General features: G+C 45.6%; 15 non-coding genes across 15 annotated transcripts; 8 read left to right on the forward strand and 7 right to left on the reverse strand.

The window, feature by feature from the left end:
• Positions 1-1148: 1148 nt before the first annotated feature.
• trnat-agu (transfer RNA threonine (anticodon AGU)) lies at positions 1149-1222 on the reverse strand. The gene has a single exon. It is a non-coding gene; the product is annotated as a tRNA-Thr (tRNA).
• A 2235-nt stretch (positions 1223-3457) lies between these two features.
• On the reverse strand, positions 3458-3531 carry trnas-acu (transfer RNA serine (anticodon ACU)). The gene has a single exon. It is a non-coding gene; the product is annotated as a tRNA-Ser (tRNA).
• Positions 3532-4340: 809 nt separating this feature from the next.
• On the reverse strand, positions 4341-4482 carry LOC138235610 (U4 spliceosomal RNA). Its single transcript, XR_011188287.1, has one exon. It is a non-coding gene; the product is annotated as a U4 spliceosomal RNA (small nuclear RNA).
• A 1335-nt stretch (positions 4483-5817) lies between these two features.
• Positions 5818-5959, reverse strand: LOC138235539 (U4 spliceosomal RNA). Its single transcript, XR_011188217.1, has one exon. It is a non-coding gene; the product is annotated as a U4 spliceosomal RNA (small nuclear RNA).
• A 2189-nt stretch (positions 5960-8148) lies between these two features.
• On the reverse strand, positions 8149-8222 carry trnat-agu (transfer RNA threonine (anticodon AGU)). The gene has a single exon. It is a non-coding gene; the product is annotated as a tRNA-Thr (tRNA).
• A 2356-nt stretch (positions 8223-10578) lies between these two features.
• Positions 10579-10650, forward strand: trnah-gug (transfer RNA histidin (anticodon GUG)). The gene has a single exon. It is a non-coding gene; the product is annotated as a tRNA-His (tRNA).
• Positions 10651-27489: 16839 nt separating this feature from the next.
• On the forward strand, positions 27490-27562 carry trnav-aac (transfer RNA valine (anticodon AAC)). Its single transcript has one exon. It is a non-coding gene; the product is annotated as a tRNA-Val (tRNA).
• Positions 27563-28136: 574 nt separating this feature from the next.
• trnah-gug (transfer RNA histidin (anticodon GUG)) lies at positions 28137-28208 on the reverse strand. The gene has a single exon. It is a non-coding gene; the product is annotated as a tRNA-His (tRNA).
• Positions 28209-28930: 722 nt separating this feature from the next.
• Positions 28931-29003, forward strand: trnav-cac (transfer RNA valine (anticodon CAC)). Its single transcript has one exon. It is a non-coding gene; the product is annotated as a tRNA-Val (tRNA).
• A 3058-nt stretch (positions 29004-32061) lies between these two features.
• On the reverse strand, positions 32062-32143 carry trnas-gcu (transfer RNA serine (anticodon GCU)). Its single transcript has one exon. It is a non-coding gene; the product is annotated as a tRNA-Ser (tRNA).
• A 5814-nt stretch (positions 32144-37957) lies between these two features.
• Positions 37958-38031, forward strand: trnan-guu (transfer RNA asparagine (anticodon GUU)). Its single transcript has one exon. It is a non-coding gene; the product is annotated as a tRNA-Asn (tRNA).
• Positions 38032-49521: 11490 nt separating this feature from the next.
• On the forward strand, positions 49522-49594 carry trnav-aac (transfer RNA valine (anticodon AAC)). The gene has a single exon. It is a non-coding gene; the product is annotated as a tRNA-Val (tRNA).
• Positions 49595-52433: 2839 nt separating this feature from the next.
• On the forward strand, positions 52434-52507 carry trnat-agu (transfer RNA threonine (anticodon AGU)). The gene has a single exon. It is a non-coding gene; the product is annotated as a tRNA-Thr (tRNA).
• Positions 52508-53672: 1165 nt separating this feature from the next.
• On the forward strand, positions 53673-53745 carry trnar-acg (transfer RNA arginine (anticodon ACG)). Its single transcript has one exon. It is a non-coding gene; the product is annotated as a tRNA-Arg (tRNA).
• A 4916-nt stretch (positions 53746-58661) lies between these two features.
• Positions 58662-58743, forward strand: trnas-aga (transfer RNA serine (anticodon AGA)). Its single transcript has one exon. It is a non-coding gene; the product is annotated as a tRNA-Ser (tRNA).
• Positions 58744-60112: the final 1369 nt, after the last annotated feature.

The following is a 60112-nucleotide window of genomic DNA, read 5'->3' on the forward strand; positions in this document are numbered from 1 at the left end:
CCCGGTGAGCTCAGCACTGCAACTAGTAAACTATTACCCCCGGTCCATTCTTTTCCAAAAGTGAGAAACACCTGTTTTCTACATTTTGTCTGTTTTAAAACCATATCTCTTTAAACCAAACCAAGAGTTTGTCTTTTGCACTGATATTCTGATTCATTTCAATTTCAAAGAAAAAAAAAACATTATCTTCCAAAGCATCATAAAATTGTCCATTCTTCCAGACTCTACTTCTATCTTGTAGTAGTACAGCAGACCTTTCCAGGTGAGCAGATCACAGAGTCCGAAATGAGCTTCCTCCATCAAGCAAAGTACCTGAACATGACTCTGTCTTCATAAAAGCGCCCCTGTAATAAAGAAATTAAATCTGAAATCAAGAGGGCAGTTGCCTACTGAAATACAAGAAGTCATCAATTTTAACCTAGCAACACATTAAAGGCTGCATCTATACAAGTACGATTCTAGAAATGCTCACCAGATTACGTTTTAAGAAGGAACTGCGCCTCAGGTTCCGCCGAGATCTTAACTTGGATGGCAGGATTCAGAGTCCGGAGTGCGGACTGATGGCGCACGGAGGGTCCATATACTGTGGATCCCTCAGTGATCTTCCGCGTATTCAAACCGCCAGCGTGTGACTCCCCTGTCCCCGTGACCTCATTGCTCTGCTCTCTCCTCTGTGCAGCCGAGCTCGATTCACGGTAAAGTGAAAAAATAAGGTGCCCTCAACGTGAGATTTACTCTGGAGCGAGGATAGATGTTACCTTTTTATTATTTAACAGGATGTATGTGATGTGGCGACTAGGTTCAATTTTGTATCCTTTTAAAAGATTAAGGACTGGGGTGAGCGTGATTTACCACCCTTTCAGCTAAGAACCCGACGTGCGCACCGTTTAAGCTGCATAGACTCGGTCGTTTAACTCTTCTCTATTAGCAGGGTTAAGGTTAAAGAAAAAAAACATTGCTGACTTCTTTTTTTTTGCCAGCCGCTAGCGCTGATTAGCAAGGTTTGTATTTCATGTTTTGCAAGTTGCATCCATTTTAAGAAGAACAAGTCGCGTTAAAGACAGGAAATGAATACTTGCATTTAATTAAGTCTAGCTGTAGGCGGTTGTCCATAATGACCAGTTCTGTTCAAGAACACAGAACAAAAAAGGCACCGCTGGGATTCGGACCCAGGATTTCCTGTTTACTAGACAGGCACTTTAACCAACTAAGCCACGGCGCCCTGGGAGTGCTGTCGTTTTGCAGCCACTTGGACACACCACTCAGACACATCTGCATTCGGTGTGTGCTCCGCCTGTTCGCTGAGCAAGTTGCCACCTTTACATACAATAGCAACATCGACACCAAGAGAAAGGATGACAAATGGCTTTTATCTGGAACTTTTCATGTCCAAGGAGCTCAATGTGCATTCTGTGTACAACAGGGCCACTGAACTCCACAATGGCCACTGAACCACAGTAGTGGCTTGCTGGCTTGACATCTCCCAAGGAAAATGTTGAAATCGCATGTGGAACAGGAAAATGATCCTCGAGTACGAGGGAAAAAAAAGAAAAAGATCATCTGGAGCGCGGCAACCCATGTCTGGACAGCCCAGTTTCCTAGATGAGGTGGCCGAGTGGTTAAGGCAATGGACTGCTAATCCACTGTACTCTGCACGCATGGGTTTGAGTCCCATTCTCGTCACTCTCCATGTCTGACATGTGTGCCTGTGTGCCTTTGGCCCTCCTGTTGTTTGCTCCAGTACTAGAGCCGTACATTTCCTAGCGGTGGCTGAACATGGTATAGTAGGCTAACGTCAGTATCGAGCAGTGACAGTAGCAGTATTTACGTGCCGCTGCTGCCAAGTGGCTCTGGTTTGAGACCGCGTTTTCACTTACTTCACTTACTTCACTTACTGCCTTCTAAGGTTAATCACTCTTATTGCTATGAGAATAAAGGTCGTGGCCCCTCAGTAGGAAGAACAGGAGGCTGTAGCTCCACGGTTACTAACCATACTTTATCTAATGGAACTATGGTTTTAATGGATTTGTATTGGCAATGTGGTACAAAAGTTTATGATAGCCTTCCTCCCCAGTGGAGAGGAGTGTGTGCTCTAGTCACGCTACACCACTCCATTCTCATTGTCCCAGTAAACTCTTACTTGTTAAATTCAATGAAGCCCCTTCAGAGGGAGTCAAGGGTTAAACGCGCTCTCAGTTGGGCTGACAGATATGGTCCAGATACTTCTAAAGTACCAGAAGACCATAGACTATTTACTGCAGCTGAAATGATTTTTTCCTCAGGACTGAGTATTCAGGCAGTAGCTAATGCCTGCTGGTTACAAATTACTCGCTATGAAATGTACTCGTTTATTAACATCACGTTAGAAGGCTTAGACGCTATCAGACAAGAATTAAGGGGAGTTAGATTAATGGCACTTCAGAACAGGTTCGTGCTGGACCTACAAAATGCAGCATCTGGAGGAGTCTGTGCTTTAATAGGAGACTCCTGTTGCACATTTATTCCAGCAAATGACAATGATTACGGAAATCTTACGCTTGCTATTCAACATTTGAAAGAACTGAGAGACAAGGTGGACAAAGAAAGAGGCATTAAAGATACACCTGATTTCTCTCTTGGTTAGAATCACTGTTTGGGCCGGGGGGAATGTTTTTTTTCAAGTTACTAACACCGATTATAGTAGCTGTGATACTTGTCTTCCTGTTTTTGTGTTGCTGTTCGACTTGTATTATTCCAATGCTTCGAAATATGATAATGAATATGTTTGCGCATCAGTATGTTCTGATAAAAACGGAAGAATCTGAAGTATGGGAGCCTCCTGGGAGTCCATATGAAGAATCTAACTTTTAATCATTTTCAAGAATAAAAAGGAGGGAATTGTAGTGGAAATCTAATGAGTTAATTGATTCTTAAAAATGTAGAGAGCTTTACAAAAAAATATATTGGTGCTTTTAGATAATATTTCAAGGATATAACTGCTATGCTACAGTACGTGCAGAATTTTAGAAAACAGTTTGTCAACAAAGTACACTGTTTAGGTTAGTTTAGAAGACAATGTACCAAAATAATATATGCTGTCTGGGTCATTAGAATTAGCTGAAAGTAACTGATAAGCTTTGAATAACAAATCTAGTTTTCTTCTCTCGCTCTATGATGTAATCTGTTTTCTCTTAGAGAAAGGGGAAGTTTTAGAAGGGACCAAGTGCTGAACTTTTTTACAGCGCAACGTCTTATAAAAACCCTGTACTGCTTGTAACAAATTGAGTCTCTGGTTGCACTTTGCGAAGTGGCAGCAGGGCTCCCAATATTGCAATATTGAAATAAAGACCTTACTCAGGTGAGAACTCTCTCTTGTGGCTTCCTTGATAGTTATATTTCCATGACACAGCTTTGCATGACAACCCATCTCACCACGGAAAGGAACCTAATAGCTTTTGTAAGAGAGGAGAAAAGGACCTGGCCCGTACGGGGATTGAACCCACGACCTTGGCATTAGTAGCACCACGCTCTAACCAACTGAGCTAACTAGCCTCACGACAGCAATCCTCTCTGTGCTGCAAAAAATCGAACTCAGGGAATTTCTTTTGCCCTCCTTTGAATAGAAAGCCGTGTAATTCAGTGTACGTGCTTTCTCGTGCAGTTTCATGGTTCTTGTAACCCAAATCCTACACTGGCGTGAAGTGACCCCCCATTTCACAGCATTTTTCAGCTGATTTAAAATGTACCTAAAGGAGAAGCATTATTGAAGACCATCAATTACCAAGAGCTTTTGTCAAAAGTTTTTGTGGTCATTTTTAATGACCACAGAGCGCTGTGACCTCGGTTTTACATCTCACCAAAGAGACAGCGCCCTTTTACAACACAGCGTCTCCATCACTATGCTGGGGCATTGGGACCCGCACAGACCTCAGGGTGAGCGCCCCCCCACCGGCACGATTAACACCGCTTCCAGCTGGAAACTTTGTCTTTCCCTGTAGCTCACCCTCATCCGGGTACTGACCTGGCTAACACCTGCTTTGCTTCAGTGGGTTTTCAGTTGCGAGTTGCAAGGGGATGCAAGTGATGGAGCCGCTCGCTGCAAAAGCCACTGCTTTGGCTGGGAATCGAACCAGAGCCTCCCGCGTGGGAAGCAAGAATTCTACCACTGAACCAACAATGCTCAGTGCCCAGGCCTTCAAAAAAGACGCTTTTTTGGTGCTCTGTTAAAAAAGCGTCGACATTACCTATTTCAAAAGGCTTCACTTTCCTAGTCACATTCCAAGGCTCATTGAACCCGGGCTGTTTCCTCCAGCGATATAGTATTGCAGTTAGACAGCACGATGCCTGCAAGACTATGTCACGCTCTGACGAGACTGTCAAAAATTGCTTTCGCCGATTGTATTGCAAACCGGCGGAAGCGGGGTATTGGGAAAAGTTTTCAACTAGCAATAATCGCGCCTCGGCTAAACCTCACAGGCTACGATACTGCAAATGCGCAAAGCTGACGGTTGCCAGGCAACCGCGGGGATCCTATGGAAATCGTTATCAATCGTCTCATGGCATGTCGTTGCTGTAACGCTTCATATTTGTCGTCTCCTTCTTCTAGCTTGAGGTTTTAAATAATTTCATGACAGACAAGGGCTCCGTCGGGAACAAAGGGCGTTGTGAGAAAACCGTTGCTTATTTTAAGCAGCAGAAATACAACCCTTTAAATACAAGATGACAGAACAATGACGAAGGGCGTGCCGGGAGGAACTCATGCACTACAGAGGAAAGGGGGCGGGCACGTACAGTTCACATTCAAGCCACAAGTACTCTTCTCGGATGTTGCACAAACAAATCCTAACGTCCTGAAAGCATTGCAGCATGTTTGTGTCCCACTTCCCGTGGCTGCAGGACGACTGACACGAAGGGACAAACACAATCTGTGGCGTTTAGCGTGACATAGTCTTGCAGGCATCGTGCTGTCTCACTGCAATACTATACCGCTGGAGGAAACAGCCCGGGTTCGATGAGCCTTGGAATGTGACTAGGAAAGTGAAGCCTTTTGAAAGAGGTAAAGCACTGCACAACGGAACTGAGGGAGAATCTTACAGGGGATTCTGATCGGTGTCTGCATACACGCAGTCCGATACGGGTGCTGAAAGCTTGAGCTACTCTCAATGTCATGCTGCCTTTCCTCGGAGTAAATCTGTTACATTGAAAGAATGCTTCTCGCAGGTTCAAAAAGGGACCCTTGTTAATTGGAGAAATCAATGATTTCGAATGAATTCTGTATGCGTTAAAAGACAGCTATACACAGAAAACATGCAGGACACTGCTCATGATGTTTCCCGAGCCGAAACACAGTGCGTTTTTCCAAGCCATCTGACAAAGCCCGCCCACTGAAAACTGCAGCAGATCGTGTAAAGACGTTCAACTTTGTAACTACTGCACGCACAGGAAGCAAAATAAATTCCTCTTTTCAAACTGTCAAAGGTTTGCTTTGCGAACGCTGCAGGACATCGTACAATCTCTTTTGAACGGGGACAAACAATTTCTTATGGGGCGCAGTAAGTACAGACGTTTAAAAAGCTCCACTCATGCCGACGATGCAGCATGAAGAAGCGCAACCTAACGTTTGACAGACAAAAGCCGGGCGCCGCTACGAGCAATATGAAATCAAACTGACAGCACACGGCGTTTCGCGCTGACTCAAAAGTGATCTCGACAGACGCTGTTCTCTGCATAACGCTGAAAGAGCTAAAGAGCGTTTCTATTGAGACGTACTGTAACAAGCTCGTTTCTTTCTACCATGATGTTACCATGACAAAATCTGTCTTTAAACACCTTGCTCAGTCTCTGACGAGACTGTCAAAAATTGCTTTCGCCGATTGTATTGCAAACCGGCGGAAGCGGGGTATTGGGAAAAGTTTTCAACTAGCAATAATCGTGCGTGCTAATTAGAACAACAGCAACGCTGAGCTCTCAGCACCGTACTGAGCCCAGGTGTTTTTCTAAAGCTGTCAGGTGCAGTTCATTTATATGAAGGAAATCTCTTACTGGGTACGATTACAATGCAGTAAGTAGCACAAGCTACTTGGGGAGTAGCCCGATGTGTTTTAAAACGACCCGAGCCAGGCAGGAGTCGAACCTACGATCTCCTAATCCGTAGTCAGATGCGTTATCCATTGCACCACTGTCCCTGGTATAACACTACAGCACTGTAACCCAGTGATCTCAGCCCTGCAACTAGTAATAATAATAATAATAATAATAATAAACTTTATTTTATATAGCGCCTTTAAAGGTGGCTTCTCAAAGCGCTTTACAGGATGACAATAACAATAAATAAGAAGACTACAACAATAAATAAGAAACTTTCACAAGACAGGACACAATTATAATTACAACAATACAACAATAACAATAGAGGAGACCGTGGAAGATGGTATTAAGAAGAGCAGAGGGGTGAAGAATGGAACCAGTTAAGTAAAGGCTTTTCTGAAAAGGAGGGTTTTGAGTCTGGATTTGAAGGAGTTTAGAGAAGGTGACTCTCTAATATCCTTGGGCAAAGAGTTCCAGAGCTTGGGGGCATAGCAGGAGAAGGCCCTGTCGCCCATACAATGTAGACAGGCTTGGGGGACAGTAAGGAGGGCAGAATTTGAAGAGCGGAGGTTGCGAGGTGGGGAGTAGGGCGATAAAAGTTCAGACAGGTATTGAGGTGCCAAGCCATGTAAAGCCTTGTAGGTGAGCATGAGGATTTTAAAGTCTACGCGAAATTTGACCGGAAGCCAGTGCAAGGACTCCAGGATAGGAGTAATGTGAACACTTGCACTAGACCTGGTCAGGATTCTGGCTGCTGAATTTTGGACATACTGCAGCTTGTTCAGAGTAGATTTAGATACCCCAGGGAGCAGAGCATTGCAGTAGTCAATTCGAGAGAAAACAAATATGTTGATCAGCTTTTCAGCCACAGTTAATGATAGCATAGGGCGTAGTCTTGCGATATTTCTAAGGTGGAAAAAAGATGTTTTGACAGTATGCTGTACATGTGGGTCGAATGTAAAATATTACCCCCGGTCCATTCTTTTCCAAAAGTGAGAACCACCTGTTTTCTACATTTTGTCTGTTTTAAAACCATATCTCTTTAAACCAAACCAAGAGTTTGTCTTTTGCACTGATATTCTGATTCATTTCGATTTCAAAGAAAAAAAAAACATTACCTTCCAAAGCATCATAAAATTGTCCCTTCTTCCAGACTCTACTTCTCTCTTGTAGTAGTACAGTAGACCTTTCCAGGTGAGCAGATCACAGAGTCCGAAATGAGCTTCCTCCATCAAGCAAAGTACCTGAACATGACTCTGTCTTCATAAAAGCGCCCCTGTAATAAAGAAATTAAATCCGAAATCAAGAGGGCAGTTGCCTACTGAAGTTCAAGAAGTCATCCATTTTAACCTAGCAACACATTAAAGGCTGCATCTATACAAGTACGATTCTAGAAATGCTCACCAGATTACGTTTTAAGAAGGAACTGCGCCTCAGGTTCCGCCGAGATCTTAACTCGGATGGCAGGATTCAGAGTCCGGAGTGCGGACTGATGGCGCACGGAGGTTCCACATACTGTGGATCCCTCAGTTTTCTTCCGCATGTTTAAACCGCCAGCGTGTGACTCCCCTGTCCCCGTGACCTCATTGCTCTGCTCTCGCCTCTGTGCAGCCGAGCCCGACTCATGGTAAAGTGGAAAAAAATATGCCCTCAACGTGAGATTTACTCTGGAGCAAGGATAGATGTTACCTTTTTATCGTTGAATAGGATGTATGTGATGTGGCGACTAGGTTCAATTTTGTATCCTCTTTAAAAGATTAAGGACTGGGGGTGAGCGTGATTTACCACCCTATCAGCTAAGGACCCGACATGCACACCGTTTAAGCTGCATAGACTCGGTCGTTTAACTCTTCTCCATTAGCAGGGTTAAGGTTAAAGAAAAAAAACATTGCTGACTTCTTTTTTTTTTGCCAGCCGCTAGCGCTGATTAGCAAGGTTTGTATTTCATGTTTTGCAAGTTGCGTCCATTTTAAGAAGAACAAGTCGCGTTAAAGACAGGAAATGAATACTTGCATTTAATTAAGTCTAGCTGTAGGCGGTTGTCCATAATGACCAGTTCTGTTCGAGAACACAGAACAAAAAAGGCACCGCTGGGATTCAGACCCAGGATCTCCTGTTTACTAGACAGGCGCTTTAACCAACTAAGCCACGGCGCCCTGGGAGTGTTGTCCTTTTGCAGCCACTTGGACACACCTTTAGAAAAACATTTTGTTAACAGGCATTCTGCCTCAGCCTAAACACCTATAGCTTGCAAAGCGCATGCTATTAGACAGGCACCTCTGCAAGACCTTAAGAGTCTCTTAAACTAGTGATAGTAAGGTGTTCCCAATGGGTGATGTTCGGCTTTCAAATCATCTCTCCGTGGAAGCGCCGAGATGCAGCTGTTTAAGGCTTAGAAGCAGCTGACTGTTTCACTACCTAGCTGATCACTGTCAGTCAGGGAGCTTAGAGGTGAAAAGCCTGTCTGAGAGACAATTCGCTGTCGATCAGTTCAATATATTCCGTACCAGCTCGGCGCATCCGAGATCATCTTGGTAGCCGTGTAGCTCAGATGAGTGAGAGTGTGTGTGTGTGTGTGTGTGTGTGTGTGTGTGTGTACCACCGTGATTGGATGCCGGCCCTTCTCAGGTCACAGTAAACCTTCTGCTCAAAAAAAGTGAGGTAAAACCTCACTCTGCACAGTAAAACCTAAAAAAATTGAGGTTTTATTTAATCTCTGACCAAGGGAAACATTTCATTTTTTCAAAGAAATGTTTGTTAAAAAATAAAGTCATAGTTCCATGGGATTCAATCATAGACCGTGTGACATGGAAGTCAGGAACCTAACCCACTAAAGCACTACAGAAACATTATCGACAGACAATGTACAGTGTGTACTATTCTTGTGTTGAGGTACATGAATATAATTATATCGTTATTAATTTCTAATTTATAACTTTATTAACTTTATAAATTTATTAACGTTATTAATTAATTTCACGACGCACAGACAGGGCGCGGGGAGCCGCCGCCTGCAAACACAGCTCCAGGCAGGACTCCACTCCGCAGGAGCCGCAGAGCAGAGGAGATGGGCAGAGACCTGAGCTGCTGTTGCTGCAGACGCTGTCTTTTCTGCACTCGGGGTAGGAGTGAATGTTGAGTTGCCCTTAGAAATGAAGCAGAGCACTTCAACGACACGGGTGTGTGTGTGTGCGCCCTGGTGATTCTGGGAGACAGATCGAACCTGGGCTAAAAGAGAGGGGGCTTAGCCCTCTTCCATTTACTAGTTCAAAGTTGTACAACCCATTTGTATCTGCTAGGCGGCGCAGTCGTCGTGCACAAAGAACGCTTTGAAAAGCGTCAAAGGCAAATCATTCTGAGTTGGTCGTTTGTGTTTTCCGTTCAGACGCGAAATGCTGAAATGATCTCTCGGCTCCTCAGTTGTCATTTCTGCTCCGTAAAGGAATCACAGCACGCGTCGGCTTCCAGCACGGTGGGTCGGGACACGATGCCGGGGGTCGGAGAGAGCGATGTCTTCCTCGTTAGTATAGGACCTGTCACCTGTCCCCACCTGTCACGCGGGAGACCGGGGTACATCAGGACGCGCATTGAAGTGAAAGCAGGATGCGCTGCGACATGCACTGTGCAGATCCCGCCACACTAAGAGGTGAGTGGGTCTGTTCGATCACAGCGCTAGGCGAATCCCCAATCCCCTTTTGTGCGTGGCGACAAAAGAAGTCTGAAGTCTGTTTCCACCCGGGGACCTTTCGCGTGTGAGGCGAACGTGATAACCACTACACTACGGAAACAGTGGTAAGATGTGCCCAGCGGCCCAGTGCTGAGCTTCGCCAATGCGATTCAGCGGCTTCCAGTGCCTTTATTGGAGTGCGCTGATGGACCGTGCTCTCTCTCCAGAGACCAGCACGCCTGTCATGGACGGAGCAGGAAAGGCGGCGCCACATTCTACAGCCCTCTCCACGCAATCGACGAAATCGGGCTACTGAAGTGGAGATAATCGCCTCTCCAGAAAGTGCAAATATCATCTTGGAGAGTATAAATCCTATTGCCGAAGGTCAGCCCTGTCTACCAGAGTAACCCTCCCACCTCCTGCAGCGATGGTCAGCTCGTCTCACACGCGAGAAGTTTCGGCTGGAAACAAGCACCCCCTCTTCTCGCACGTTTTGCACGTTTGAGTAGTTTTAATGCGGCTCCTTCGTACACAGTGCTGATCTTTTGGAAAGCAGGAGGCAAAACTGACACGTTCCCATACCAAAGTCGAACCCGGGCCGCCTGGGTGAAAACCAGGAATCCTAACCGCTAGACCATATGGGAGCGCACAATCATGCTGTTCCGGGCATCATGCAAGCAAACTACAGAAATATGAGAAAACACGCAAGAGAGTTGTCACTCAGAGTGTCGAAGGGTCGATGTATACTGGGACTCAGTTGAAATGCAACGTCAGGACTTTTCCGAATTATGTCACATGAAGAGAGCACAGCCTTTTCCGCCTTGCCACGTGTGTATCGGTAACTCGCCGTGATCGTATAGTGGTCAGTACTTTGCGTTGTGGCCGCAACAACCCCGGTTCGAATCCGGGTCACGGCAGAATAGGGGCGTCTGCTTTTACTACTTGCACGAATGAAGGCAAAAAAAATCCAATCGATGTGAACGAACGGCGCTTTACAGAGGAGTACTGCCTGACTGGATCGTTGATGAACGACAGAGGCCACTCCGACCTCTTCTCGGGTTTCTTCAATGACTTACTAAGGATCTTCTTCACATTCGCCCATGCAGGGGAAGCCAGTTACACCAAAGCAAACGCAGGAAAGTGCAATTCAAGCAGAGACCAGAAGGGACTTGTTTACACCGAGAGTGATCGGAGAATGGAACAATGCGCCCAGCCCTGTTGCTGGAGCCGATTCTTGATGAGATCTTGGGCTCACTAAGAAGCCCCCGCTGGATGCTAATCTTTCTGTTGTTCTTGCAGGTCCTGCGCTGCTTTTGAGCCGACAGAGCTCGTCCTGGTCTGTCGGCACAGCCCAATTGCAAATGATCGGCTCCGCGTACAGAAGGAACGTGCGTTTGGTACAAGAGTGCATGAAGGCACCGGAAATACATTGGGAACAAATGACCGGTCGCTCAATACCTCTGTGAAGTACAGGAGCGTGCAAAACGTGGCTGTTTCCGCCCGGTCTCAAACCGGGGGACTTTTCGCGTGTTAGGCGAACGTGATAGCCGCTACACTACGGAAACCTGCAGGGACAGCTGCTGGTGTCTCGCTTGCGTTTCGGGCTGAGAAAGGGAAGCGTCACTTTAGGCAGGGGGCGCTGGAGAGAGGAACAAAGGGCGCGATGAAACAAAATGCCGAAACCCGGGATCGAGCCAGGGACCTTTAGAACATACTCTCACGAATCGTTAGAATACGTGCGTTTGATCATCAATTGCGTAACAACCACATTCGTTCGACTTGAGCCATCAAGCTCATAGTTTTCAAATCTTGAAAGCTGTCATTGAGCACATCATAGTCTGCAGTACGCCCCGTAACTTGCGTACTTCAACAGAAAGAAGAGCAGACAGCTCCATAAATATGCGAGGCGCAGAGAGTGCAAGGCCAGCCGCACACGTTTCGGTGGCTGAGAGAGGGCAGTTTTTGCTTCTGCATTTCCCAAGTAAGGACGCATGACAACAAGCGATCGCGGTGCTCATTTACGACATAGTGGTGATGAGTTTTCAGTACGTGTTCTTTTGAACGAGCAATGAGGTTGCTGCCTTGGACAGCTGACTGCACGCTCTCATTGTGCCACGTGATGAGTATTCACCAGGCTCGTTCAGTCATTAGTCACATTCCATCGTTTGCCATAAGCAGATGCTGCAAGGTGATGTGGATATCAGTTCCCAGTCTTGTGGACGAGGACAAAAAGAGCACACAAGGGCTCATCCGTGAGTTGAACCCAGGACCCCCCACACCCTAAGCGAGAATTATACCCCTAAACCAATGAGCCACGGCAGCACTTTCCATTTTATTCTGTCAGCGAGCTTGAGGACGGGGGAGAGGTGTCATTCGCTCGTCCAGTCAGACCTTCATCAATAAGTCAAGAAAGCCGCAATTACACGACTGCCTTGCAGACGAAGGGCAGTGAACTGCACCCGGTAAGAGGGGAACAAGCGGCACTAGGCGACACCGAGGCATGAGCCCCAGCGAGGGGGGTTAGCTTGCATGGTACAGCGCTCGCTTTGCATGCGAGAGGTAGCGGGATCATTTCCCATGTCCTCCAGGTGTGTGCTTAGAGCTTGATGTGCCGAAAGGTGTCCTTTAGCCTGCGGTCACGCCTTGCATGGAGAGCGTCATGCAGCTGTCAATCATTTCGCAGCCACGCCCCCTCTTCATCTTCTCTCTGCCTTAAGCGTCTCCGCCACTCTCTCTTGACATTTCATGTCAGCATGTCAGAAGTCCGAGTGACGTTTTTAATGGCTGAGTGAGGGCACGATGCTGAAGCGGAGAGGCCACTTCAGCCAGAGAGACTTGTGCTAGGTGAGATCTGAAAAACGGACTCGCAACAGAAACAGACCAAAAAAGTATCGGTGAGATCAAAAGGCAAATGCAACATCCAGCAGAGGGCGTCTAAAGATTGGGGAACGGGCGACTGAAATCCATATGAGGCAAACTTTCCGGCTGTGCACTGCAGCTGGCCTCATTGGCGTAGTTGGTAGCGCGTCAGTCTCATCATCTGAAGGTCCTGAGTTTGATCCTCACACGGGGCAGGGCTGCTTCCTCTCTTGCTCTTTTCAAACACTTGCGGCAACTGTTCGCTCATAACCACGTCTGGAATGCGTGACCTTTACACGGGGGAGAAGCAACGCCGCATCCCTTTTCTAAAGAACATTCACATTCAGAAATAAGTCAAGAAATTTGCCATTACTTTTGCTGTCAGCCTGCCCATGTTGCCAAAGAAAGATTCACTCGGCGTCAACATGACAGAACAGCGATCACTTGAAAACACTGTTCCACACTCCGTAAGCAAGAACTTCAGTGTTTGCAGTCACCCGATATGCCGATAGTCAAAGGAGCACAAAACACGAAGCGTCAAAAGACAAGATGAGTTGATGGAAAGAGCGTTGAATTGATGAGCACAAAAGTTCAGCTCGTACAATAGGCAACGAAGGTCCCGGCGTCATCATCGCACTTGAAAGGACTGCCTTGCAGACTAAGGGCAGTGGGAGGTTGCTGTTTTGAGATGGAGGCATTGGGATGGTGGGCCGAGACCTATTCTTCTTAAGGAATTCTTCATCGTGAAAGATCGGTCCACAGGTCATCCAAAGAACTTACAAATTTTTTGGACTCAGGGAATCACGTGCTTCCGGAAGGGAGTGAAGTGCTCAAACACATGACATGCCCCCTTGATCTCACATGCACAATTCTGCTGCAACATGCACAGCTACCGTCCACACCAGGCAGTGGGGCTTTAGCAGAATTTGCTACGCCACCTGCAATTACATATCCAGCTGCACACATATACATGGTCCCTCTGTCCTTTTCAGGATCTCAAAAAAAAGCATAGTGTGGTTTTCCTGCAACCTGATTGACCGCATCTCCCTCAGAATGTGCCCCGTTGCATTCATTGCTGAAGCAGGACGGAGGCTAACGGGCATGCCAGAACAGTTAGGCTCAGCGATCTCTCCAAAATATTGTGGTTGTAGTGGAAGAAATATGGTTTAAATTGTACCTTGGTATTTCAAACTCTCTCTAGAATGTTATCCATTTCTATTTTATTTTGACAGGAACTGGCTAATGACACTAGATGAAAAGAGGAGAAAGAAAACACAACGTTTCGGCCGTGGACCCTTCTTCAGGTGTGAGGGCTCCACGGCTGAAATGTTGTGTTTTCTTTCTTCTCTTTTAAGCATGGAATAGACCTATTACTTGTTCCTTTGCAGCCTACGCATGCTGACACAGCTCCCCACCTGAACTGCTAATGATGCCTGGTAGTTTGTGGTACTTGGGTATTGTCTTATGTTTGCTCAAACTGCATATGTGCGATTGCATATTTTTGGGTATTTTCATATGTCAATATTTAATTCACTGACATTCCTGTATGCTTGGAAGAAAGGTAGATTGGATTTGGCACAGGACGCCTGCCCATATTTGTTGATCATTGTTGGGCTGGAAAAACAATGATAAAAAGTGTATGAAAAAAGCTCTCTCCAATATTTCCCTTCTCTTCGCCATGGTTACACTGGCCATTCTTTCCGTCTTTTGTCCTTCTACAAAGATTCCAGGGCTCTTTTTCCACCATAATATCAGAATTTTTTTTTCTCTTTTAAAGGCTGTAGGTGGGGTGTGATGGACTGTACCACTATCATAGAAGATTTTTTCAGGACACATCGCAGTTCCATAGTAGAATTGATCAATAGTAGAATTCCATAGGACATTATTTACCAACATATTACCCAGTGTGAGACTCTGCCAGTAAACCTCAGAGCATTGAGTTCTCCACTGATAAAGATGGCTGTCTGAAGTCATGAAATCCACTGCTGGGATGCCTGAGAGACAGTAATTGAATCTTGGCTGGAATTAGGCTTTCTATTAGTGTTGATCTTTGGGAATTATGTGGTAAAAAGGGAAAACTCCTTTACTTTAGTCACTTTGAATGTTCAAATGTACAGAACCTGCAAAACTAAGCAATGAAAAAAATCCATCACCACTCTCATGATAGCATAACTCATAGTCTCTGCTGTTGTGTAACAATACACACTTTCAATTTTCTTATCGCCTGTCTCCAGAGAGAATGTTGTTAGTGCTGATGACCTTGAATTAGACCTTGTTGACTCTGTAAAACAATCTTCCTCTGCTTAGATTTTCACTCAGATTGATTTTGTTCTCAGATTATTCCTGGCAGGACTGAGTTTCTAGGAAATGAAAAGTGAAAGAAAAAGTACAGAAGATCAGCCCTTGAATATACAACATTGTGCAGTGAGATTGTTAAATGTATTAGCTGCTATCCTGTGCTAGAGCCTGTCGTGGTAAGCAGTGGACGACAGGATCTAGCACAGATACTAATGAAACACTGTTAATGAAAGATAAAACACTTGAGTCTTATTTTAGTTTTCCATTTCCCTTTCATTTGTGATGTACTGTACAACAGGCCACAGAACATGCACAAAAACAGATATGCACACATTCACACCAGGCAATGACAGTCTGCCCAGTCAGAATCTGAGCTGAGGTATCAGAATTCTGAATTCCCTGAATTCTGTCATGGATCATCCACAATAAGGGCAATGTTTGAACACGAGGATCCCCAGGAGAGAGCCTAGTAACATAAATCTTGGAGCAAAAGCAGATGATTAACTTCATAGTTTGTGTGGTTGAGCCAAAGTTGAGCATGAGGATATGTGAGTCACCATTCTTAGAAATGGATCCAACTTCAGACAGGCGTCAAAAGTAAGAGTATACAGTGCTGGGGCAATGACACTTCAATGATCAGAAGGATAACAAGAGTTTTAATGCATTGAAATTGATTTTCTGGTGATGCACACTGTCATGGAACTATTAATTTTTTAAGGATCACTTACTGACGTCAGACAGCTGCCAATTCTCCAGACTGGAAGGATGAACAGTTTATCCCCCTAGGTACCATATTTCCATATTTCGAAGCATTGGAATAATACATGTCATACAGCAACATAAAAACAGGAAGACAAGTATCACAGCCCCTATAATCGGTGTTAGTAACTTAAAAGAAAAACATTCCCCCTGGCCCAAACAGTGATTCTAACCAGGAGAGAAAAGCCGGTGTATCTTTTATGCCTCTCTCTTTATTCACCTTGTCTTTTAGTTCTTTCAAATGCTGAATAGCGAGCGTAAGATTTCCGTAATCATAGTCATTAGCTGGAATATATGTACAACAGTAGTCTCCTACTAAAGCATAGACTCCTCCAGATGCTGCATTTTGAAGGTCCAGCACGAACCTGTTCTGAAGTGCCATTAATCTAACTCCCCTTAATTCTTGTTTGATAGCGTCTAAGCCTTCTAACGTGATATTAATAAAAGAGTACATTTCATAAAAAGTCGCATGGGTGAGGCTGTAGAATGAGGCATTAAAGCACATATATAACAAGATGCATTAAATTTCTTTAATTTTACAGTATGATTTATAAATTTATACCACAAATTACTCATATCCCCCTCATTATCAGTTTCATTCAGCCAGTTTGTATACAAAGAGGCTTCGTGTTTAGATTCTTCCTCTTTTGGGGTGGTGACAGGCTTCTACATAAAAAGGAAAAAGGCTGTGCACATCAGTCCCAAGCAGGTTATCCCCATCTGTCCTTGTGGAGACATCACTCCTGCGCTTTGCTCAGTTCGTTTGTGACCTTTTTACAGTGGGAAGCATGAATCCAGGGCACCATGTCATTCTGTGACCTTCACAGCAGTGGCAGTGGTCAGCAGCACCTGGTACAGCCCCCTCCACCTGAGTGAACACCATTTCTTTTTCCTGAAGTCTTTCACCAGAATCCAGTCTCCTTATTCACTCATTAGTTCTTACAGCACAGGTAAATCCCTGTGGGCTGGAGCCCAGCATAATCTTAGGCTTTTTTGGTCAACATTGGTCAACAGATTGGTCAACAACTGGGTAATAACTCTTAGAAAAATCTACACATTGTTCCCCTGCCTCAGCTGTGACGTTTTGCAGAACAATTCTAGCTGAAGTTGTAAAATTTCTCTTTGTTCCGTTCCTGCAAAACATCTTATTATGAACAAACAAACCACAATAATCATTTGCATCTAGGGGAATCACTCCCAAGGGTAACCCCCCTTAAAACTATATTGTTCTACCCATCAGGTTCTGCCACTAGATAAGAGAACCTTTCCCATGAAATCATTTTTTGACCTTCATGATCCTTTCAGGGCGTACAATTAGCACAGAAGCAGCAGCTTTAGTCCACATGTTTTTCAAACAGGATATTAACGATATGATCATAACGAATAATACCAGACCCACAAATATGTATTGAACCAGAGACCCTCTCCATGTTCCTAGCACAGACTGTAGCCATGCACCAATGCCCCAATCATCTGGATTATAATTATGATATATATTTTTCTTCATCATAGATGTGCTTTGCTAAGTCCTAGCAACCTACAATACTACAATAGGGAATTAGCAAATTCAACAATCCATTCGTCCAGCTAAATTCGTCCCTCCAGGAAGTTTCATTGATTGGCCCGTGATGATATCAAACAGGCTGTTACACAGTTCTGTTTGATCCAGCCCGCATCCCATGGCGTTCCTTCAGTCTGATGTCTAGTCAATCTTTCAGAGATCTGTTCCTTCATTCCACTGTTCCAGCAGACTGAGGATGATCTCAGTCCATCTCACTCCGAACAATGCAGCCACAGCCTGACACACCTTCCCCGTGAAGTGTGTTCCTTGATCATAATACAAGGGGCAGGGCAGTGCCCACCGAGGGCTTATCTCTGTTATCAAGTGTTTGGTAGACACAGAGGCAGTGGCAGCAACCAACTGGGAAAACAGATTATAAGAGCCCAGGTTTCCCTTTACAATTTTCAATTTCCCAGGTTTGAAAGGTTCCTCAGGAGCAGGCCTTTTGAGCTGTTGCACCCGCACCTGAACTGAGTTGAGTTCCTTTGATAAACATTACATCCAGATACCACATAAGTGGTTACTGCTTCAAACCCGGTTCTCACCCAGTTTTGGGTAACCGGCACACCATTTGACTCCCACCTGGGTGTCCAACAGAGTGCATTTGTCGGGCTATAAAGGGCATTAGGCTGTGAGGGCATGCAGGGCGTCTGGTGTGCTGTCAGCTCCACACCCCATCATCCTGCAGCCCCATAATCTTTTCTAACCATGTCCATTTCTCTGCTTCACAGAGGTCTCAGACTACTGTTCTACAAGTATTGCTCACCTGACAGTTGCATCTGCAAAGTTGTTCCCTCGAGTTACTGGAAACATTTCTTTATTATGTGATTTACACATTACCACAGCTACTTCAGTCAGTAGCTGCAAAGCTTCTAATAGTTCAGAGATAAACCCAGCATTCTTAACTGGAGTCCCTGCCGTGTTGAGAAAATCCCTATTCCTCCACCACCATCCAAAATTGTGGCATGCACCAAATGTATATATAGAGTCTATATACATATGCAGCCATTCAAAACAAGCGGGGTATGCTGCGGTATAACACGGTGGGAGTGTCGCAGTATACCGCATCATACCGGACGCAAATTAGATTATGTTAATAGTATCCGGAATCACCTTGTAAAATCGCCAGGTGGAGCTAATAAAGGTCAACCTCTGCTGTACAGCATTTGAGCTGTCACCAGAAAACGTCAGTTTTGAATCCTGATCACTGCTGAGGGACAATCTTTATTCAATTAAGAATTTAAGGTGTATACTCTTTAGACTTTTAAATTTAAACAGTGTATTACAGCATGTTAATCATTAAACATTAAAAAGGCGGTATATTTTATAAAAGCAAGATTGTTCTGTTGGACAAAAGTACACAACCTACCACCTTTATCATAAATATTTTAATTATGCAGGAATATTTTATGCATCAAAGTCTTTACTGAAGATATTACTAAGAGTATTAATAATGAATGACCTTGGACAAGCTGTAAGCTCAAAGTATTACCCTGGTCCACATTCTTTGTAACCGTCTTTGTAAACGAAAAGAGTTTATTTTTTCATTGACAAAAAGTAACACCACAGCATTTAGTTGATCCGATCACGCATTCATTTCCAATCATACAATGTAAATCTTGAGAATCTCCAATTCACCATGCCTTTCACATGCTCATAAACGATTTTAATTTAGGAATATAAACATATTAATGTATGTAAACTGTACTGTATATTGCTGGTCTTGGTAGTTTAAAGAAAAAAATACACACCAGTATTCCATTTCTCCCTAAACATTTTAAGCATCAAAGTCTTACATGTTGTTATTTGGGAAACATTTTTACGTGCTCCTTCTGACCATATTAGGATTATATACTTTGTGAAAAGTGATAGTATTTTAACCTTTTCTGTGAATTCGCTTGTTATCTAACAAATGCATACTTTTAGAATTTGATTAACAGGGAATATAATATGGAATTGCGTATCTAAACAACTTAATAATGATATAATTATATTAATGTACTGTCTGGCGGAATAAACTGAAGAGGTTAGTTAATGCGACACGGAATTATTAAGAATTATCACCTCTTTTTACACTTGAGAACAAATGAGAACATTCCACTCAGTGGGATGTTATCTCAAGCACCTGCTAATTCGTTTTACACCACTGGACGACAGGAGAATGTGACTGTACTGTATCTGTACAGAATGTATCTTTCAATCAATACAGTAATTGATTAAAATCGCAATCGTGTGTTTAATTAAATGCCTTTTTTGATTCACAATCTGAAAATGAAAACCGCGGTAAAGTCACCTTGAATTTAAAAAAACGATTTTGGCACGCCTGTAGCATTTTCACGAAACCTCCTAAAGTTATGAGAACACTTGCTTAAGTGTTAACTTTTGAGCTGACACAGTTTTGGAAAATGTTTCCTTCACGCTGCACTGTACAACATAGGCAGCCAAGAGTCTCCAAAACAAAACAGAATTGACAGATAGGAGAAAATTCCCACTCGTCCTGAAGTTCCCAAAATCCAGCACTGAGCGTAAACAAAGTGTCTAAGTAGCGTGGGAATGCTAACCCTAACCCTAGCTGGAGTTTGAGCAATCCAGCACTGAGCGTAAAAAGATGAGTCAAAGTAACGTCTAATCGGATTAGTTTCCTTAGAGCTGGTTCAGAGTTTGCTCAAGAGTTTACCCAGTGGGCATTGATTCGTCGAATATACGTATATTCACGGCGAAAATACGGCTATACGTATATATACGTCGCCTCGACGTATAATCAACGTCGAATTGCAACCGTAAAATCGACGACATTAATAAACGCATATATAACGTCGAAAACACATCTAACACAGTGCCTGAGGCTTTTTACTGTATGTATCGTGTGTGCCGCAACTAGGAGTATACGGCTCTCTGCACAGTGTACGAAGTAAATTATTTTCGCAGTAATTAATTTACACGTGTATAATAAATATAGTAAATATAATAAATTAATTACTGCAAAAATAATTTTCTTCGTAAATCCTTCAATCCAGATGATTGGGGCATTGGTGCATGGCTACAGTCTGTGCTAGGAACATGGAGAGGGTCTCTGGTTCAATACATATTTGTGGGTCTGGTATTATTCGTTATGATCATATCGTTAATATCCTGTTTGAAAAACATGTGGACTAAAGCTGCTGCTTCTGTGCTAATTGTACGCCCTGAAGGGATCATGAAGGTCAAAAAATGATTTCATGGGAAAGGTTCTCTTATCTAGTGGCAGAACCTGATGGGTAGAACAATATAGTTTTAAGGGGGGTTACCCTTGGGAGTGATTCCCCTAGATGCAAATGATTATTGTGGTTTGTTTGTTCATAATAAGATGTTTTGCAGGAACGGAACAAAGAGAAATTTTACAACTTCAGCTAGAATTGTTCTGCAAAATGTCACAGCTGAGGCAGGGGAACAATGTGTAGATTTTTCTAAGAGTTATTACCCAGTTGTTGACCGATCTGTTGACCAATGTTGACCAAAATAGCCTAGGATTATGCTGGGCTCCAGCCCACAGGGATTTACCTGTGCTGTAAGAACTAATGAGTGAATAAGGAGACTGGATTCTGGTGAAAGACTTCAGGAAAAAGAAATGGTGTTCACTCAGGTGGAGGGGGCTGTACCAGGTGCTGCTGACCACTGCCACTGCTGTGAAGGTCACAGAAATGGTGCCCTGGATTCATGCTTCCCACTGTAAAAAGGTCACAAACGAACTGAGCAAAGCACAGGAGTGATGTCTCCACAAGGACAGATGGGGATAACCTGCTTGGGACTGATGTGCACAGCCTTTTTCCTTTTTATGTAGAAGCCTGTCACCACCCCAAAAGAGGAAGAATCTAAACACGAAGCCTCTTTGTATACAAACTGGCTGAATGAAACTGATAATGAGGGGGATATGAGTAATTTGTGGTATAAATTTATAAATCATACTGTAAAGTTAAAGAAATTTAATGCATCTTGTTATATATGTGCTTTAATGCCTCATTCTATAGCCTCACCCATGCAACTTTTTATGAAATGTACTCTTTTATTAATATCACGTTAGAAGGCTTAGACGCTATCAAACAAGAATTAAGGGGAGTTCGATTAATGGCACTTCAGAACAGGTTCGTGCTGGACCTTCAAAATGCAGCATCTGGAGGAGTCTATGCTTTAGTAGGAGACTCCTGTTGTACATATATTCCAGCTAATGACTATGATTACGGAAATCTTACGCTCGCTATTCAGCATTTGAAAGAACTAAAAGACAAGGTGAATAAAGAGAGAGGCATAAAAGATACACCGGCTTTTCTCTCCTGGTTAGAATCACTGTTTGGGCCAGGGGGAATGTTTTTCTTTTAAGTTACTAACACCGATTATAGGGGCTGTGATACTTGTCTTCCTGTTTTTATGTTGCTGTATGACATGTATTATTCCAATGCTTCGAAATATGGAAATATGGTACCTAGGGGGATAAACTGTTCATCCTTCCAGTCTGGAGAATTGGCAGCTGTCTGACGTCAGTAAGTGATCCTTAAAAAATTAATAGTTCCATGACAGTGTGCATCACCAGAAAATCAATTTCAATGCATTAAAACTCTTGTTATCCTTCTGATCATTGAAGTGTCATTGCCCCAGCACTGTATACTCTTACTTTTGACGCCTGTCTGAAGTTGGATCCATTTCTAAGAATGGTGACTCACATATCCTCATGCTCAACTTTGGCTCAACCACACAAACTATGAAGTTAATCATCTGCTTTTGCTCCAAGATTTATGTTACTAGGCTCTCTCCTGGGGATCCTTGTGTTCAAATATTGCCCTTATTGTGGATGATCCATGACAGAATTCAGGGAATTCAGAATTCTGATACCTCAGCTCAGATTCTGACTGGGCAGACTGTCATTGCCTGGTGTGAATGTGTGCATATCTGTTTTTGTGCATGTTCTGTGGCCTGTTGTACAGTACATCACAAATGAAAGGGAAATGGAAAACTAAAATAAGACTCAAGTGTTTTATCTTTCATTAACAGTGTTTCATTAGTATCTGTGCTAGATCCTGTCATCCACTGCTTACCACGACAGGCTCTAGCACAGGATAGCAGCTAATACATTTAACAATCTCACTGCACAATGTTGTATATTCAAGGGCTGATCTTCTGTACTTTTTCTTTCACTTTTCATTTCCTAGAAACTCAGTCCTGCCAGGAATAATCTGAGAACAAAATCAATCTGAGTGAAAATCTAAGCAGAGGAAGATTGTTTTACAGAGTCAACAAGGTCTAATTCAAGGTCATCAGCACTAACAACATTCTCTCTGGAGACAGGCGATAAGAAAATTGAAAGTGTGTATTGTTACACAACAGCAGAGACTATGAGTTATGCTATCATGAGAGTGGTGATGGATTTTTTTCATTGCTTAGTTTTGCAGGTTCTGTACATTTGAACATTCAAAGTGACTAAAGTAAAGGAGTTTTCCCTTTTTACCACATAATTCCCAAAGATCAACACTAATAGAAAGCCTAATTCCAGCCAAGATTCAATTAATGTCTCTCAGGCATCCCAGCAGTGGATTTCATGACTTCAGACAGCCATCTTTATCAGTGGAGAACTCAATGCTCTGAGGTTTACTGGCAGAGTCTCACACTGGGTAATATGTTGGTAAATAATGTCCTATGGAATTCTACTATTGATAAATTCTACTATGGAACTGCGATGTGTCCTGAAAAAATCTTCTATGATAGTGGTACAGTCCATCACACCCCACCTACAGCCTTTAAAAGAGAAAAAAAAAATTCTGATATTATGGTGGAAAAAGAGGGGATTCAGTGGCTGACGAGATTGCTAAACAATATTGCAAAGGAAGAGAGAATTCCAGAAGAATGGACAAAAAGCAGTATGGTTACCATCTACAAGGAGAAAGGAGACCCAATGGAGTGTAAAAACTATAGAGGAATAAAACTTCTGGAACATGGATTGAAAATCCTGGAAAAAATTCTGGACAAGAGACTCAGGAAGATAATCAGGATCCACAACTCACAATTTGGATTCTCAGTGGGGAAAAGCACAACAGATGCCATTTTTGTGATGAGACAGTTACGGGAGAAGACACTAGAGAAAGGGAAAAAGCTGTATGTGGCCTTTCTGGACTTGGAGAAGGCATATGACCGTGTGCCCAGAGAGGTGGTTTATTGGTGCTTGAGGAAGAAAGGAGTACCAGAAAGCATGGTGAAGTTAGTTCAAGCAACCTATAGAGATGCAACTACGAAGATGATAACACAACAGGGAGAGACAAAAGAGTTTGAAATCACAGTTGGAGTACACCAAGGATCAGCACTAAGTCCTTTCCTTTTCATAAACATTATTGACACACTGACAGAGGAGGTAAGAACAGAAGTGCCTTGGGAACTCATCTTTGCTGATGATGTGGCACTGATGGCAGACTCAGAAGTAGAACTACAGGAGAAAGTGTTCAAATGGCAGAGGAGTCTGGAAAAAGGTGGACTGAAAATGAATGCAGAAAAATCTGAAATAATGGTAATGGAGAGAAGAGGAGATACTATGACCAATGTTGAGGAGACAAATGGAGGAAAACTGAAACAAGTTGATGACTTTAAATACCTTGGATCAAAACTGGTAAAGGGAGGAGAAACACTGGAGGCAGTAAAACAAAGAGTGAAAGCTGGATGGAACAAGTGGAGAGAGATAACTGGAATAATCTGTGACAGGAAAATTCCCAGAAAGTTAAAGTGCAAAATGTACAAGACTGTGATTAGACCTGTACTACTATATGGAGCTGAATGCTTGGCAGTTGGAAAGAGGGAAGAGAACTTGATGAGAAGAACTGAAATGAGGATGTTGAGATGGATTCTGCAGATTTCAATGAAGGATAAGATCAGAAATGAAGAAATCCGTAGACGATGTAGGGTGGTGAATGTGGTTGAGAAGATGCGAGAGGCGAGGTTACGGTGGTATGGACATATCATGAGGAGGGACGTTGAGGAAGTAACAAAGAGCGTAATGGAATTTGAGGTGGAAGGTAACAGAGGAAGAGGCAGGCCTAGAAAGAGATGGATAGATTGTGTGAGAAAAGATATGGAGGTATGTGAAGTGAGTGAGGAAGATGTGCTCGACAGAGACAAATGGAGAAGAGCAACCAAAGCAGCTGACCCCAGGACAGTCTGGGACTAAGGCTGTGAAAAAGAAGAAGAAGAAGAAGAAGAAGATGGTGGAAAAAGAGCCCTGGAATCTTTGTAGAAGGACAAAAGACGGAAAGAACGGGCAGTGTAACCATGGCGAAGAGACGGGAAATATTGGAGAGAGCTTTTTTCATACACTTTTTATGACTGTTTTTGTGGCTGTTTTTCCAGCCCAACAATGATCAACAAATATGGGCAGGCGTCCTGTTCCAAATCCAATCTACCTTTCTTCCAAGCATACAGGAATGTCAGTGAATTAAATATTGACATATGAAAATACCCAAAAATATGCAATCACACATATGCAGTTTGAGCAAACATAAGACAATACCCAAGTACCACAAACTACCAGGCATCATTAGCAGTTCAGGTGGGGAGCTGTGTCAGCATGCGTAGGCTGCAAAGGAACAAGTAATAGGTCTATTCCATGCTTAAAAGAGAAGAAAGAAAACACAACATTTCAGCCGTGGAGCCCTCACACCTGAAGAAGGCTCCACGGCCGAAACGTTGTGTTTTCTTTCTTCTCTTTTCATCTAGTGTCATTAGCCAGTTCCTGTCAAAATAAAATAGAAATGGATAACATTCTAGAGAGAGTTTGAAATACCAAGGTACAATTTAAACCATATTTCTTCCACTACAACCACAATATTTTGGAGAGATCGCTGAGCCTAACTGTTCTGGCATGTCCGTTAGCCTCCATCCTGCTTCAGCAATGAATGCAACGGGGCACATTCTGAGGGAGATGCGGTCAATCGGGTTGCAGGAAAACCACGCTATGCTTTTTTTTGAGATCCTGAAAAGGACAGAGGGGCCATGTATATGTGTGCAGCTGGATATGTAATTGCAGGTAGCGTAGCAAATTCTGCTGAAGCCCCACTGCCTGGTGTGGACGGTAGCTGTGCATGTTGCAGCAGAATTGTGCATGTGAGATCAAGGGGGCATGTCATGTGTTTGAGCACTTCACTCCCTTCCGGAAGCACGTGATTCCCTGAGTCCAAAAAATTTGTAAGTTCTTTGGATGACCTGTGGACCGATCTTTCACGATGAAGAATTCCTTAAGAAGAATAGATCTCGGCCCACCATCCCAATGCCTCCATCTCAAAACAGCAACCTCCCACTGCCCTTAGTCTGCAAGGCAGTCCTTTCAAGTGCGATGATGACGCCGGGACCTTCGTTGCCTATTGTACGAGCTGAACTTTTGTGCTCATCAATTCAACGCTCTTTCCATCAACTCATCTTGTCTTTTGACGCTTCGTGTTTTGTGCTCCTTTGACTATCGGCATATCGGGTGACTGCAAACACTGAAGTTCTTGCTTACGGAGTGTGGAACAGTGTTTTCAAGTGATCGCTGTTCTGTCATGTTGACGCCGAATGAATCTTTCTTTGGCAACATGGGCAGGCTGACAGCAGTGCGAGCTAAAGTAATGGCAAATTTCTTGACTTATTTCTGAATGTGAATGTTCTTTAGAAAAGGGATGCGGCGTTGCTTCTCCCCCGTGTAAAGGTCACGCATTCCAGACGTGGTTATGAGCGAACAGTTGCCGCAAGTGTTTGAAAAGAGCAAGAGAGGAAGCAGCCCTGCCCCGTGTGAGGATCAAACTCAGGACCTTCAGACGATGAGACTGACGCGCTACCAACTACGCCTACGAGGCCAGCTGCAGTACACAGCTGGAAAGTTTGCCTCATATGGATTTCAGTCGCCCGTTCCCTAATCTTTAGACGCCCTCTGCTGGATGTTGCATTTGCCTTTTGATCTCACCGATACTTTTTTGGTCTGTTTCTGTTGCGAGTCCGTTTTTCAGATCTCACCTAGCACAAGTCTCTCTGGCTGAAGTGGCCTCTCTGCTTCAGCATCGTGCCCTCACTCAGCCATTAAAAACGTCACTCGGACTTCTGACATGCTGACATGAAATGTCAAGAGAGAGTGGCGGAGACGCTTAAGGCAGAGAGAAGATGAAGAGGGGGCGTGGCTGCGAAATGATTGACAGCTGCATGACGCTCTCCATAGAAGGCGTGACCACAGGCTAAAGGACACCTTTCGGCACATCAAGCTCTAAGCACACACCTGGAGGACGTGGGAAATGATCCCGCTACCTCTCGCGTGCAAAGCGAGCGCTGTACCATGCAAGCTAACCCCCCTCACTGGGGCTCATGCCTCAGTGTCGCCTAGTGCCGCTTGTTCCCCTCTTACCGGGTGCAGTTCACTGCCCTTCGTCTGCAAGGCAGTCGTGTAATTGCGGCTTTCTTGACTTATTGATGAAGGTCTGACTGGACGAGCGAATGATGCCTCTCCCCCGTCCTCAAGCTCGTTGACAGAATAAAATGGCAAGTGCCGCCGTGGCTCATTGGTTTAGGGATATGATTCTCGCTTAGGGTGTGGGAGGTCCTGGGTTCAACTCGCGGATGAGCCCTTGTGTGCTCTTTTTGTCCTCGTCCACAAGACTGGGAACTGATATCCACATCACCTTGCAGCATCTGCTTATGGCAAACAATGGAATGTGACTAATGACTGAACGAGCCTGGTGAATACTCATCACGTGGCACAATGAGAGCGTGCAGTCAGCTGTCCAAGGCAGCAACCTCATTGCTCGTTCAAAAGAACACGTACTGAAAACTCATTACCACTATGTCGTAAATGAGCACCGCGATCGCTTGTTGTCAGGCGTCCTTACTTGGGAAATGCAGAAGCAAAAACTGCCCTCTCTCAGCCACCGAAACGTGTGCGGCTCGCCTTGCACTCTCTGCGCCTCGCATATTTATGGAGCTGTCTGCTCTTCTTTCTGTTGAAGTACGCAAGTTACGGGGCGTACTGCACACTATGATGTGCTCAATGACAGCTTTCAAGATTTGAAAACTATGAGCTTGATGGCTCAAGTCGAACGAATGTGGTTGTTATGCAATTGATGATCAAACGCACGTATTCTAACGATTCGTGAGAGTATGTTCTAAAGGTCCCTGGCTCGATCCCGGGTTTCGGCATTTTGTTTCATCGAGCCCTTTGTTCCTCTCTCCAGCGCCCCCTGCCTAAAGTGACGCTTCCCTTTCTCAGCCCGAAACGCAAGTGAGACACCAGCAGCGGTCCCTGCAGGTTTCTGTAGTGTAGCGGCTATCACGTTCGCCTAACACGCGAAAGGTCCCCGGTTCGAGACCGGGCGGAAACAGCCTTGTTTTGCACGCTCCTGTACTTCACAGAGGTATTGAGCGACCGGTCATTTGTTCCCAATGTATTTCCGCTGCCTTCATGCACTCTTGTACCAAACGCACGTTCCTTCTGTATGCGGAGCCGATCATTTGCAATTGGGCTGTGCCGACAGATCAGGACGAGCTCTGTCGGCTCAAAAGCAGCGCAGGACCTGCAAGAACAACAGAAAGATTAGCATCCAGCGGGGGCTTCTTAGTGAGCCCAAGATCTAATCAAGAATCGGCTCCAGCAACAGGGCTGGGCGCATTGTTCCATTCTCCGACCACTCTCGGTGTAAACAAGTCCCTCCTGGTCTCTGCTTGAATTGCACTTTCCTGCGTTTGCTTTGGTGTAACTGGCTTCCCCTGCATGGGCGAATGTGAAGAATATCCTTAGTAAGTCATTGAAGAAACCCGAGAAGAGGTCGGAGTGGTCTCTGTCGTTCATCAACGATCCAGTCAGGCAGTACTCCTCTGTAAAGCACCGTTCGTTCACATCAATTGGCTTTTTTTTGCCTTCATTCGTGCAAGTAGTAAAAGCAGACGCCCCTATTCTGCCGTGACCCGGATTCGAACCGGGGTTGTTGCGGCCACAACGCAAAGTACTGACCACTATACGATCACGGCGAGTTACCGATACACACGTGGCAGGGCGGAAAAGGCTGTGCTCTCTTCGTGTGACATAATTCGGGAAAGTCCTGACGTTGCATTTCAACTGAGCCCCAGTATACATCGACCCTTCGACACTCTGAGTGACAACTCTCTTGTGTTTTCTCATATTTATGTAGTTTGCTTGCATGATGCCCTGAACAGTAGGGTTGTGCACTCCCATATGGTCTAGCGGTTAGGATTCCTGGTTTTCACCCAGGCGGCCCGGGTTCGACTCCTGGTATGGTAACGTGTCAATTTTGCCTCCTGCTTTCCAAAAGATCAGCACTGTGTATGAAGGAGCCGCATTAAAACTACTCAACGTGCAAAACGTGCGAGAAGAGGGGGCGCTTGTTTCCAGCCGAAACTTCTCGCGTGTGAGACGAGCTGACCATCGCTGCAGGAGGTGGGAGGGTCACTCTGGTAGACAGGGCTGACCTTCGGCAATAGGATTTATACTCTCCAAGATGATATTTGCACTTTCTGGAGAGGCGATTTTCTCCACTTCAGTAGCCCGATTTCGTCGATTGCGTGGAGAGGGCTGTAGAATGTGACGCCGCCTTTCCTGCTCCGTCCATGACAGGCGTTCTGGTCTCTGGAGAGAGAGCACGGTCCATCAGCGCACTCCAATAAAGGCAGTGGAAGCAGCTGAATCGCATTAGCGAAGCTCAGCGCTGGGCCGCTGGGCACATCTTACCACAGTTTCCGTAGTGTAGTGGTTATCACGTTCGCCTCACACGCGAAAGGTCCCCGGTTCGAATCCGGGCGGAAACAGACCAGACTTCTTCTGTCGCCACGCACAAAAGGGGATTGGGGATTCGCCTAGCGCTGTGATCGAACAGACCCACTCACCTCTTAGTGTGGCAGGATCTGCACAGTGCATGTCGCAGCGCATCCTGCTTTAACTTCAATGCGCGTCCTGATGTACCCCGGTCTCCCGCGTGACAGGTCCTATACTAACGAGGAAGACATCGCTCTCTCCGACCCCCGGCATTGCGTCCTGACCCACCGTGCTGGAAGCCGACGCGTGCTGTGATTCCTTTACGGACCAGAAATGACAACCGAGGAGCCGAGAGATCATTTCAGCATTTCGCGTCTGAACGGAAAACACAAACGACCAACTCGGAATGACTTGCCTTTGACGCTTATCAAAGCGTTCTTTGTGCATCGAACAGACCCACTCACCTCTTAGTGTGGCGGGATCTGCACAGTGCATGTCGCAGCGCTCCCTGCTTTCACTTCAATGTGCTTCCTGATGTCGAGTCGTGTGCCGTGCGGAGGCTCTGAAAGCGAGAGCAATGAAAAGGTGCACGACGCTGTGAAAGAAAACAGAGAAGTGAAAGGCAGTTCTTTCTCTAAGGAGGTAAAAGAAAAGCTACTCCCCGTCGGAGAAATCGAACCCCGGTCTCCTGCATGACAGGCGGGGATACTTGCCACTATACTAACGAGGAAGACAGCGCACGCTCCGACCCCCGGCATCGTGTCCCGACCCAGCGTGCTGGAAGGCGACGCGTGCTGTGATTCCATTACGGAGCAGAAATGACAACCGAGGAGCCGAGAGATCATTTCAGCTTTTCGCGTCTGAACGGAAAACACAAACGACCAACTCGGAATGACTTGCCTTTGACGCTTTTCAAAGCGTTCTTTGTGCACGACGACTGCGCCGCCTAGCAGATACAAATGGGTTGTACAACTTTGAAGTAGCAAATGGAAGAGGGCTAAGCCCCCTCTCTTTTAGCCCAGGTTCGATCTGTCTCCCAGACTCACCAGGCGCACGCACACACACACACCCGTGCCGTTGAAGTGCTCTGCTTCATTTCTAAGGGCAACTCAACATTCACTCCTACCCCGAGTGCAGAAAAGACAGCGTCTGCAGCAACAGCAGCTCAGGTCTCTGCCCATCTCCTCTTTTCTGCGGCTCCTGCGGAGTGGAGTCCTGCCTGGAGCTGTGTTTGCAGGCGGCGGCTCCCCGCGCCCTGTCTGTGCGTCGTGAAATTAATTAATAACGTTAATAAATTTATAAAGTAAATTTATAAAGTTATAAATTAGAAATTAATAACGATATAATTATATTCATGTACCGCAACACAAGAATAGTACACACTGTACATTGTCTGTCGATAATGTTTCTGTAGTGCTTTTTCAGCATTCAGCATGTGACTGTGCTGTTGGCGCTGTGGGTTAGGTTCCTGACTTCCATGTCACACGGTCTATGATTGAATCCCATAGAACTATGACTTCATTATTTAACAAACATTTCTTTGAAAAAATGAAACGTTTCCCTTGGTCAGAGATTAAAAAAAACCTCACTTTTTTGAGGTTTTACTGTGCAGAGTGAGGTTTTACCTCACTTTTTTTGAGCAGAAGGTTTACTGTGACCTGAGAAGGGCCGGCATCCAATCACGGTGGTACACACACACGCTCTCACTCATATGAGCTACACGGCTACCAAGATGATCTCGGGTGCGCCGAGCTGGTACGGAACATATTGAACTGATCGACGGCGAATTGTCTCTCAGACAGGCTTTTCACCTCTGAGCTCCCTGACTGACAGTGATCAGCTAGGTAGTGAAACAGTCAGCTGCTTCTAAGCCTTAAACAGCTGCATCTCGGCGCTTCCACGGAGAGATGATTTGAAAGCCGAACATCGCCCATTGGGAACACCTTACTATCACTAGTTTAAGAGACTCTTAAGGTCTTGCAGAGGTGCCTGTCTAATAGCATGCGCTTTGCAAGCTATAGGTGTTTAGGCTGAGGCAGAATGCCTGTTAACAAAATGTTTTTCTAAAGGTGTGTCTAAGTGGCTGCAAAAGGACAACACTCCTGGGGCGCCGTGGCTCAGCTCCTGCACTTGATTATAATGCCGTTACATGTCGAAGCAGTAATTTACGTCATCCTACCACTGCAACACGGGGAATAGAGAGAAATGAGCACACGCTACGAATCGTCTCAATCACTCCCTAGAGTCGTAAGGCGCATTGAAGGGTGCACCCACATCATTAATCGTTGCGCCTCTGTGAAAGGAAAGCTCTTGGGCAGTCTTTGAAACAGCTCGGATGAAACACTTGATTGCTTCCATGTGCATCTGGAGCCCACTTCTTATTTTCACTTCACGCCGCCCAAAGCATTTCTAAAACAGGAGATTCGCGTTTGGGAATGCGCCCTGCCCTACAAATAAAACAGGTCTACGGGTCTGAAACCTGCTCCACAGAAAACAGCTCTGTTGCGCTTTTGATCAAAGGGAGATTCACTGTTCTTACTTTTTGATGACATAACACCCAAAGGGGCTTCTTTGGAGCTGGATTCCAACCAGCATCCTTAAGTTTCTTGGCGGTATCCTTTACAGTCCTCTGTTCAGTCGACAAGGGACTGAAGGGGGCAGCTTTCCTCACACATACAGTGCAATGTACTGTAGTGTTCCCCTTCATCGAATTCGCAGTTCTGCATCAGACCTCTAACTCGTTTCCTTAGCTTGGATTTAAGCCACGAAGCAGGCTTCTACTGTATAAACGTCTAGAGGAATCACAAACTATTTGAGAGGCCACCATCCCAGGGGGAACTGACAAAGTCTATCCCTAAACACCTAGCGCAGTCTCTCGAGAGACTGTCAAAAATCGCTTTCTCTGTTTGCGTTGCAAGTAAGTGAAAACGCGGTCTCAAACCAGAGCTACTTGGCAGCAGCGGCACGTAAATACCATTACTGTTACTGCTCGATACCGACGTTAGCCTACTATACCATGTTCAGCCACCGCTAGAAAATGTACAGCTCTAGAACCGGAGCAAACGACAGGATGGCCAATGCCAAACGGGCACACGTGTCAGACATGGAGCGCGACGAGGATGGGATTTGAACCCATGCGTGCAGAGCACAATGGATTAGCAGTCCATCGCCTTAACCACTCGGCCACCTCGTCGACAGAAGTGGGCTGTCCGGACATGGGTTGGCGCGCTCCAGATGATCTTTTTCTTTTTTTTCCCTCGTACTCGAGGGTCATTTTCCTGTTCCACATGCGATTTCAACATTTTCCTTGGGAGATGTCAAGCCAGCAAGCCACTGCTGTGGTTCAATGGCCAGTGTGGAGATCAGTGGCCCTGTTGTACACAGAAAGCACATCGAGCTCCTTGGACATGAAAAGTTCCAGATAAAAGCCATTTGTCACCCTTTCTCTTGGTGTTGATGTTGCTATTGTATGTAAAGGTGGCAACTTGCTCAGCGAGCAGGCGGAGCACACACCGAATGCAGATGTGTCTGAGTGGTGTGTCCAAGTGGCTGCAAAAGGACAGCGCTCCTGGGGCGCCGTGGCTTAGTTGCTTAAAGCGCCTGCCTAGTAAACAGGAGACCCTGGCTCTGAATCCCAGCGGTGCCTTTTTTGTTCTGTCTTCTCGAACAGAACTGGTCATTATGGACAACCGCCTACGGCTAGACTTAATTAAATGCAAGCATTCATTTCCTGTCTTGAACGACTTGTTTTTCTTAAAATGGATGCAACTTGCAAAACATGAAATACAAACCTTGCTAATCAGCGCTCGCGGCTGGCAAAAAAAAAAAAAGAGGTCAGCAATGTTTTTTTCTTTAACCTTAACCCTGCTAATGGAGAAGAGTTAAACGACCGAGTCTATGCAGCTTAAACGGTCCGCACGTCGGGTTCTTAGCTGAAAGGGTGGTAAATCACACTCACCCCAATCCTTAATCTTTTAAAGAGGATACAAAATTGAACCTAGTCGCCACATCACATACATCCTGTTCAACGATAAATAGGTAACATCTGTAGTGTGCTCTCTGAAGGCACTAGTTCTGTAGGATTTGGGATTTACTGAGACAATTATTCATTGTAGCAGTAAATCACAAAGTTGATTCTTTTGATGGCTTTAGAATCCAACCATGCGACATAACTCAAACAACGCACACACACAGGTACTAATACACGAGGATACATTTATTAATACATAGAATATGCATGTAAACCTAACAGATCTTATCGAGAGGGTTATCAGAATACAAAAGGTATATATTCAGTCAGTTACAAAGAGTTACATATATCAAGAGGACATACGTTCAGTATATCATTCATTTAGACCGTTTCGTAAATGAACTTGGTTATAACTTCTACACTAGATACTCAAAACAAGTACATAACTCTTAGGAATTAAATTGATATCAACTGGTTGGGATAACAATTGAATTCTCGAGCTGTCATGCAGTGAAGTTGAATACTCATCCAATCTCTGGGGATTCAGATCTCCTGCGGGCACAAAGAAGCAGTTGCAGGCTTGTTGCTGTCTAATCCGCGCTCTCTGGCTCTATGCCAGGCTTTGCTGTTCAGCTTGCGACGGTGCTCTGGTGATGTTGACCTTGGGGTTGTAGACCACTTGGATGAGGCTCTCTCTTGGAATCTTGCAGACCTTTAGGCGCCAATGGATGACCATTGATCATGATAGCCAGGCTTAGCTAAGTGCATCCCCATTTGGGAGCTGTACCTTATCAAAAGAAAACATCTTTAAATCAGTCTGCATGAATAGCTTCTCTGTGACTGCACCACAGAGATGAAGAGGGAGATGGGGCCTCATTTGGGAAAGCACAGCAACACTTAATTCTGTCTTATTAATAAGCCTCGCCGCTACAGTACGTACAGTTATAATTCAATCTGAATTAAAAACTACATGTCCCAGTTACCATGGTGGTGCTTGTGATCATTGCGTTTAACCAACAAAACAGGGCGAAAAAATCAGTCACATGACTTTGTGGCTGAGTTTAGAAAGCTTAACGTATCAGCAAGACAGCAAAGACATTTTTCCAAGAAAGTTTAGCCTTTGTCACTAATGAAACCGCTAAATAAAGACATAAATATGGAAATTGACAATTAATTGACTTTTATATTTCTAAATATCACAACATGTTCGAATCCAAGTCATTTTTAATAACAATGGGTAAACTGGGTAAACTATCACAAAGCTTTAAAAAACTTAACATTTTTATTATCAACAAATTGTAAATACGATGTTTACATTGGCATTATTCATTTTTCACTTGAGTATATGGAGGATTGTGAGAGCAGACCCCCCCTCTTAGGCTACATTTTTAATAAGAATTGGAGGCTGTATGCGTTACAATATAAACATTTACTGTCAAACTTTAAATCAACAGTTGATTTAAAGACAATCTGTCAAAGTGCAATGAAACACAATATTGTTGTTGTTGTTGTTGTTGTTATTGTTGTTTTTATCCTGTAAAGCGTTTTGAGAAGCCACCTTTAAAGGCGCTATATAAAGGCGCTGATTCTTATGGAATGTGTTTACTTTCTTCTTTTTTTTCAGCATAGAATAAACCTGTTACAGTACTTGATTCTTATGGATGCCCGGTTCCGCCGGGGATTCAAAATAAAACATGGAATCACGTGTCTAAGGAAATAGCATTATAACTATATCCATGTACAAACAGTAGCATGTTACATTATTAATTTGGGTGTCTCCTCTTGCCAGAAAGCGCTAAATTGCATTTTGAGTGCGGTTTTTGACTTTTTTTAAATTACAACCCATACATAAGCTGATACTGTTTAGACTTTTAATTATTTTAAACTGTATTACAGCAGCACAATGTGCTTTTTCACGAAACCTAGAGTACTGAAATGTCTTGCGTTGTACAGCTTTTCAGCTAAATATATTTATCGCTTACACCTGACACTTGATGTGCCCGACAAAAACCAGTTGAACAGCTCTGTTGGAGGTTTGCAGATCAGATCAGATTCCCTTCCCCCCACAGAAAGACAGACTTATTAGTCGCTATTCACTGCGACAGCAGCTCCAATTTCAGGCGTAAGCGATAGATCCCAGTTTAGCCGATCTTGTTACAGCATGTTCCAGTTTACTCTTATTAACCATATTAATTTTAAGTGCTTAATGCCATTTTTTGACCACGCACGAATATTCTTATGTCCATACCTTTGCAAGGGAATCAGTGTGAATTGTAATACTAATTAAATAACCGCGGGCACTTTCCACCCCCTCTGACAGCAGGAACATAACCCATTCTCAGCTCAGCAGCTCATTACAATATAGGGTGTTCAAATCTTTTGCTGCCTCAAAAAGCTTTAGAGAACTTAACATTTCTATTATCAACAAATTGTAAATACGACGTTTACATTGGCATTACTAATTTTTCACTTGAGTGTATGGAGGATTGTCAGCTGTCACTGAGAGCAGTTAATTAAATGTATTTTTTGATTCACAATCAGACAAATGCAACATAAATTATCTTTGTCTTCTAAGTATATTAATAAACTTTCAGCATAGCTTTCTCCTAGTTTAGATTAATTTTTCTTGGGATTTTGGGATCAAACGTGGAAAGATTAGATTAGTAATCGTTTTTATTTTTTAAATACATTTTAGAAAAGTGTAATCTATACTTAAAAGCTGTATAAAAGCTGTATAAAAGACACTCGATATTAATGGAGTTTAGTTGATACTTTTTAAACTTTTAATTATTTCAAATTGTATTACAGCATTGTACACATGCTTAAAAGAGAAGAAAACGCAAGCCTTCTTCAGGTGTGAGGGCATTCTGCTCAGAATGAAACACTAAAATGTAATGTAGGCTCTGAATGGGTTCAATTATGATTTGGGCTTGATTAAGGTCGCTGCCTTTCATCCAAAATCCTGCTTGAATCCTTCTAAACTAAAAATTAGACATGAGCAGGGGCTCTGGTGAAATTTCTCTTTTTTTAATTTCTCTTTTTTTCTTGGAAAAATAACTTACCCGCTGCAATCCGGGCACAGAAGGATTAAAAGAAGCCAGACAGGCAGGGGGAAGAGTGAGTTCTAGATAAAGAGGTATCCAGGTAACAGTGAAGGTAACAGCCGCAGACGTGGCCTACTTAGCCCGCCAGGGTTACCCTACTCTCCCGGAGGAGGCCCACCGGGAAATAGCGCTCCAGGCGTTCCTGGCCCCGGCGCCGACTGAGGTGCAGTGCCACGTGATGCTGGCCGCACTGGTCCCCTTGGAGCAGGCCCTGGCTCTGGCTGAGCAGACTGATGCCGTATTCGAGGAAACCGGTGGGCGCCAACGGAGGGGCGCACGGGGAATCAGATGGGGAGGAGGAGACGCCCAGCGCGACGATGCTGGGGGAGCGATGACGGCTGGTCATCTGCCCCTGCTGTGGGGAGAGGGGACACATCGCAGGCAACATGAAATTGTCAGGGACATTCAGCTATATACAAAGAAGAGACAGACAAAGTAATAATTCTATATTAACGTGGCCTACATATTGACGCAATGATCAAACTAACTGACATGTTCTGATTCAGATCCCCTGCAGTTCATAATAATTAGAACAATAGGAATGCTGAGTCCTCCCCACCCTACTGAGCACAAATTCAGCTGCTCTCCAGTTCTGTTCTGCATGTTTTTTCATTGCAATTGAGCTCGGAGCTGGAGATGATCTCCATACAGTTCTGTGTTAACTAGCCCGCACTTGCGTGCTAATTTACGGGTTGTGGCAAATGCTTTTTTATAGTTCATATACATGACGGCAACCTGTTACCGAGGAACCTGAGAGGTTTAAAAGCCTCACGAGCCAGGCAGGACTCCAACCTACAATCTTCTGATTCGAAGTCAAACGTGTTATCCATTACGACACTGGCCCATGGAACATGCGCTTGCACTCTACCACAGAGAACAGAAAAAGTGTTGATGTGTCGTGCTGAAATTCCGATTGATTTTGAATTCAAAGAAAAAAGGTTTTCTTCCAAAACACCATGAAATTGTCACATCTTGCAGACAATAGGTGTATTCCATGTTGAAAAGAGAAGAAAGAAAACCATGGAGCCTTTTACAGGTGTGAGGCTTCTTCAGGTGTGAGAAGACCTCACAGTCGAAATGCTGTGTTTCCGTTCTTCTCTTTTCAGCATGCAATAAACCTATTACTTGATCCTTTGCAGCCGAGGCATGCTGAAGTAGCTACCCAGCTGAACATCTAGCAGACTCTACAGTACTTCTCTCCTGTAGAAGTAAAGCAGGGCTTGCTGGGTGAGCTTTTGCTCCGGTAAATTAGGTCACGTGTCATGTTAAATCACTTCTTCTAAACACATCATTTGCTGGTGCTAGCTTTCCCCATGAAAAGAGACATTTCCCTTACAGTACATGACATATCGTTTTTATTCTATCAATAAGTATAGAAATTAAACAAAAGAAAAAATGGTGTCGCCAAAGAATGCACAGCTCTGTCGCCTTGGGGAGGTGTCAAGGGCATTGAGCTCCTTGGACATGAAAAGTGCCCGATAAATGCCATTTCTCATCATTTCTCTTGGCGTCAGTTCTGCTATTAAATGGGACGGAGGCAACGGGCTCAGAGAGCAGGTTAAGTGCACACCGAATGCAGATGTGTCTAAGTGTCTGTAAAAGCGCGGTGCTCCGCTGGTGCTGTTCCCTAGTGGCTTAAAGTGCCCGCCTAGTAAGCAGGCGATCCTGGGTCTGAATACCAGCGGTGCCTCTCTCCGTGTCTTGTTGTGCCGAATGTCTCATTTCAGACAAACATGTACAGCTTGGTTCAGTTTAATGCAAGAATTCATTTCCTTTCTGGAATAACTTGTTTTTGAAGAAATCCATACAGCTTGTGAAAGATGAAATCCATTTCTTGGTTGTCAGTGGAAAAAGATTGCCGGCTGCAAGAAGCGCAAGTGATTGTTTTCTTTGACCATAAACCTGCAAATGTAGAGAGCACAAGCAGCCGTCAGTCTCTGTGGCGCAATCGGTTAGCGCGTTCGGCTGTTAACCGAAAGGTTGGTGGTTCAAGCCCACCCAGGGACGCATGTCTCAGTTTTTCCAATGTAAACATCATCACCGCTAAAGAAGATGGTGCAGAAGGCTCCACAGTCGAAACATTGTGCTTCTTTTCTTCTCTTTTCAGCATGGAGTAAACCTTTGCTTGATCCTTTGCAGCCTACGCATGCTGACACAGCTACCTTTCTCTTAACGCGCCTCAATCATTATTCACCAAAACCATCAGCAGAATGTGTCGCCTTTGTGGTGATGTCACTCCTCTGCTTCACAAATGTCCTTAGTGACGGACCATTCCTTTCTGCCATTTTTCCGGAGCGGTTATTGATTGCTCCATCATTTCCCTCATACTTTCCATCCCTAGATTGAAAAAAAAAACAGAAACAGGCTGACAGGACGACAATCAAATTGCAAAAACTCATCAAAGCACTCGATAGAGTATTTGAATCCACAAGTAGCTACGAGCAACTTTGTCCTGGCTTGCATGAAAGTCGGAAAATGTCAAAAAGAAAAAGATGGTGGCTTTTTCATATTTGTTCTTTTATTTTTAGTTCGTTGGCTCTTCTGTCCATTGTCCTCCTGCCTGGCTCTTGACCTGTGACTGTCTGAACGCACACGTTAGACTTTCAGGCGGGGGATTTGTCCTGAGCCTCTGTGAAAGACCCACCCACCCCCATAAATAACTGCTCTAGAAAAACATGATTGCAAAACTAAACCACAGCTTAAAGAGGAGCTTGTCATGACCGCCAGGCAGTTAAGACCAACTCTTAAGCGATCTAATCAGCACCAGCAGTGGGTGATTATTAACAAACGCTGCCGCACGAGTTAACCCACCTGCACACACTCCACCGTGCGGTACACAGTGCTATTTTTACCATCTTTACCTGCTTCCCGCTGCTCGGTATTGAGTCTATTCCTTGAGAGCTCTACCTGGCATTTTTTCCATTACCTCGTTTATTCTGGATATTGGACTCCCCTTCTGCCTTTTTGACTTGCAGGCATCGTGCTGTCTCACTGCAATACTATACCACTGGAGGAAACAGTCCATCTGGCCATGAAACTCATTTGAACGTCTAGCTACAGCAACTAACAATATCATGATTTATTCAGGATGTGTGGAATCAGAACATCCCGGAGACAGCTTCCGAAATCGTGACAAGGGCTCCGTCGGAAACAAAGGGCGTTGTGAGAAAACCGTTGCTTATTTTCAGCAGCAGAAATACAACCCTTTAAATACAAGATGACAGAACAATGACGAAGGGCATGCCGGGAGGAACTCATGCACTACAGAGGAAAGGGGGCGGGCACGTACAGTTCACATTCAAGCCACAAGTACTCTTCTCGGATGTTGCATAAACAAATCCTAACGTCCTGAAAGCATTGCAGCATGTTTGTGTCCCACTTCCCGTGGTTGCAGGACGACTGACACGAACGGACAAACACAATCTGTGGCGTTTAGCGTGACATAGTCTTGCAGGCATCGTGCTGTCTCACTGCAATACTATACCGCTGGAGGAAACAGCCCGGGTTCGATGAGCCTTGGAATGTGACTAGGAAAGTGAAGCCTTTTGAAAGAGGTAAAACACTGCTCAAAGGAACTGAGGGAGAATCTTACAGGGGATTCTGAGCGGTGTCTAAATAAATAAATTCTTCAGTGTCTGCGGATGGCATTTTGCAGCTGGAAACAGATGTCGACGCTTTTTGAACAGAGCACCAAAAAAGCGTCTTTTTTGAAGGTACAGGTATTGAGCATTGGTGGTTCAGTGGAAGAATTCTTGCCTGCCAAGTAAGAGGCTCGGGTTCGATTCTTGGCCAATGCAGTGGCTTTTGCATGCTCACCACTATACCACCAACACACGCCCACAGGATCCCAGCAGGACACCACCAGAGAATGCTCACGATTTCGGAAGCTGTCTCCGGGACGTGCTGATTCCACACATCCTGAATAAATCATGATATTGTTAGTTGCTGTAGCTAGACGTTCAAATGAGTTTCATGGCCAGATGGACTGTTTCCTCCAGCGGTATAGTATTGCAGTGAGACAGCACGATGCCTGCAAGACTATGTCACGCTAAACGCTACAGATTGTGTTTGTGTTGGACAGTTGGACCCTACAGCTGGACCCTCATAGACAACCTGAATAGCTTATTCAGAAGCAGTGCTGGACCGGGAACGAACCAGCTTCTTCCCAGGCACAAGAGTGACTTGTAAGGACTCGCGGTCCCACTCTGTGCATAGAGACTTTCTACCAGCCAGCCGGACTGCTGGTAGATCCCCTCGGAGCAACGACTGCCCTGCGTGGATGTCTAGACAAGGACCGGAGGTCTGTAATAGCTTTGAGGAGCTGTGTCAGGCAATGATCGGAGAATTTTCGGCTTTTATCGATCCCATAGCTGCCGTGGCCGCTGTGCACCATATTAAGCACGAAAAAGCTGAAGCCCCTCGCGACTATTATCAGAGGCTTAGGCGCACTTATTTTGCAGGGCGGAATGAAGAGGGTTGCGAAGAGAACGTGAATTTCAAAGGTTTATTCATTGCTAATCTGCATCCCTCAGTCAGGAAAATGATTGTGATGCACACTGATGCAAAAGCGATGAAAATGGCTGACATTAGAAGGTTGGCTCAAAAAGCCTGGGGAGCTGAAGTCTCTGCTTCCTCAGAGCGAAAACCTGCTAAAACGGCCGTGTTCGCCACTAAAGCCAGCAGGGTTGACGACTCGCCTCAGCTCGAGGCAGCTGAGGTTCCTGAGCTCGCTAAGCCCCGGCGCAAAATAGGCAGGCAGGACCGCACTAAGCGTCAGAGCCGCCGTGAGCGCTACGGGGAAGGCAAGGGCTCAGGCAGAGTCTATCATAAGACTGGACGAAGGGAGTCGACTGCAGCCCGCCTGGCCAGGCTTGAACAAGCCCTGCCTGAGAGATCAGGACAGGGTAAACCTTCCGCACCGAATGCCGGAAGTGTGAATGAGCTTAGGGGGACCACGCCCCTTCTCACTGGAGGAGGCGGGGATCCGTCCCAAGCCCCTCCCTCAGTCTATCTGATTGGGTGGGAGGGTTCCTGCCTGGAAGAAGGCTGTGACTCTGAGTTGGGCGCTGACCCCGCCCCTGAAGTCAAAGAAAAGGCAGGCTTCCAACAATTCTTAGGGAATCTCAGCCAGAAAGGCAAAGCAAGGCATATTTATATCAAGGTTTCTCTTGAAAACGTCTTAGATAGAGAAGCACTGATTGACACTGGGGCTGAAATTAGTTTGATGTCAGCCGATCTACTCAGCGAGCTCAAACGAGTAGCGAAAGGAAAAGGCATCAGACTTAAGGTAGAACCGTGTAAGATAGATATTTCCAGCTATACCCAGGATCATGCCAGGATCACACACCGAGTGTGGGTGGCACTTAGGTTCGGGCCAATGAACGTGGTGCATCCTGTTTACATCTCTAGGTTTAAAACAGAGCCACTACTCATTGGCCAAGACCTGCTTGACAGGCTGGAGCCTCTGGTGGACTGCCAGCGTGGAAAATTGTGGGCTCAGGTCAAAAACCCTAAGCCTGTTGCACAGCAAAAAGGGGGATTCAGTGGTTATGCTGTGATCACACAGTGCCCACTGAACACTATAGCTGAGTTGGAGGTTCCTCCTGGTTCCTCTGGACGAGAATAAATGTCTCTTCTTGCTTTCCAAAACTACAGGGAAGTCCTGCCCAGGCCAGCACTCCCACGGTCTCCCAACTACAGGAGCAGTGCTCCAAGCAGCTGCTTGACCCGCCAGGTAAAGCACATCCCCTTTTCATCCCTGAAGAAGAGTGGATCTCCCTGTCCGGTAATGAATGGGAGTCCTTTCTGTGCACCCTGGTACCTCAGGGGGTCCAGGAATACCACCCCATGGTGGTGGGAGGGGGTCCAGGTGGCAGAAGTGCAGGTTGATGATGTAATTCTTAGCCTCAGCTCTGAGAAGTCCATAATCAGTGAAGGTCTGTTCGAGGACCTGTCGCCAAGCTGTCAAGTGACCCTGGTGACGCAGTCACAGGTTCTGTGGTGGGCACCCCCATCTCATAGGTCCATTTGGAGCAAAGGAAGCTGTGTAGCTTCCATCTCCATCGGAAAAAGGAAGTTTGCTCACTACTTCCTATTGGAAGTACCTATTGGTTCGACTGGGCGCCCAGCTGGACACAGTAAACAGTGTGCTGTGGACACGGGTGGACCCAGATGCCCACTCTCTAAGCGGTGACCCCGAGAACATTCGGTCAGGTCAGACGATTCCTCAGGCCTGCCAGGTAGTAAACGAATCGGACCTGATCGTTCCTGCGTCAACAGCAGGGTTTCCAGTACGCCTTGTCCTAAAGAAGGGACAGAGAATGGACGCTGAGATGGTTTTCTTCCAACCATCAGCTCAGTTTATCAGACTGAACCTAGCAGTCTGTTGTACCCCCAGACTGGAACGGAATGGCCGAGCCACCTGCCTGTTGGTGCAGAACATAGCAAAACAAGATGTCAAAATCCCTGCTCGCACTGACATGGGACTGGTAATTGACAATGGTTTCTATGATTTCGAACTAGCCATCCCAGTACTGGGGCAGCTCCCTGGTCCCTTGGCCAGGGAGGGGGGAACCGAGCAGGTGTACTACACCTACCCCCGGCGGATGATTGCAATTATGCCAATAGAGGGATTCTGCAACCAGGAGGTGTGCAGGGTGGACCTTAGCGATAAGGATGAGATGGTTGTGTACACAGTACACGCAGGTGTTCCGATGGACCACTCAGCCGAGAGTACGACCCGGGATACCGCCATGCCGTCAAAAGCGGGGTTCCTAGAGCAGGTACAGGAACAGGTTGGCAAGGCAGATGCCCTGGAAACGGAAAGCCAGCGTCAGCAGCTGCGTCAGAATTTCCAGGATTTCCGGGAAGTGTTTGCACGGGACGCCTATGACTGCGGGGTGACGGATTTGAACACAGTGCGCATTCCAACGGCCCCTGGCGCCCGCCCAACCTATGTCAGGCAGTATCGCATTCCCCTCACGGCATACGAGTCCATAAAGCAGACGTTGGATGCCACTGCATTGGCCAGGAATCGAACCCGAGCCTCTTACTTGGCAGGCAAGAATTCTTCCACTGAACCACCAATGCTCAATACCTGTACCTTCAAAAAAGACGCTTTTTTGGTGCTCTGTTCAAAAAGCGTCGACATCTGTTTCCAGCTGCAAAATGCCATCCGCAGACACTGAAGAATTTATTTATTTAGACACCGCTCAGAATCCCCTGTAAGATTCTCCCTCAGTTCCTTTGAGCAGTGTTTTACCTCTTTCAAAAGGCTTCACTTTCCTAGTCACATTCCAAGGCTCATCGAACCCGGGCTGTTTCCTCCAGCGGTATAGTATTGCAGTGAGACAGCACGATGCCTGCAAGACTATGTCACGCTAAACGCCACAGATTGTGTTTGTCCAAATTTGAACTTTCACAAAAGCATGCTAGCAGACAAATGCGCCTCAGAGGACTTAAGGCTGGCTGTTATATGCTGGAATTACCTTTTTTTGACGCTCTTACGAATGCGATGTCAACGAAAACAGAACAAAGCACAAAAAAACCCTCAAGTCCTGCAGTTGGATAGAATGCCGTTACACGTCCAAGCCGTATTTGACTTCATCCTACCATTGCAACACGGGGCGTATATGGAAACGAACACACGCTACGAATTGTCTCTAATCAGTCCCTACAGTTGTAAGGCGCCTGGAAGCATGCACCCCCATCATTAATCTTTGCGCATCTGTGCAAGGTAAACTCTGGAGCAGTCTTTGAAACGGCTCAAAGGAAACACGTGATTGATTCCATGTGCATCTGGGGTTCATATCTTATTTACATTTAATTCAAGGGAAAGGCTTGGGTCAGTTTCAGACGGCCTCCAACAGCGAGATTCAAGCGCCCCACCTTCAGCCCAATCTGCGCCACCAGAACGCCAACGGCTCCTCTGCGCTCCGGGGTGCGGTTGTGACCCCGTAACCTAAAGTGTTGGTGGCAGACAAATGGAGACTAACAGGTGACGTCCTAGGACATGACTACATTGTGACACTCGGTGGGGATGGTGACCATTGCTTGGAAAAGAGTGCGAGGCCCCTTTAGAAAAACATTTTGTTAACAGGCATTCTGCCTCAGCCTAAACACCTATAGCTTGAAAAGCGCATGCTATTAGACAGGCACCTCTGCAAGACCTTAAGAGTCTCTTAAACTAGTGATAGTAAGGTGTTCCCAATGGGCGATGTTCGGCTTTCAAATCATCTCTCCTTGGAAGCGCCGAGATGCAGCTGTTTAAGGCTTAGAAGCACCTGACTGTTTCACTACCTAGCTGATCACTGTCAGTCAGGGAGCTCAGAGGTGAAAAGCCTGTCTGAGAGACAATTCGCCGTCGATCAGTTCAATATGTTCCGTACCAGCTCGGCGCACCTGAGATCATCTTGGTAGCCGTGTAGCTCAGATGATTGAGAGCGTGTGTGTGTGTACCACCGTGATTGGATGCCGGTCCTTCTCAGGTCACAGTAAACCTTCTGCTGCCTAACTTCCCTTATTTTTGGGGATCCCTTTGAAAAAGCAAAGGAAAAAAAAACTGGCTCTTCATCAGCGTGATCAACCTCACCCAGTGTGGCGCAGTGGCCTAATGGCTAAGGCACTGGCATTCTAAGCCAGGGATTGTGGGTTCGAGTCCCATCTGGGGTGCTCCTGTCCCCTTTTAAGAGTACAAATGTCCTTGCAATTTGCGAAGCTACAACCCCACCTTACTCCGTGAGCGGCTCTGCTTTTCTCTCACATACAGTTGGAAGAAAAACTTTTGTAAACAGCCCTTCGGAATGATGTGGATTTCTGCATGAATGGCTCCTAACATGTGATCTTATCTTTATCTAAGTCATAATAATCAATAAAGAGAGTCTGATTTAACAAACAACACACGCCCAACATTTGACATTGCTGTTTTAACAAATGTTTTAAACAATCAAGGTCATTGATGGAAAAAGTACGTGAACCCTTATATTAAGGAGCTAGTGGAACCTCCTTTATTGACAAAAACCTCAACCCCCACTTTCTGTAGCGGCTGGTCAGACCTGAGCAGCGGTTAGGAGGTATTTTGGCCTATTCCTCTATGCAAAACTGTTTCAGTTCATGTATATTTTTGGGATGTCTTGCGCTGAACGGCCTGCTTCAGATCATGCCACAGCACTTCAATGGGATTGGGGTCAGGACTCTTACTTGGCCATCCCAAAATACGGAATTTCTTCTGTTTCAGCCACTCTGTTGTTGATGTACTCCTTTATTTTTGTCATGCTGCATGACCCAGCGTCTTTCGAGTTTTAGATCACAGGCAGACACCCTGACATTCTGCTGTAGAATTTCCTGATACATCTTGGAATTCATCGGTCCCTCGATGATTGCAAGCCGTACAGCCTCCGCCATGCTTCCCAGGTGGGATGAGGTTTTGGAGTTGGTATGCAGTGTTTTGTTATCTCCAAACATAACGCTGTGCACATTTACCAACAAGTTCAACTTTTGTCACGTCTGTCCACAGAACATTGTTCCAGGAGTTGCTGTGGAACATCCATGTGGTCTTTAGCAAACTTGAGAGGGGCAGTGGTGGTTTTTTTGTTGGGGAGAGCAGTGGTTTCCTCCGTGGTGACCTCGGATGATCACCACTCCTGTTCAGATTTCTTCTTATGGTGGACTCATGAACACAGACGTAAGACAAAGTCAACCACCTGTTCGCTAGATCCCATCCCCACTCAGCTAGTCAAAGATTCCCTCGAAGGACTGGCAGGACCTATAATTAGTATGATGAATGCATCGCTTGCGTCAGGCGTTGTACCTGATCAATTTAAGGTAGCAGTTGTTAGACCGCTCCTTAAGAAGTCAAATTTGGATCCACAAGTTCTTAACAACTACAGGCCTGTCTCAAAGGTCCCATTTCAATCTAAAAGTCTTGAGAGAATAGTTGTTGCCCAACGTCAATCGTATCTGGATTCAAATAATATAATTGAGAAATTTCAGTCTGGTTTCTGAAACTGCATTAACGAGAGTCGTAAATGATATTCTCTTAGCTACTGATGCGGGGAATGCAACAGTGCTTGTGCTTCTAGATCTTAGAGCTGCCTTTGACACGGTTGACCTCTCTGTTTTGTTACACAGGCTTGAGTTTGAGGTTGGCTTATCTGGAACCGTCCTTCAGTGGTTTACTTCACATTTTACTCATCGTTTTCATTATGTTCAAATATCTAATAATTGTACTGCTTCATCAACGTCACCAGTTCAATTTGGGGTACCAGACGGATCAGTGCCGGGACCAATATTGCTCTCTCTCTCTACATGCTGCTGCTAGGTAGGATAATAAGAAAAAATAATATGAACTTTCATTCATATGCTGATGACACTCAAATAAACATTTTGTTTCCACCAAATGACAACTCTTCTATTATCACTTTAGTTAAATGCATTAATGAAGGAAAGACTTGGATGTGTGAAAACTTTTTGTAACTCAACTCTGAGAAAACTGAGGATCTGTTGATCGGAGGCAACAATACTGATAGGACTACTATAACTTCAGCACTTAACTCAGAGGATTTAAACATTTGCCTCAAAGAGACAGCACGTAACCTAGGCGGCATATTAGACACAAGGCTCTTAACAACTTGCATTGTTAAGTGCCTTGGGACAACCTTGTTGTGAAAGGCGCTATATAGAAATACATTGATTTGAACTGAATTGACAATGTAAAATGTTGTGTGTTGTTTGTTAAACAAGACTGTCTTTATTTATTATTATGCGTCAGATGAAGATCAGATCACATTTTAAGAGCCATTCATGTAGAAATCCAGATCATTCGTGTTTTAAAAGTCGCGGGAAAAGCGAAACGGATGCTTTTCCTTTGTTGCGCAGACACACGACGACACCGTAGGCGGCAGGACTCGAAGCTTCGCAGGGAGACCCCGACGGCTTTCTAATCCATCGCCCTAACCACTCGGCCACGGCTGCAGCGTGCGCTGCTTTCTTGATACAGTCTAACATAGAGTGCCGGGCGGCGGTGGAAACCTTTTTCAAAGTCGCTTTTGGTTTAACAACAACAAAAAAAAATTTCACAAAATGCATGCTAGCAGACAAATGCGCCTCGGAGAACTTAAGGCTGGCTTCAAGTTGGAATGATAGTCTCCCCGTCCGGTCAGGAAAAGGGAACTTTGTTAGACAGAAAGAAGGAAGTAACAATAACGGAGAATTGTGTGCAAGGATTTTAGAAGCTGCGCAGCCCTGCAGTTTCAATAGCCCTTTTATTCGTGTTAGATGCTGGAATTGCCTTTTTTTGACGCTCTTACGAATGCGATGTCAACGAAAACAGAACAAAGCACAAAAAACCCTCAAGTCCTGCAGTTGGATAGTTGTATAGAATGCCGTTACGCGTCCAAGACGTATTTTCAAGACGTGATTCCCTGAATCCCAAAAATTTGTAAGTTCTTTGGATGATCTGTGGACCGATCTTTCACGATGAAGAATTCCTTAAGAAGAATAGATCTCGGCCCACCATCCCAATGCCTCCATCTCAAAACAGCAACCTCCCACTGCCCTTAGTCTGCAAGGCAGTCCTTTCAAGTGCGATGATGACGCCGGGACCTTCGTTGCCTATTGTACGAGCTGAACTTTTGTGCTCATCAATTCAACGCTCTTTCCATCAACTCATCTTGTCTTTTGACGCTTCGTGTTTTGTGCTCCTTTGACTATCGGCATATCGGGTGACTGCAAACACTGAAGTTCTTGCTTACGGAGTGTGGAACAGTGTTTTCAAGTGATCGCTGTTCTGTCATGTTGACGCCGAGTGAATCTTTCTTTGGCAACATGGGCAGGCTGACAGCAAAAGTAATGGCAAATTTCTTGACTTATTTCTGAATATGAATGTTCTTTAGAAAAGGGATGCGGCGTTGCTTCTCCCCCGTGTAAAGGTCACGCATTCCAGACGTGGTTATGAGCGAACAGTTGCCGCAAGTGTTTGAAAAGAGCAAGCAGCCATGCCCCGTGTGAGGATCAAACTCAGGACCTTCAGATAAAGAGACTGATGCGCTACCAACTACGCCAACGAGGCCAGCTGCAGTGCACAGCCGGAAAGTTTGCCTCATATGGATTTCAGTCGCCCGTTCCCTAATCTTCAGACGCCCTCTGCTGGATGTTGCATTTGCCTTTTGATCTCACCGATACTTTTTTGGTCTGTTTCTGTTGCGAGTCTGTTTTTCAGATCTCACCTAGCACAAGTCTCTCTGGCTGAAGTGGCCTCTCTGCTTCAGCATCGTGCCCTCACTCAGCCATTAAAAACGTCACTCGGACTTCTGACATGCTGACATGAAATGTCAAGAGAGAGTGGCGGAGACGCTTAAGGCAGAGAGAAGATGAAGAGGGGGCGTGGCTGTGAAATGATTGACAGCTGCATGACGCTCTCCATGCAAGGTGTGACCACAGGCTAAAGGACACCTTTCGGCACATCAAGCTCTAAGCACACACCTGGAGGACGTGGGAAACGATCCCGCTACCTCTCGCATGCAAAGCGAGCGCCGTACCATGCAAGCTAACCCCCCTCGCTGGGGCTCATGCCTCGGTGTCGCCTAGTGCCGCTTGTTCCCCTCTTACCGGGTGCAGTTCACTGCCCTTCGTCTGCAAGGCAGTCGTGTAATTGCGGCTTTCTTGACTTATTGATGAAGGTCTGACTGGACGAGCGAATGACGCCTCTCCCCCGTCCTCAAGCTCGCTGACAGGATAAAATAGAAAGTGCTGCCGTGGCTCATTGGTTTAGGGGTATGATTCTCACTTAGGGTGTGGGAGGTCCCGGGTTCAACTCCCGGCTGAGCCCTTGTGTGCTCTTTTTGTCCTCGTGACTGGGAACTGATATCCACATCACCTTGCAGCATCTGCTTATGGCAAACGATGGAATGTGACTAATGACTGAACGAGCCTGGTGAATACTCATCACGTGGCACAATGAGAGCGTGCAGTCAGCTGTCCAAGGCAGCAACCTCATTGCTCGTTCAAAAGAACACGTACTGAAAACTCATCACCACTATGTCGTAAATGAGCACCGCAATCGCTTGTTGTCATGCGTCCTTACTTGGGAAATGCAGAAGCAAAAACTGCCCTCTCTCAGCCACCGAAACGTGTGCGGCTCGCCTTGCACTCTCTGCGCCTCGCATATTTATGGAGCTGTCTGCTCTTCTTTCTGTTGAAGTACGCAAGTTACGTGGCGTACTGCAGACTATGATGTGCTCAATGACAGCTTTCAAGATTTGAAAACTATGAGCTTGATGGCTCAAGTCGAACGAATGTGGTTGTTATGCAATTGATGATCAAACGCACATATTCTAACGATTCGTGAGAGTATGTTCTAAAGGTCCTTGGCTCGATCCCGGGTTTCGGCATTTTGTTTCATCGCTCCCTTTGTTCCTCTCTCCAGCGCCCCCTGCCTAAAATGACGCGTCCCTTTCTCAGCCCGAAACGCAAGCGATACACCAGCAGCAAACACTACAGGTTTCCGTAGTGTAGTGGTTATCACGTTCGCCTAACACGCGAAAGGTCCCCGGTTCGAGACCGGGCGGAAACAGCCTCGATTTGCACGCTCCTGTACTTCACAGAGGTATTGAGTGACCGGTCATTTGTTCCCAATGTATTTCCGGTGCCTTCATGCACTCTTGTACCAAACGCACGTTCCTTCTGTACGCGGAGCCGATCATTTGCAATTGGGCTGTGCCGACAGATCAGGACGAGCTCTGTCGGCTCAAAAGCAGCGCAGGACCTGCAAGAACAACAGAAAGATTAGCATCCAGCGGGGGCTTCTTAGTGAGCCCAAGATCTCATCAAGAATCGTCTCCAGCAACAGGGCTGGGCGCATTGTTCCATTCTCCGACCACTCTCGGTGTAAACAAGTCCCTCCTGGTCTCTGCTTGAATTGCACTTTCCTGCGTTTGCTTTGGTGTAACTGGCTTCCCCTGCATGGGCGAATGTGAAGAAGATCCTTAGTAAGTCATTGAAGAAACCTGAGAAGAGGTCGGAGTGGCCTCTGTCGTTCATCAACGATCCAGTCAGGCAGTACTCCTCTGTAAAGCGCCGTTCATTCACATCGATTGGCTTTTTTTTGCCTTCATTCGTGCAAGTAGTAAAAGCAGACGCCCCTATTCTGCCGTGACCCCGATTCGAACCGGGGTTGTTGCGGCCACAACGCAAAGTACTGACCACTATACGATCACGGCGAGTTACCGATACACACGTGGCAGGGCGGAAAAGGCTGTGCTTTCTTCATGTGACATAATTCGGAAAAGTCCTGACGTTGCATTTCAACTGAGCCCCAGTATACATCGACCCTTCGACACTCTGAGTGACAACTCTCTTGCGTGTTTTCTAATATTTCTGTAGTTTGCTTGCATGATGCCCGGAACAGCAGGGTTGTGCGCTCCTATATTGTCTAGCGGTTAGGATTCCTGGTTTTCACCCAGGCGGCCAGAGCTGACCATCGCTGCAGGAGGTGGGAGGGTTACTCTGGTAGACAGGGCTGACCTTTGGCAATAGGATTTATACTCTCCAAGATGATATTTGCACTTTCTGGAGAGGCGATTTTCTCCACTTCAGTAGCCCGATTTCGTCGATTGCGTGGAGAGGGCTGTAGAATGTGGCGCCGCCTTTCCTGCTCCGTCCATGACAGGCGTGCTGGACTCTGGAGAGAGAGCACGGTCCATCAGCGCACACCAATAAAGGCACTGGAAGCCGCTGAATCGCATTGGCGAAGCTCAGCACTGGGCCGCTGGGCACATCTGACCACTGTTTCCGTAGTGTAGTGGTTATCACGTTCGCCTCACACGCGAAAGGTCCCCGGGTGGAAACGGACTTCAGACTTCTTTTGTCGCCACGCACAAAAGGGGATTGGGGATTCGCCTAGCGCTGTTATCGAACAGACCCACTCACCTCTTAGTGTGGCGGGATCTGCACAGTGCATGTCGCAGCGCATCCTGCTTTCACTTCAATGCGCGTCCTGATGTACCCCTGTCTCCCGCGTGACAGGTGGGGACAGGTGACAGGTCCTATACTAATGAGGAAGACATCGCTCTCTCCGACCCCCCGGCATCGTGTCCCGACCCACCGTGCTGGAAGCCGACGCGTGCTGTGATTCCTTTACGGAGCAGAAATGACAACCGAGGAGCCGAGAGATCATTTCAGCATTTCGCGTCTGAACGGAAAACACAAACAACCAACTCAGAATGACTTGCCTTTGACGCTTTTCAAAGCGTTCTTTGTGCACGACGACTGCGCCGCCTAGCAGATACAAATGGGTTGTACAACTTTGAACTAGTAAATGGAAGAGGGCTAAGCCTCCTCTCTTTTAGCCCAGGTTCGATCTGTCTCCCAGAATCACCAGGGCGCACACACACACACCCGTACCGTTGAAGTGCTCTGCTTCATTTCTAAGGGCAACTCAACATTCACTCCTACCCCGAGTGCAGAAAAGACAGCGTCCGCAGCAACAACAGCTCAGGTCTCTGCACAGGAGCTAAGCTGCCCCCATCTCCTCTGCTCTGCGGCTCCTGCAGAGCGGAGTCCTGCCTGGAGCTGTGTTTGCAGGCGGCGGCTCCCCACGCTCTGTCTGTGCGTCGTGAAATTAATTAATAACGTTAATAAATTTATAAAGTTAATAAAGTTATAAATTAGAAATTAATAACGATATAATTATATTCATGTACCGCAACACAAGAATAGTACACGCTGTACATTGTCTGTCGATAATGTTTCTGTAGTGCTTTAGTGGGTTAGGTTCCTGACTTCCATGTCACACGGTCTATGATTGAATCCCATGGAACTATGACTTTATTTTTTAACAAACATTTCTTTGAAAAAATGAAACGTTTCCCTTGGTCAGAGATTAAATAAAACCTCACTTTTTTAGGTTTTACTGTGCAGAGTGAGGTTTTACCTCACTTTTTTTGAGCAGAAGGTTTACTGTGACCTGAGAAGGGCCGGCATCCAATCACGGTGGTAAATACACACAAGCTCTCACTCATCTGAGCTACACGGCTACCAAGATGATCTCGGGTGCGCCGAGCTGGTACGGAACATATTGAACTGATCGATGGCGAATTGTCTCTCAGACAGGCTTTTCACCTCTAAGCTCCCTGACTGACAGTGATCAGCTAGGTAGTGAAACAGTCAGCTGCTTCTAAGCCTTAAACAGCTGCATCTCGGCGCTTCCACGGATGAGATGATTTGAAAGCCGAACATCACCCATTGGGAACACCTTACTATCACTAGTTTAAGAGACTCTTAAGGTCTTGCAGAGGTGCCTGTCTAATAGCATGCGCTTTGCAAGCTATAGGTGTTTAGGCTGAGGCAGAATGCCTAACAAAATGTTTTTCTAAAGGTGTGTCCAAGTGGCTGCAAAAGGACAACACTCCCGGGGCACTGTGGCTTAGTTGGTTAAAGCGCCTGTCTAGTAAACAGGAGATCCTGGGTTCGAATCCCAGCGGTGCCTTCTTTGTTCTGTCTTCTTGAACAGTACTGGTCATTATGGACAACCGCCTACGGCTAGACTTAATTAAATGCAAGTATTCATTTCCTGTCTTTAACGCGACTTGTTTTTCTTAAAATGGATGCAACTTGCAAAACATGAAATACAAACCTTGCTAATCAGCGCTAGCGGCTGGCAAAAAAAAAAGAAGTCAGCAATGTTTTTTTCTTTAACCTTAACCCTACTAATGGAGAAGAGTTAAACGACCGAGTCTATGCAGCTTAAACGGTGCGCACGTCGGGTTCTTAGCTGGTAAATCACGCTCACCCCAGTCCTTAATCTTTTAAAGAGGATACAAAATTGAACCTAGTTGCCACATCACATACATCCTGTTCAATGATAAAAAGGTAACATCTATCCTCGCTCCAGACTAAATCTCACGTTGAGGGCATATTTTTTTTCACTTTACCGTGAGTCGGGCTCGGCTGCACAGAGGAGAGAGCAGAGCAATGAGGTCACGGGGACAGGGGAGTCACACGCTGGTGGTTTGAATACGCGGAAGATCACTGAGGGATCCACAGTATATGGACCCTCCGTGCGCCATCAGTCCGCACTCCGGACTCTGAATCCTGCCATCCGAGTTAAGATCTCGGCGGAACCTGAGGCACAGTTCCTTCTTAAAACGTAATCTGGTGAGCATTTCTAGAATCGTACTTGTATAGATGCAGCCTTTAATGTGTTGCTAGGTTAAAATTGATGACTTCTTGTATTTCAGTAGGCAACTGCCCTCTTGATTTCGGATTTAATTTCTTTATTACAAGGGCGCTTTTATGATGACAGAGTCATGTTCAGGTACTTTGCTTGATTGAGGAAGCTCATTTCGGACTCTGTGATCTGCTCACCTGGAAAGGTCTGCTGTACTACTACAAGAGAGAAGTAGAGTCTGGAAGAAGGGACAATTTTATGATGCTTTGGAAGGTAATGTTTTTTTTTTCTTTGAAATCGAAATGAATCAGAATAGCAGTGCAAAAGACAAACTCTTTGGTTTGGTTTAAAGAGATATGGTTTTAAAACAGACAACATGTAGAAAACAGGTGTTTCTCACTTTTGGAAAAGAATGGACCGGGGGTAATATTTTACTAGTTGCAGGGCTGAGCTCACTGGGTTACAGTCCTGCAGTGTCACACCAGGGCTAGTGGCGCAATGGATAACGCGTCTGACTACGGATCAGGAGATTGCAGGTTCGACTCCTGCCTGGTTCGGGTCGTTTTTAAATGCATCGGGCTACTCCCTAAGCAGTCTGTGCTACTTACTGCATTGTAATCACACCCAGTAAGAGATTTCCTTCATGTAAATGAACTGCACCTGACAGCTTTAGAAAAACACCTGGGCTCAGTACGGTGCTGAGAGCTCAGCGTTGCTGTTGTTCTAATTAGCACGCACTGCATCGGCTATGAGCCCGAACTTTTCAATTATTCCGATCAGTAAGTCAACACGTAGTCCACATGAACGGTAGAAATATTCTCTTGTCTGTCTCTTGTTTGTATAGAACTGAATGTCCCTGACAATGTACTGTTAGTTTTAATTGAAGAACGGCATTTGTGTTCAAATATACCAGACAAGTTTACGTAACTGCTCATGCGACACTCAGTTATAATTAGTCAAGAAATAAAGTCGAACAACAGCTGCGGGTTTGATTCTGAACGTATAAGATTTCAGCGCCTTTTACTTCCATTGACAAATGATAGAGATTCGAAGAGAGATCCTTCAGACCAGCAAGCAAACCCACGGCTATTTCGGTTTTCTATCTAGGCAACGTTGGTGTCTGCAATACAATACATGAAAGCGTGATGCAATTTCTGTGGCTACATTTGTTGCACGTCATGCACAGTAAGAGTGTTTCTAACACCAAATAAAAAGTCAACAATTAGCGATGACGCCTTCTCCTCAGTTAACCCACTGAAACCCTTGCTGTTAACAGTTCTTTACTGCGTGCTTTACGAGCACCTACATATCGTGTCGGTTCTTTCAGCTTTATTCATTAGGTTTTCAAAGGCATAAGTAGAGCACCAGAGGTGCGAACGCAAAATGTGTGGTTATCTGAAGAATTGCTTTCCATGGCAGCGGGTCCAAGCGATTTAGCGTTTTTATAGTACCGGGAAAGGAGAAGCGGCACTTTGCCTTTGCCGCGCAGGCACAAGGCGACGTGCGGCAGACGCCGGAGTCGTCAAGTTCCGAACCTGCGCGGTGAGTCCCCAACGCACTTAACCACTCGGCCAAGACAAAAGCGAGCTCGCTGCCGCCGCGTTCCTCCTATAATCTAACACGGACTGCGAGGTGGCAGCGGAAACCTTTTTAAAGTCGCTCTCCGTTAAAAAAAAATACCTTTCACAAGATTCGTGCCGGCAGTCAGACACGCCTCAGAGGGTTTAAGGCTGGCTTCACGTTCAAATGATAAAGTCCCCCAGTCCGGATGTCAAAATGCAACTTTGGCAGACAGAAAAAACATCAAAAAACCACAAATGGTTTTTACAAGCTGCACCACACTGCACTTTCAAAAGCATTTACATTCGTGTTAGACGCAGGAATTGCCTTTGATTTGCGCGCTTACGAACGCCATGGAAAACGAAACAAAACTAAAGCCCTCAGCTCCTGCACTTGATTATAATGCCGTTACGTGTCGAAGCAGGAATTTATGTCATCCTACCACTGCAACACGGGGAATAGAGAGAAATGAGCACACGCTACGAATTGTCTCTAATCAGTCCCTACAGTTGTAAGGCGCCTGGAAGCGTGCACCCCCATCATTAATCTTTGCGCATCTGTGCAAGGTAAACTCTGGAGCAGTCTTTGAAACGGCTCAAAGGAAACAAGTGATTTAATTCAAGGGAAAGGCTTGGGTCAGTTTCAGACGGCCTCCAACAGGGAGATTCAAGCGCCCCACCTTCAGCCCAATCTGCGCTGCCAGAACGCCAACGGCTCCTCTGGTCTCCGGGGTGCGGTTGTGACCCCGTAACCTAAAGTGTTGGTGGCAGACAAATGGAGACTAACAGGTGACGTCCTAGGACATGACTACATTGTGACACTCGGTGGGGATGGTGACCATTGCTTGGAAAAGAGTGCGAGGCCCCTTTAGAAAAACATTTTGTTAACAGGTATTCTGCCTCAGCCTAAACACCTATAGCTTGCAAAGCGCATGCTATTAGACAGGCACCTCTGCAAGACCTTAAGAGTCTCTTAAACTAGTGATAGTAAGGTGTTCCCAATGGGCGATGTTCGGCTTTCAAATCATCTCTCCGTGGAAGCGCCGAGATGCAGCTGTTTAAGGCTTAGAAGCAGCTGACTGTTTCACTACCTAGCTGATTACTGTCAGTCAGGGAGCTCAGAGGTGAAAAGCCTGTCTGAGAGACAATTCGCCGTCGATCAGTTCAATATGTTCCGTACCAGCTCGGCGCACCTGAGATCATCTTGGTAGCCGTGTAGCTCAGATGAGTGAGAGCGTGTGTGTGTGTACCACCGTGATTGGATGCCGGTCCTTCTCAGGTCACAGTAAACCTTCTGCTGCCTAACTTTCCTAATTTTGGGGATCCCTTTGAAAAAGCAAAGGAAAAAAAAAACTGGCTCTTCATCAGCGTGATCGACCCGCCCCAGTGACCTAATGGATAAGGCACTGGCCTCCTAAGCCAGGGATTGTGGGTTTGAGTCCCATCTGGGGTGCTCCTGTCCCATTTTGAGCGTACAAATGTCCTTGTGATTTGCAAAGCTGCAACCCCACCTTACTCAGTGAGCGTCTCTGCTTTTCTCTCACATATAGTTGGGAGAAAAACTTTTGTAAACAGCCCTTCGGAATGATGTGGATTTCTGCATGAATGGCTCCTAACATGTGATCTTATCTTTATCTAAGTCATAATAATTAATAAAGAGAGTCTGATTTAACAAACAACACACGCCCAACATTTGACATTGCTGTTTCTTTATTGACCAAATGGTTTAAACAATCAAGGTCATTGATGGAAAAAGTACGTGAACCCTTATATTAAGGAGCTAGTGGAACCTCCTTTATGACAAAAACCTCAACCCCCACTTTCTGTAGCGGCTGGTCAGACCTGAGCAGCGGTTAGGAGGTATTTTGGCCTATTCCTCTATGAAAAACTGTTTCAGTTCATGTATATTTTTGGGATGTCTTGCACTGAACGGCCTGCTTCAGATCACGCCACAGCACTTCGATGGGATTGGGGTCAGGACTCTTACTTGGCCATCCCAAAATACGGAATTTCTTCTGTTTCAGCCACTCTGTTGTTGATGTACTCCTGTGTTTTTGTCATGCTGCATGACCCAGCGTCTTTCGAGTTTTAGATCACAGGCAGACACCCTGACATACTGCTGTAGAATTTCCAAATACATCTTGGAATTCATCGGTCCCTCAATGATTGCAAGCCGTACAGCATCCGCCATGCTTCCCAGGTGGGATGAGGTTTTGGAGTTGGTATGCAGAGTTTTGTTATCTCCAAACATAATGCTGTGCACATTTACCAACAAGTTCAACTTTTGTCACGTCTGTCCACAGAACATTGTTCCAGGAGTTGCTGTGGAACATCCATGTGGTCTTTAGCAAACTTGAGAGGGGCAGTGGTGTTTTTTTTGGGGGGGAGAGCAGTGGTTTCCTCCGTGGTGACCTCGCATGATCACCACTCCTGTTCAGATTTCTTCTTATGGTGGACTCATGAACACAGACATGAACACTCCCATACCCACTCAGCTAGTCAAAGATTCCCCTGAAGGACTGGCAGGACCTATAATTAGTATGATGAATACATCGCTTGCGTCAGGCGTTGTACCTGATCAATTTAAGGTAGCGGTTGTTAGACCGCTCCTTAAGAAGTCAAATTTGGATCCACATGTTCTTAAAAACTACAGGCCTGTCTCAAAGGTCCCATTTCAATCTTAAAGTCTTGAGAGAATAGTTGTTGCCCAACGTCAATCGTATCTGGATTCAAATAATATACTTGAGAAATTTCAGTCTGGTTTCTGAAACAGCATTAACAAGAGCCTTAAATGATATTCTCTTAGCTACTGATGCGCGGAATGTAACAGTGCTAGGTTGCAACAGTGTTAGGAATGCAAACGTTAGGTTGCGCTTCTTCATGCTGCATCGTCGGCATGAGTGGAGCTTTTTAAACGTCTGTACTTAGTGTGCCTCATAAGAAATCGTTTGTCCCCGTTCAAAAGAGATTGTGCGATGTCCTGCAGCGTTCGCAAAGCAAACCTTTGACAGTTTGAAAAGAGGAATTTATACTGCTTCCTGTGCGTGCAGTAGTTACAAAGTTGAACGTCTTTACACTATCTGCTGCAGTTTTCAGTGGGCGGGCTTTGTCAGATGGCTTGGAAAAACACACTGTTTCGGCTCGGGAAACATCATGAGCAGTGTCCTGCATGTTTTCTGTGTATAGCTGTCTTTTAACGCATACAGAATTCATTTGAAATCATTGATTTCTCCAATTAAGAAAGGTCCCTTAAAGGATGAGTCAAAGTAACGTCTAATCGGATTAGTTTCCTTAGAGCTGGTTTAGAGTTTGCTCAAGAGTTTACCTTTCACAGATGCGCAAAGAAGAATATTGGGGGTGCATGCTTTAAGGAGCCTTACAGCTGTAGGGAGCGATTCGAGACGATTCGTGGCGTGTGCTCGTTCCCATATGCCGTACGCCTCGGGGTGCAGTGCTAGGATGACGTACAATACCGCTTGGGCACGTAACGGCGTTATATGCAAGTGCGGGACGTGAGGGTTTTCGTTTGTTCGTTTTGTTTTGCTCTGCTTTGCTTTGTTTTGCTTTCCATCGCGTTGGTAAGAGCGTAAATAAAAAGGCGATTCCTGCGTCTACCACTAATGTAAGAGCTATTTCAAATGCGGCGTGGTGCGGCTTTTCAAATGCTTGTGGGCATTTCTCTGTTGTTGATTCTTTTTTTGTGTGTAACAAAGTGGAATTTTCATGTCCGGACGGGGAGACTTTATCATTCCGACATGAAGCCACCCTTAAGTCCTCTGAGGCGTGTCTGTCTGCAAGGCTTGTATTTTGGAAATGTTTTTTTGAAACGGAGAACGACTTTGAAATAGGCTTCCGCCGGCGCCTCGCGATCCAGGTAAGATTGTAGCAACAACGCAGCGGCAGCAGGGCTTGCTGTAGTCGTGGCCGAGTGGTTAAGGCGATGGACTAGAAATCCATTGGGGTCTCCCCGCGCAGGTTCGAATCCTGCCGACTACGTTGTCCGCCTCCAGTCGGTGTGTTCCGGCGCAAGCAAAGAAGCGCGCCTCCTTGCTGTTCCTGGTGGTTTTAAAACACCGAATCGCTTGTACCCGCTGCCTTGGAAATAAGTTCTTCAGCGTCCGCGAATGACATTTTGCAGCTGGAAGCAGATGTCGACGCGTTTTGCACAGAGCACCAAAAAACCGTCTTTTTTGAAGGCCCAGGCACTGAGCATTGGTGGTTCAGTGGTAGACTTCTTGCCTGCCACGTGGGAGGCTCGGGTTCGATTCCCGGCCAATGCAGTGGCTTTTGCAGCGAGCAGCTCCATCACTTGCATCCCCTTGCAACTCGCAACTGCAAACCCACTGAAGCTAAGTAGGTGCGAGCCAGGTCAGTACCCGAATGAGGGTGAGCTACAGGGAAAAACAAAGCTTCCAGCTGGAAGCGGTGTTAATGGTGCCGGCGGGGGGGCACTCACCCTGAGGTCTGTGCGGGTCCCAATGCCCCAGTATAGTGACGGAGATGCTGTGTTGTAAAAGGGCGCTGTCTTTTGGATGAGATGTAAAACCGAGGTCACAGCGCTCTGTGGTCATTAAAAATGACCACCAAAACCTTTGACAAAAGCTCTTGGTAATTGATGGTCTTCAATAATGCTTCTCCTTTAGGTACATTTTAAATCAGCTGAAAAATGCTGTGAAATGGGGGGGCACTTCAGGCCAGTGTAGGATTTGGGTTACAAGAACCATGAAACTGCACGAGAAAGCCCGTACACTGAATTACACGGCTTTCTATTCAAAGGAGGGCAAAAGAAATTCCCTGAGATCGATTTTTTGCAGCACAGAGAGGATTGATGTTGTGAGGCCGGTTAGCTCAGCTGGTTAGAGCGTGGTGCTAATAACGCCAAGGTCACGGGTTTGAGCCCCGTACAGCCCAGGTCCTCTTCTCCTCTCTTACCAAAGCTGTTAGGTTCCTTTCCGTGGTGAGATGGGTTGTCATGCAACGCAGCCACATAGTGCCGACAGACAAGAGTGTTGCGGGAGAAGAGAAAAGTGTTTGAAGATTTAAGAGTGTCTTCTGTGGAGCCAAAATCAAGTGTCACAAATGCAAGTGGTTGGATTTCCAATGTTTAATATGGTAAAAATAAGCAGAAGTTATCTGCCGGTCCGGCACAGTCTGCCATGCTTTTGTCATATACTGTAAAGTGGTGTCGAACTGGGTGTCGAACTGGAGCCTCACCATTTGCATATGTGAGGCTCCAGTTATACATCGAGTGTCACATTAAATGACAAAAATGAAGAGAGTTAAAGCACCTGGAGAGGTTTTCTTACAACTTTTGAGCTGACACAGTTTTGGAAAATGTTTCCTTCACGCTGCACTGAACAACATA

The sequence above is a fragment of the Lepisosteus oculatus genome, unplaced genomic scaffold (genome assembly GCF_040954835.1).
Source record: "Lepisosteus oculatus isolate fLepOcu1 unplaced genomic scaffold, fLepOcu1.hap2 HAP2_SCAFFOLD_82, whole genome shotgun sequence".
Taxonomy (NCBI): Eukaryota; Metazoa; Chordata; class Actinopteri; order Semionotiformes; family Lepisosteidae; genus Lepisosteus; species Lepisosteus oculatus.